Source organism: Arachis duranensis, chromosome 7 (genome assembly GCF_000817695.3).
Source record: "Arachis duranensis cultivar V14167 chromosome 7, aradu.V14167.gnm2.J7QH, whole genome shotgun sequence".
NCBI lineage: Eukaryota > Viridiplantae > Streptophyta > Magnoliopsida > Fabales > Fabaceae > Arachis > Arachis duranensis.
Window position 1 is genome coordinate 59,216,382 of NC_029778.3, and position 66,528 is coordinate 59,282,909.

Here is a 66,528-nt window from a genome sequence, read left to right on the forward strand (position 1 = left end):
ATTTAGGGCAAAATGAGCTGAAATGCTCATAACTAATGTTTATATATGTTGGGTCTTGGGCCCACTTAGGCCCGGTTCACTTATTTTTGTCCGTTGGTCCAATTTTGGACCAAAACCTTTAAGATTAGCGCTCTAAATCGCACTTCAAATATTTCTACCTCCCCTAATTATAATCCCTCATTTCTTAATCTTATTTACTCATAATCAATTTTCCCAGCTGCAGTACCAGACAGGTCTCAGCCGGTACTGCCGGTCAAAATTCCACTGCGCGCTTTTACGCAGAAAACTATGTCTTCCGACTCGGAAAAATTCACTGAATCCAAAAATTATATTTAAATCATCAAATTACAATTGCCAAATATTCCAACCATATTCGATCCTACTTAACTCATTATTTAATTAATTTCGGTTAGACCGGGTATTACAGTCATTGTAAACAAATTATGGAAAAAACAGGGAAAATTACTATGATGTGCATATATTGTGACAAACCTGTTAGGGGAGGTGGGATTAATCGATTTAAGTATCACTCGGCTGGAAAAGGAGGAGATGTTGAGAAGTGCAAAAAGGTTCCACCTGCTGTAGCTCATCAATTTGGGCAAAATATTGAAGAATTTATGAATAAGAAAAGGAAAACTCAAGAAAATTATGCAGAAAGTTATGGAGCATTTGATGATGTTGAAAGAGAATTTGATAGAATGGAAGAGGTTGAAGCACGACAGCAACAACTCCAACATTCAGGGACAAGGTTGCCACCACCTGCAGCTAGGAAAGGGAAAAAGACTACTGGAATAGAGACTTTTTTCCCATCTTCAACAACACCTGGAGCCCAACCAATGATAAAAAGTGTATTGCAAAGTAAAGAAATTGTGGAAAAATGTGACATTGCCATTGCAAAGTGGATGGTTGATGCTTATGTGCCATTTCATGCAGTTAATTCAGCATATTACCAACCAATGATTGATGCTATTGCAAACATGGGTGCAGGATATAAAGGTCCAAACTTTGGTAGAGTTCGTGGGTATTTTTTGAGTAAGTTGGTGGAGGATGTGAAAAAGATGATTGAACAGTATCATGAAATTTGGAAGCGAACTGGATGTACTATCATGGCTGATGGATGGACTGATCGTTATAGGCGCACTTTAATTAACTTCTTGGTTTATTGTCCTAAAGGAACTATCTTCCTAAAGTCTGTTGATGCTTCTCATGCCTCCAAGACTGCTGAATTATTGTTTAAGCTTTTTAAGGATGTTGTCAACTTTGTCGGTCCTGAAAATGTTGTTCATATAGTGACGGACAATACTGCAAAATATGTTGCTATTGGAAGGTTGTTGGAAGCTGAATTCCCTAAGTTGTATTGGTCTCCTTGTGCTGCGCATTGTACTAATTTGATGTTGCAAGATATTGGAAAGTTGAATGAAGTTAGTGAGACAGTTTCACATGCTTCAAAGATTACTAAATACATATATAATCATTGTCATCCACTGTATCTTATGAGGAAGTTTACCAGTGGATGAGAAATACTTCATCCAGCTCCAACTCGCTTTGCTACAAATTTCATAGCTTTGCAGAGTATTATGGCTCAAAAAGATGCATTAAGAGTTATGGTAACTTCTAAAGAATGGACAATCTCAGCCTACTCCAAAGAAGCTAAAGCTAAAACATTTGTAGATCAAGTTTTAGACTCTAAGGTTTGGAATCAATGTACAGATGTTGTCAAGCTTACTGAGCCACTTGTTCGTGTGCTTCGTATTGTGGATAGTGAAGATAAAGCTGCAATGGGTTTTCTTTATCAAGCTTTTAATATGGCTAGAGAAGAGATGGTGAAGAGGTTTAGGGCAAAGAAAGAAGATTGTGGAGCCTTACTTGAAGATTTTGGATACTCGTTGGGATTCACAACTTAAAAAAAAAAATCTTCATGCTACTGGCTATTGGTTAAACCCTGCTTTTCGATTCAATGCTGCTGAATTTGAAAAACATAAGCAAACCACTTCTGGCCTACTAGATGTAATTGAGAAATATTCATATGATGATCCAGAATTGAATACTAAGTTGACAAGTGAGAAGAGAATATATTCTAATGCTGAAGATGATTTTGGAAGATAATCTACACTGCATGAACGAAGCACAGTGATGCCAGGTAAATATTTTATTTAGTTTTATCTTTCTTTATTCGTTAATTTATTTAGAAAAGCTAATTGTAATGCATTGCCTCTTTTGATTTTAAGACCAATGGTGGGAATCTTATGGAACTGGAGTACCAAATTTACAAAAGTTAGCCATTCGTGTTTTAAGTCAAACTTGTAGTTCTTCTTGTTGTGAGCGAAATTGGAGTATTTTTTAACACATCCACACAAAGAAGAGGAATCAGTTAGAACATCAAAAGTTTAATGATCTTGTTTTCGTTCATTATAACTTGAGGCTACAACAAAGGTATCTTCTATAGTTATTTATCTAATTTTAAAAAGTATTGTTCATTAAAATTTAATCTTTAGTTTAGTAATTAAATAACTTGATAACATAGGAATTTAATGAGAAAGAAAAGCTATGATCCAATTTGTCTTGATACATTTGATAATCATTCGGATTGGATATTGGAAGATTCACCGCCGTTTTTAACTCCTGAAGAGGTTGATGCTCTACAAAATGATTTGGCAAATATGTCCATTCAACCAACTTTGGATGATCTTGGTAAATTCTTCAATTGCTTGAATATTTTAATTGTCAGTTGCTATTACGAATTATTCTTGATATTAATTTGTCAAAAATACACAAATGTAGATCAATTAAATTTGGAAAATGACCAAGATAATGATGGACCAAGTAACAATGCTATGGAAGATATGGATACAAATCAAAATGAGGGAAATGTTGATCAAGCTCCTAATTTGCCCTATGAAGACGTTGATGCCGACTTTGAGCTCACCCTTTGGACTTGATTTAATGATTGTGTTATCTTTAACTTGCTCTTGTTGATTTAAATTGAGAACATATTTTGTACTAAAAACTAGTTTATTAACTCTTCTTTTAGATTATTAGTTATGTTTAAGACTTAATATTTGATTATTAAGGTTTGTAAGACTCGCATTTTAAGTTTTAAGACATTATTTTAATTTTATTAATATAATTTTATATTTTTTTAGTTATGACCGAGTTAACCGGGTGAATTAGTGACCTACCGGTTGAACCAGTAACCCGGTGACCCGGTCATAATTACCGGTTCGGTTCTGATAATTATGGTCTATTCACGAAGTCATATGAGAGAGATTAAGCGATGTGACGGTTCAGAATCGATTCAACATTTTCCGAAAACATCCCAAAAAGCTTATAAATATAGTATATAGAAATGCATCTACTTACTCCTTCTGTATTTAAACTACCATGTCTGTTCAACCACTTTTTCTATAAAATTTAAAGTTGATTATTTTAATGATTTTTAAAATTTTAAATTTGAATAACTTAAAAATAATAATATAGAATAGCTTATGATAATATAGAAATGTTTAAATTAAAATAATCATATATTACCTATCTATAAACAATAACAATATGAAAATGATTTAATTATAATAAATACATCGTCACTTATCTACAAATAACATATATTACTTATCTATAAACAATAACAATATGGAAATGATTTAATTATAATGAACACATACGTCACTTATGTAAAAATAACATAATCCATAAAATAGTAATTAATATAATATATTATCTTCTTCTATCTAACTCAAAGTCATAAAAATAAATATAAAAATACGATTATTTACAAAAGATGGGCCATATTCAAAAGTCATATTTTTTTCTTTGTTTAGGGACCTCTTTCTTTAAGTGATAAGCCAAAGTACGGATCTGTATTTGAAGAATTTTTTATGTGCCTGCAAAAAGTGTAAAGAAGAAAAATAATTATGTCTTATTTTTGGAAATTATAGATCAAACTATAAGTAAAAACGTTAAGATAAACCTAAAGTAATTTCTGAATTTGTACCGAGTAAAAATCTTTAGCAATTCCTCATACATCTCCTTATCAATAAATTCTTGAGCCTTAAAAAACTACAAAATTTAGAAATCAATAAAATATACCATATGCCAATACAAATTTCATTATATTTGAATGACAATTTAACAATAAAAAGAATAAAACCTGTAAAATTGAAATTTCTTGTTTGAGATTGGATTTTCTACACATGCACAACAAAAGAAGCCATTAAACACTCTGTAGAGCATTTAAATCTATAATTATCTGATATTACCTCTATTTTGTGTGGTTTCTTAATCTAATGATAGGTATTTGCAAAGTTGTTCTTTACTAACATCAGTTGGTTCTGCTCCTGTGAGTTTGTTGTTGGAAAAAGAAAAATGTTTAATTTATTATCATTGGTTTAAAATTATTTTTTGTAACTTTATTCAACATAGGAAACATAATCTCCGTTACAATCTCAGAGTAACCTTTTAATATTTTAGGCATATACTTTTTCCCTTTATTTAATAGAAAAAGAAGAACATAGAAGAGGATAGATAATAGGCATATCAATAACATTCTGATTACGATGATTGCATTACATTGTATGTTGTTGGAGTAATATTTCCTTTTTATCATCTTCCAGAATTGGGTCTTGTCTGTTTTAACCGTTCCTCCCCAACCAATAGAATAAATTTGAAGGGAATGAACCTATTAGATAACATATGATTATGATTACTAACATAGAAATAGAAGTATGTATATTTAATGCAATTTTGATAGTAATTAATTTAAAAAATTACTTTGTTATCTATTGGTTTGATTGATGCAATTGCTTGCTCATCTTTCCATGCACTCCAGAGACTTTGGAATCCTTCTTCCTGTAATTGATATTTGTTAATATATTTCTAGTATATCTAGTATGTCTTAGTTAATGATAATTAGTACGTATCTATTACGTAAAACAGATGTTCAAGTTCATTGTCTTTATCTCCTGGCATATATTGATGAGCTCCTTTGAAATCAAATTGTCTATTAAAAAATATAAGTTGTTAGTCGTCAATAAATTGAAGTATGTATAAAAAAAATATCTATATCAATGAAAAAGATTTAAAGATTAAAATTATATGTAGACTGAATTGTACCAAGAAGTAACTACACACACTTACTAAGAACATAAATTACATGTGGTGAAGATAATAATATTTCTTTGAAAACTACATTTCTGGTAAATTCTCCACTTGTTCCATCTATTTTTCCTTTTTTGACTAAAAGTTTTGCTGTTGACTGAGAAATACTTTAAGATAGAGCAACATATAATTCGCCATAGCTAAACACATGTTTAGGGAGATAGATCCCTACTTTAGGAATGGTCTGTCCTTATGAATTATTTATTGTTATTGTAAAACTCAACCTTACAGGAATTCGCTTCTGGATAAGTATAAAAGGCAGTCCTAAATTCTCTGTGGTTTTGTGTTTTATCTGAGGCAAGAAAGCTCTTCTTCCACAGTGATGGCCGGTTAAAATTTCTACATCTAACATGTTTTAAAAAGTTCCACGACATAGTAACCTTGTACCATTGCATAAGCCGGCCTTAGGGTCTATGTTTCTCAATAACATCAAAGGTGCCCCTTTTTTCACCTTTAACACATGAGGTGGCAACCCGCCTATAGAAACTGAGTTAAGGTATTCTTGCTGATATAAATTATTAGCATTTTCTTCTACCTCATCAAATGAGACTAAATTTTGTTCTTCTCCTGGAAACTGGTTGATAATTATATCATTAAGCTGTTGCACATCATGATTTTTTGGCGTCAATATTGCCCTTTCTATCATGTAAGAAGCATCCCACCCATGAGATTGTAACTTTGAAAATATTTCTTCTATTAACTTGTGTAACAATGTTTCACCCTCCCACAGAATTGCCATATTTGCTTGTATCCGTAAAAAGTCTTCATGTATGGTGGGCTCAATTCCATCACCAATGCGCATAAGATACTCAGCAAAAATATGATCATTAGAAGATCGCATATTTTGTCGCAAATGGAGAATTTTAGTGGAAGCCCATAAATGAGACTTAACTATAGAAGCTGAAATCATTTGTGACTTACTACCTTTCGGTACGACAGGCAGTACTTGGCAAAAATCTCCTCCCATTACTATCACTTTTCCTCCAAATGGCATATTGTTTGCTAATATGTCTCTCAGAGTGCAGTCTAATGATTGCACCAATTCTTTATTTGCCATTGTGCTTCATCCCAGATGATTGCTGTTGTTTGTTTAATCAGCTTTGCAAGATCTGATTGTTTGCTTATGTTGCAAATGGATGATAGTTCTGCATTAATTGGGATCTTAAACCTAGAATGAGCTGTTCGACTCCAAGGTAATAATGTTGCAACTATTCCTGATAATGCAGTTACCAAGACAATATGACCCTTATTTCTCAATTCTGTAATTATAGCTCTGTAAAAAAATATTTTGTCTGCTCCTCCAGGCCCATCAACAAAGAACACTCCACTTTCTTTTCGATCAATTGTATTCATAATGCACCTGAAAGCTTTAGATTGGTCATTGTTCAATGTTTCTATGGTACACAGATCTTCCCGGGTTACTTCGACCGACAGTTCTTCTTGGATAACTCTAGGTATCGAGTTTTCATTGTCATTTTCATGAGTTAGAGCTAGAAAGTCGTATTGTGTAATCTATTTTCCATGCTGAAGGAGTATATCATTTATATCCCTGAGTAGCCGATTTGTGAACACTACGGCTGTTGTAGTGCTGGTTGACGGATAATTATCCACCATATATGAAAAAATTCATCCCATAAGCTTCTTACATCTGCAGGCTCACAAAATATTAAGATGGTTGCAAACAACCTTCGTAAAGCACATGGCAATCGTAAAACAGAAGTCTCAACCAAACACGCACGTACGCTACTGTCACTCTATAACAATCCTTGGTGTTGAGCATATTGCTTGAAAGATGAATATTGGACCTCATTCACTATTAGCAAGTCATCCCAACTGATTGGTCCTCTGACATTAGATAACAGAATACGCAAATAAAATTTTCCTCATTCTGATCGAAGGTGATACAGTATAAATTCGACCGATGGATCTCCTCTGTGTCTTGCGTCAACGCGATTCCTTTCCTTGTTGTGCCAAGTGTAATACTCTGAAATTTTCCTATATAGAAGATACCTAGATTGTTGGTCATCCTCACGATTTAGGGCAAAGAACTCAGTGAGCATTGTTCTAGAGAAATAATCATCATTAAGTATTTCAGGAATGGTTTGGTAATCATAGAAGCTCACTTGATGTTGATTTGGCAAATGAATTTGTAACCTTTTCACTGATGGATACATTCAGTAAAGGTTAAATTTAAATATTCTCCAATATGCCTCTGGAGCAGCGATCCATCTTGCATCAACAAACTGTTAGACCTCGTCAACATTAGAACCGTTGTGAACTTCCATTGCAACCCGGTCTTGACCCTTGTAGCAATACTTGTAGAGATACTTTATACTCTTGATGCTACTACATATCTCAACATTAATATGGCAATCATACTTTAGTAGTAGCCAAGGATTGTACGGAACTACCCATCTATTATCAAATGTGACATTTTGGTTAATTGGTACTGATGTGTCGAATCGTTGCTTATATTGCAGATATGAGTTGTCACCTCTCGTGTTTCTACTGCGAACTCTTTCAGGTAGTTGCGTTTACATTTGCCATTTTTCATGCAGGGTGAAGGTTAATCAAGTGTTCTACAAGGACCATGAATCATATATTTTAGCACTGCATCATGTAGGTGTGGTTATACTTCTTTAGATGGTATCTCTGCACATACCAAACTATCATAATGCTCCGAGTCAATTAATTTGTCATTATTTTCTAAGATTAGCAACATATGTACATGTGACAACCCTCTTTTTTGAAACTTAGTGATATAAATATAGCTCTTCACCTTTCCCAAGACACCTTTAGTAATTACATCCTCTTTCAGCTATTTAAATTTGGCTCGAAAAATTCTTGTTGTTAGATCTAGACGATCTTGTGGAGTTTGAACTGGGTTGAGTTCTGAAGTTATTTCAGTTCAAGATGGATTGCATGTCATTGTGAGAAAAATATATGGCTTGCCCTCTTTAAGAACAATCGCCATTCCATCTTCATATCGTTGGGTCATGTCGCGACGGCTACCAATGAACGACGATGGTAATATTGTTCTTTTTCTTCCAACATTTTCTGGAGACAAATATAGAGAGAAGTATTATTAGTTTTAATAATTATTTTGGGTAATTCTTAATGATTTACGAAGTAGCAATTAGATACAACAGTATTTACCTGCATTAGTTTCTCCTATGTGCAAGGCATCTTGTAAGCCTTGGTATAATTCAACCCGTAATTTCTTCTGTCTAGTTCGAACCCATCTTAACTTTCTGGTTTTAATTTTCACATAGTTATGAACAACATATTATTGTAGTAGTTGCCCTACTTGCAATACAGTGGAATGATCATCGGGATGGATCTACAAATTTTTAAGAATTTGTAAAAAAGATTAGATTCATTGAACTATTTTTTGGCAGAATTTTATTGAAGTCTATACTGCGTAGGAAATGGAGATTTATACCTGGAGCATATAGCTCTTATATGTTCGGCATGATACTTTGCCGCCACTTTGACTTCGAGTATTAATATCCCATCCATGAGTTCCAAATGGAAAAAGAAGAGGATATTGTAGTGTATCGTAATAGCCAACGAATTTCCGAATCCTTCGTAGGCTACCAACATGAGTTTGCACCTTAATATTCGCCCACGAATCATTGTTTCAACGTCATCACCAACAATTATAGCTGCTACCTGCGACGCAGTTGGAAGACTATATTGTGGCTTATTAGCAGGTTGCTCTCTAATGACCAAACTACACTCATGTACATCTGACCGTTGTGCAAGCTGGCGAAACACATGGAGAAAAGGATTATATCGGTTTAGAAATTGTTGTAACTCGAAAACCAATGTTTCATGTAGTTGTGTATTCTCCAGCATCCTATCCTGCAACTCGTGCTCAGTATCATATATGTACAGTTGCAAAAAAATATGGTCACGTGCCCTGATCCGGATAAAATCCTCCTATACTGTGATATATTGAGCCTTGAGCACGAAATGTATATATACCACGACCTGTTATAACCAGTTATTCGTTTATGTGTACACCACACGAAGTGAAAGAAAATACATGATTGTATCCGTGAATATATTTTCTAAAATTGTTTCCTTCTGTAGAGGGGTCCAAGAAGATTTCAAGCAATTCCTGAGGAGCATTTACTCGGGGAAGAGAGACTTTTCTTCCATTACAGCACATCTCAAACGTCTCATGGTGAAATAGACGTGCGCTACAGTAATGACATGTCCTTGGAATTGGTAGCGGAGTTCGAATTATTGTTGCATCCTCTTGAAAATTTCGAACACAACTGTGGGATGCTCGAACATTTTGTCTAATTTCTGTACTCGTATTAAATTTACATATATTTGGTTACATTCATAATGAAAATAAAAAAATGATTAATTTTGTAACAACTAAAAAAATAGCACTTTATTGATTATAAATACAAAGAATTACTTCCATTATAGTGATCATAAAAAAGAGATAAGTAACTATCAAATATTTAAGTGATGTTTTAATTAATTTTTTTTAACTTTGTTACACTGTATAATATTGTGATGTTGTTTGACTTTATTTTTTTCAAATTTTTTTATTCAGATGTATTTAACAACCTTAATTATAAAATATTTTATTTTATTCATTATAAAGATATTTTTTATTCATTAAATAAATGTTTTTATTCTTTTAATTATAAAGAAATATTATTTATTGTGTAGCAAAATAGTTTTATTCTTTTTTTTAATAAAATTATTTTGTTTAAAATCTTTTATTCGACACTGTTATAACCAAGTTAAAACCACATACGATCTATAACAATATTATATTATTTTAAATATTTATTATTTTCTTGTTCCATTATATGTTTTTGTTTATATGTTAACATTATGTTTGTTATGGACTATTTTTTTAGATTAAATAGTTAATATAATATAGTTTAAGACTAAAATAAATAAATTTTTTTTAAAAATGCTATCTTTATATATCATAATTTTTTTTTGTATAAAGTTCTCAGTTGTATCAGTTGTGTTATAGCATTTTTTAGTTAATTATCTTATATAGGGTATGACAATTTTTACCTTTAGCTAAATTTTTTAGTTTGTATGTTTTGTTTCATGTTTTTAAATGTTTAAATATTACTGGTCGAAGTAATACGATTGAAGATAATATTGGTTCATATTTTATTTGTTTTATTACTTCTAATCATTTTTATTTTGTATGCTTTTGCCTAAAATTATCATTTTAATTTTTACTATTCATTTTATTTCCTAAAATATATTTTATTTTGTCATATTTGTGTGAATTATAACAAAACCATTCAACAAAATATAAATTTTTTTAAATTAAATATTTTTTGTTTTCACTAAAGTTTACATAATTTTCATTTTAATTGGCAAATAAATATTTTAATCATTTTGATTTTTATAAAATTTTTTATATATAAATTTTAATGTTTTTTTGTTAGGCACTGTCACTCTTTTTTTATAATTGGTTCTTGTAATGATCTTAAATAAATAAATTTTTTAACATCAATTATACTCACACTTAATATTTACTATGAATACATTAATATGCTAACATATAAGGATAAACTAATAATTTTTTTATAAATTTATTTACCTATTAAAATTGTGTCACAATACTAAATATATAAAGAAAAAAAAGTAGAATACTAACCAGTTATATTTTCTTCACATCTACTGTTTTGATCAGATCTATTTCCATGAATTTCTGATAGTTTGTAAAAAGAACACATTAACAAAATTATAAAATTGTTCAATGAATTAAGTTTGTACAGTATCAAATATCAATGGTAACTGAGAAGTTACTTTATAAGAAACAAATCATACAAAATTAAATTGATTGGAAGTAATAGAATATGTAAAATACCCATTAATATCATAATTATCCAAACTCTGAATAACTAAAAAAAATAGATAGTGACCGTAAAATATAAATACATGATAGGCCGTTTGAGTTCCTGTAAAAAGTTACCTTTTGAAAAATGATTCAAGTGTAACCGTATAATAGATTTATTAAGTGAAGAAATTATCATTTATAATTTACAATGTTATATATATTTATTAAAAATATTTGAACCTTTTTTGTGTATTAAATAAAACGTTTAAAAGAATTGTAGAATATTAAAAAAGATATGAAATGTAAAATTCGATTAGATATTAATTGGACTACCATTATTATGAGCATCTATAACAATATATAATGGTAAAATATGTTTTGGTGTCCAACATTCTTTTCCAATTTTGCCCTTTCTAATCATCTATCCTACTATACGTAAGTTATTCCACGTCAAAAAAATTCCACTACCCCGCCTCCTCTCTTATCACATACATTTACGTTCTCTCTTATCTCATTCATTCACATTCACAGAACTTCTATAATTATCTTTTTCTTTTCTTATTATCTCTCATCTCATATTACTGCTACTGCATAATAGAATTTTTTTATCTATTTTCTCTTGCATCCTTCTCATTTCACTTAAATATAACGTAAGACTAATATAATTTATATTTCCATCGTCAAATATTCATAATAACAGCGGAACTGTGTCCAAATAACAGACCGAATAATGATAATATGGGTAAGAATTATGTATATTTATTTAATTTAATAATATATTTTTCTTAAGTTTTAATTCAATAAATCTTTGATTATTGTTCTAAATAATATTGTTATAGTTATTATATTATGTTAATGTACTTTAGATTTATAACAATATATAATGACAATATCGAGAATTTTTGTGTCTAAATTTAAGTTTTAATATTATTCTTAAAGAGAGGGATTTATTATTAAAAAAAAATTTTCTGTACAATCGTCAAATTACTCTAAATAAAAAAATTTTCATCTATTTTAAAAAGCAACTTCATTAAAAATTTTCTATTGGATATAAATTATTGTTGTAGATTTTTAAAGAATAAAAGTAAAATAGTTTAAATAGGATAATTTTTTTAAATAAATATACAAAGAATAATTTTTTTTCTTTAAATTATTATTATTATCATATTATTTTAATGTATTCTTGGTATTTACTAATTTACACAATATATATAATGATAATTGATGTCTAAATTTAAGTTCTAATATTATTCCTTAAGAAAGGTTTATTATTAAAAAATTCTACCATCAGTTACGTTCAATAAAAAGTTTTCTACCTATTTTTATTTTTTTTACCGTAATCTCATTAAGATTTTTTTATTAGATATAAATTATTGTTGCGGATTTTTTTTATTTGGATATATTTTTAAAAAAAATAAAAATAAAATAGTTCAACAGGGTCTATTTTTTTAAAATAAATTTACACAAAATAACTTTTTTCTTTAAATTGTTATCATATTTTTTTAATATACTCTAGGTACCTACACAATATATAATATCAATTGGCATCTAAATTCAAGTTCTAATATTACCCTTAGTGAGAGAAGTTTATTATTAAAAAAAAAATTTCGTACATCCGTCGTTGAATTAAAAATACTTGTTATGTAGTAATGGAGAACAGTTTGAGGTTTTGGAGATGCTCTGACTTCTGAATCTCTGCTTTCCTACTGTTGTCTTCTTCACGTACGCAAGGCTCCTTCCATGGCAAGCTGTATGTTGGTGGATCACCGTTGTCAATGGCTACCATCTGTCCTCTCAGTGAAAATGGTCCAACTACGGGTTCCGTAGGGCTAATCATCTGTCGATTCTCACTCGTGCTGGAATAGGATCCATTAATCCTTTTGCACACTGGCACTGCGCCCAACATTTGTGAGTTTGAAGCTCGTCACAGTCACCCCTTCCCAGATCCTACTCAGAATACCACAGACAAGGTTTAGACTTTCTGGATCTCAAGAGTGCTGCCAATTGATTCTAGCTTATACCACAAAGACTCTGGTTTCACGGATTCGAACACGCTATTTTCAGGAAAGGCAATCAAACTCGTGAACCAGGAACCCAAGAGATACACACTCAATCTAAGGTAGAACGGAAGTGGTTGTCAGGCATGCGTTCAGAAGTTGAGAATGGTGATGAGTGTCATGGATCATCACATTCATCATGTTGAAGTACGAATGAATATCTTAGAATAGAAACAAGAGTGATTGAATAGAAAACAGAAATAATTGCATTAATCCATCGAGACACCGCATAGCTCCTCACCCCCAACCATGGGGTTTAGAGACTTATGCCATAAAAGATACAAATTCAGATGTAAAATATCATGAGGTACAAAATGAATCTCTAAAAGTAGTTTTTATACTAAACTAGTAACCTAGGTTTACAAAAAATGGGTAAACTAAGATAGATAGTGTAGAAATCCACTTCCGGGACCCACTTGGTGTGTGTTTGGGCTGAGCATTGAAGTTTTCACGTGCATAGGCTATTCCTGGCATTAAACGTCAGCTTTGGTGCCAGTTTGGGCATTTAACTCCAGCTTTTATGCCAGCTCTGGCGTTTAACGCCAAAAAAGGGTAGAAAGTTGGCGTTAAAATGCCAGTTTATGCTATCAAATCTCGGGCAAAGTATGGACTATTATATATTTCTAGAAAGCCCAAGATATCTACTTTCCAACGCAATTGAGAGCGCTCCAATTGGGCTTCTGTAGCTCCAGAAAATCTATTTCAAGTGCAGGGAGGTCAGAATCCAACAACATCTGCAGTCTTTTTTCAGCCTCTAAATCAGATTTTTGCTCAGGTCCCTCAATTTCAGCCAGAAAATACCTAAAATCACAGAAAAACACACAAACTTATAGTAAAGTCCAAAAGTATAATTTTTGCATAAAAACTAATAAAAATATACTAAAAAGTGACTAAAGCATACTAAAAACTACATGAAAATACCACCAAAAAGCGTATAAAATATGCGCTCATCACAACACCAAACTTAAACTGTTGATTGTCCACAAGCAACTAGATAAATAAAATAGGGTAGAAAGAAAATCAAGAAGCAATACATCTCAGAGTTTTAAATGAAGCTCAAATTCTAATTAGATGAGCGGGACTAGTAGCTTTTTGCTCCTGAACAGTTTTGGCATCTCAATTTATCCTTTGAAGTTCAGAATGATTGGCAGCTATAGGAACTCAGAATTTGGATAGTGTTATTGATTCTCCTAGTTTAATATGTTGATTGTTGAACACAGCTACTTTATGAGTCTTGGCTGTGACCCTAAGCATCTTGTTTTCCCGTAGTACTACAGGATACATAAATGCCACAGACACATAACTAGGTGAACCTTTCAGATTGTGACTCAGCTTTGCTAGAGTCCCCAGTTAGAGCTGCCCAGAGTTCTTAGACACACTCTTTTGCTTTGGATCACGACTTTAACCACTCAGTCTCAAGCATTTCACTTGGACCTTCATGACACAAGCACGTGGTTAGGGACATCTTGATTTATCCGCTTAGGCCAGGATTTTATTCCCTTGGGCCCTCCTATCCATTAATGCTCAAAGCCTTGGATCCTTTTTACCCTTGCCTTTTAGTTTAAAGGGCTATTGGCTTTTTCTGCTTGCTTTTTCTTTTTCTTTCTTTTTCTTTTTCGCCATTTTTTTCTTCTTTTTTTTCGCAAGCTTTGTTATTCACTGCTTTTTCTTGCTTCACGAATCAATTTTATGATTTTTTCAGATTATCAATAACATTTCTCTTTGTTCATCATTCTTTTAAGAGCCAACAATTTTAACATTCAATAAACTTTACTATAAAAAATATGCACTGTTCAAGCATTCATTCAGAAGACAAAAAGTGTTGCCCCCACATAAAAATAATTAGAATTTTTCTTATTGAAAACTTGAAATAATTGCCTCCTTACTCTAAAGAAAATCTACTATTTTATTCATGTTTAGTGATGATGAGAAGAATAAATTATAGCTTACTTGGAGATAAAAAATAAAAATAAAAACAAAGACCCTAATTACTAATACTCATGTAATTCTTAAGATAGGTTTCTAATAATAAAAGTTATCACAGATTTAAGATTAGGACTCAACAACCTTTATTTTGGGAGATGGATGCTCCTTCAATCTGTAGGGTGTCTAGTCCCTCAAGGGAGAGCTTCTGGCGCTTCAGCTCTTGTAGCTCATATCCTTGCTTTTCTTATTTCTTAAGCAGCTTGCAGAGCATGCTATTTTGATTTTGCTATTCTTTCTTAAGTTGATCCATAGCTTCTTGCAGCTTGGTGACAGATGCTTCTAGGCGGACCCAGTAGTCAATTTGAGTAATTTCTGGGAGGAACGCCTGCGCCCTTCTCTTGATGGAGTTGTCATGTACTTGTTGTCCCTCCATTGACTTTTTAGTGATTGGATACTCGACTGAGATGAACTCATCCACTCCCATCTTTACCCCAGCATCTTTACATAGCAGAAAGATTAAGCATGGGTAAGCCAATTTGACTTCAGTGGAGTTCTTATTTGCAATTGTGTAAATCTCACAAGAAATTAGATGATGAATCTCCACTTCATTTTCCAGCATAATGCAATGAATCATCACTGCTCTTTTGACAGTGACCTCAGAGCGGTTGCTAGTGGGCAGTATAGAATGCCCAATGAAGTCCAACCAACCCCTAGCGACTGGTTTGAGATCTCCTCTCTTGAGTTGGTTTGGGACACCTTTTGAGTTGGTTATCCACTTAGTTCCAAGGAGGCATATGTCCTTTTTAGAACTTGGTCCAAACACTTATCTACTCTCACTATTCTCTTATTAAAGGATTCTGGATCATCTTATAGTTGAGGCAGCTTGAAGACCTCTCTTATTTTGTCAAGGTGGAAGTAAATAGTCTTCCCTCTGACCATAGTTCGAAAGGTATGGAAGGTAGTTCCCGTCATTCTCTACTTATCTGTCAGCCACAGATTTGAGTAGAATTTCTGGACCATGTTTCTTCCCACCTTTGTCTCAGGATTAGCTAGGATTTCCCAACTTCTGTTTCGAATCTGTTCTTGGATCTCCAGATATTCGTCTTCTTCAGATCGAACTTAACTTCTGGGATCACTGACCTCAAACCTATTATTTTTTAGTAATGGTCTGCATGTTCTTTGGTTAAGAACCTCTCATGATTCCAAAGTGGTTTTGGATTATTCTCTTTCTTACCTCTTAAAGTGGTTTATTTTCCTTTAGGGGCCATGATCTTGGTGAGGTTTTGCTCAGTGATCATGGAAAAATACACCAAGCTTAGAGGTTTTCTTGTCCTCAAACAAAAGAAAGGAAAAGAGAGGAATAAAGGGGGAGACAGATTCGAATGGTGAAGGTATGGGGATGGCCGAACATGTATTTAAAAGGGAGGGGTGGGTTTCAAAAATTTTAAAAAATATATGATAGAAAGATATGATTTGTAAAAGATGAATCATGATATGAAAAAGATAAGATTTTAAAATTCAAAAGATATGAAAAAGATATAAAGAAGTTAAATCTGAATTTTTGTTGATGCATCTAAGAATTAAAAGATGATATGATGAGTTGGAAAAGATTTGGAAAGAAATTGAAAAGATAAATGAGTTTTTGAAAAAGATTTGAAAGAGATTTTGAAAGAAAATTAAAAAGAATTTAGAAGATTATTAAATTTCTGAAAATTGAATTTGAGAAATGAAAATTTGTAACATGTTTATGCAGAAAATTATGGATTAAAACATGAAAATTTGAAAAGAATTGAAGTGAAAACAAAATCACCTCCCCCTGTCTGTTCTGGCGTTAAACGCCCAGAATGGTATCCATTCTGGCATTTAACGCCCATTTGTTGGCCAATTTGGGCGTTTAACGCCCAGCCAGGGAGCCAGGTACCCTGGCTGGCGTTAAACGCCAAGAATCCTTTGTCACTGGGCATTTTTCTGAACGCCCAGGACGTTGTAACTCTGGTGTTAAACGCCCAAAAAAGTATCTTTTGCCGGCATTAAACGCCCAAAATGGTACCCATTCTGGCATTTAACGCCCAAAATGCCTCTTACTGGCGTTTTCGAGCCAGTGAGCTCCTTTTCTCTGCTTTGTGCTCTGAATCCTTTTGTAACTCCGTGAACTTCTGCATTTTGACAATTAACCTTAAAGATAATTTATATCAAACTCCTATAATTATTATTTAAATAACAAAAACCTTTGCTAATGACTGGATTGCCTCTCAGCAAGCGCTTCTTTATTGTTTTTAGCTGGACTTTTACTGAGCTTTAGTCTAGTCTTAGTTTTGAGCATTCTTACTCAACATTGCTTTCAAGATAATGTTTGACTCTCTGTCCATTAGCAATGAACTTTTTGTTAGAGTCAATATCCTGAAGCTCTACATATCCATATGGTGACACACTTGTGATCATATATGGTCCCCTCCACCGGGATTTTAATTTCCCAGGGAACAATCTGAGCCTAGAGTTAAATAGCAGAACCTTCTATTCTGGCTCAAAGACTCTGGATGACAGTTTCTTGTCATGCCACCTTTTTGCTTTCTCTTTGTAAATTTTTACATTTTCGAAAGCATTGAGTCTGAATTCCTCTAGCTCATTCAACTGGAGCAATCTTTTCTCTCCAGCTAACTTGGCATCAAGGTTTAGAAATCTGGTTGCCCAGTAGGCCTTGTGTTCCAGTTCCACTAGCAGGTAACAGGCTTTTCTATACACAAGCTAGTATGGAGAGGTCCCTCTAAGAGTTTTGAATGCAGTTCTGTATGCCCATAGAGCATCATCCAGGCTCCTTGCCCAGTCCTTTCTACGGGTACTTATAGTCCGTTCTAGGATTCATTTTAGTTCTCTATTTGAGACTTCAGCCTGCCCATTTGTCTGTGGATGATATGGAGTTGCCATTTTGTGGTTAATTCCATATCAGATCAGAGTAGAGTCAAGTTGTTTATTGCAGAAATGAGTTCTTCATCACTGATTAGTATTCTGGGGATACCAAATCTGCTGAAGATATGCTTCTGGAGAAACTTCAGCACTGTCTTAGTATCATTAGTGGGTGTGTTAATTGCCTCTACCCATTTAGATACATAATCTACTGCCACCAAAATATAAGTGTTTGAGTATGATGGTGGGAGAGGCCCTATGAAATCAATACCCCAAACATCAAACAACTCAATTTCTAAGATCCCTTGCTGAGGCATGGCATAACCGTGAGGCAAATTACCAGCTCTCTGGCAACTGTCACAGTTATGTACAAACTCTCGGGAGTCTATATAGAGTGTAGGCCAGTAGAAGCCATATTGGAGAACTTTTGTGGCTGTTCGCTCACCTCTGAAATGTCCTCCATATTGTGATCCATGGCAATGCCATAGGACCTTCTATGCTTCTTCTCTAGGCACGCATCTGCGGATCATTCCGTCTGCACATCTCTTAAAGAGTATGGTTCATCCCACAAGTAGTACTTTGCATCAGAAATTAATTTTTTCGTTTGTTGTCTACTATACTCTTTGGGTATGAATCTTACAGCCTTATAGTTTGTAATGTCTGCAAACCATGGTATTTCCTGAATGGCAAAGAGTTGCTCATCCAGAAAGGTTTCAGAGATCTCAATTAGGGGAAGAGACACACCCTGCTACTGGTTCTATCCGGGACAGGTGATCAGCTACTTGGTTCTCTGTCCCTTTTCTGTCTCTTATTTCTATATCAAACTCTTGCAAAAGCAACACCCATCTTATGAGCCTGGGTTTTGAATCCTGCTTTGTGAGTAGATATTTGAGAGCAGCATGGTAAGTGTACACAATCACTTTTGATCCTACTAAATATGATCTAAACTTGTCAATAACATAGACCACTGCAAGCAGCTCTTTTTCTGTGGTTGTGTAATTTTTTTGTGCGTCATTTAGAACACGGCTGGCATAGTAAATGACATGCAAAAGCTTGTTATGCCTTTGTCCTAATACTGCACCAATGGCATGGTCACTGGTATCACACATTAATTCAAATGGTAATGTCCAGTCCGGTGCAGAAATGACAGGTGCTGTGACCAACTTAGCCTTTAGAGTCTCAAAGGCCTGCAAACACTCTGTGTCAAAGACAAATGGTGTATCAGCAGCTAGCAGATTACTCAGAGGTTTTGTGATTTTTGAAAAATCCTTTATAAACCTCTTGTAGAATCCTGCATGTCCCAGAAAGCTTCTGATTACCTTAACATTGGTGAGTGGTAGTAATTTTTCAATTACCTCTACCTTAGCTTGATCCACCTCTATTCCTTTGTTCGAAATTTTATGCCCAAGGATAATTCCTTCAGTCACCATAAAGTGACATTTTCCCAGTTTAAAACCAGGTTAGTCTCTTGGCACCTTTTCAGGACAAGTGCTAGATGATCAAGACAGGAGCTGAATAAGTCTCCAAATATTGAGAAGTCATCCATGAAGACTTCCAGAAATTTTTCTACCATATCAGAGAAAATAGAGAGGATGCATCTCTGAAAGGTTACAGGTGCATTGCACAGACCAAATGGCATCCTTCTGTAGGCAAATACTCCAGATGGACATGTGAATGTTGTTTTCTCTTGATCCTGAGGATCTACTGCAAGTTAGTTATAGCCTGAATAGCCATCCAAAAAGCAGTAATAGTCATGACCTGCTAGTCTTTCTAGCATCTGGTCTATGAATGGTAAAGGAAAATGATCCTTTCTGGTGGCTGTATTGAGCCTTCTGTAGTCAATACACATACGCCACCCTGTAACAATTTTTGTAGGAACCAGTTCATTTTTTTATTATGAATCACTGTCATACCTCCCTTCTTTGGGATGACTTGCATAGGGCTCACCCAAGGGCTATCAGAAATAGGATAAATAATCCCAGCCTCTAGTAATTTAGTGACCTCTTTCTGCACCACTTCCTTCATGGCCGGATTTAGCCGCCTCTATGGTTAAACCACTGGCTTAGCATCATCCTCCAATAGGATCTTGTGCATGCACCTGGCTGGGATAATGCCCTTAAGATCACTTATGGACCACCCAAGAGCTGTCTTGTGTGTCTTTAGCACCTGAAGTAGTGCTTTCTCTTCCTGTGGTTCTAAGGTAGAGCTTATGATCACAGAAAAAGTTGCATCCTCTCCCAGAAACACATATTTCAGGGATGGTGGTAGTGGTTTGAGCTCGGGTTTAGGAGGCTTACCCTCTTCCTGAGGAGTTTTCAGGGGTTCTTCTGTTTTCTCTGGTCCCTCCAAATTAGGTTGAACATCTTTAAATATGTTCTTTAGCTCTGATTCAAGACTCTCAATCATATTGACTTCTTCTACCAAGGATTCAATAATATCAACTCTCATGCAGTCTTTTGATTTGTCTGGATGCTACATAGCTTTGATAGCATTCAACTTAAACTCATCCCCATTGACTCTCAGGGTTACCTCCCTTTTTTGGACATCAATGAGGGTTCATCCAGTTGCTAGGAAAGGTCTTCCTAGAATAAGAGTTGCACTCTTGTGCTCCTCCATTTCCAGCACTACAAAGTCAGTGGGAAAGGCGAATGGCCTAACCTTGACAATCATGTCTTCAATCATGCCTGATGGCATTTTAATAGAGCCATCAGCAAGTTGGAGATATATCCAGGTTGGTTTGACTTCTTCAGTCAAACTAAGCTTTTTGATAGTAGATGCAGGTATTAGGTTGATACTTGTCCCTAGATCACATAGAGCTGTCTTGGTACAAGTACCCTCTAATATGCATGGTATCAAAAAGCTTCCAGGGTCTTTAAGCTTCTCTGGTAAGCATTTTAGAATGACTGCACTGCATTCTTCAGTGAGGAGAACTTTTTCTGTTTCTCTCCAATCCTTCTTATGACTTAAGATCTCTTTCATGAACTTAGCATAAGAAGGTATTTGCTCAAGTGCCTCTGTAAATGGGATCTTTATTTCAAGAGTCCTGAGATAGTCTGCAAAGCGGGCAAATTATTTATCCTGTTCCGCTTGGCGGAGTTTCTGAGGATAAGGCATCTTAGCTTTATATTCCTCAACCTTAGTTGCTGCAGGTTTATTTCCTACAGAGGTGGTTGGAGAAGCCTTCTTAGGGGGGTTACTATCAGCACTTGCAGGTGTCTGATCCCTTATTGGCGTTTGAACACCAGGATTAAGGGTTGGATGTGTGTTTAACGCTAATTTTTCACCCTTTTCTGATGTTTGAACGCCAGAACTGGACATGGACTGGGCATTTAACGCCAGTTTTTCACCCTTTTCTAGCGTTTGAATACCAGAAGTGGGCGTCCACTAGGCGTTTAACGCCAATTTTTCACCCTCTTATGGCGTTTGAATGCCAGAATTATTCCTCTCTGGGCTCTTACTGTCCTTAGAGGGATTTTGGGCAGTGGTTTGCTCATCCTCTGTCAATTGTTCCTTCATTGACTTTCTGTTGCCTAGAGTTAAGACATTTAATGTCTTTCCACTTTTTAATTGAACAGCTTGACATTCTTCTATTTTTTGTCTGGATAGCTGCTGTTTTGTTTGATTCAATTGTGCCTCCATATTTTTGTTAGCATTTTTAGTGTCTTGTAACATTTTTTTGAATTCTGCTAACTATTTTGTTAGAAGGAGTATTTGTTGGTTGAGTTCAGCAACCTATTCTAGAGGATTAAGTTCAGTGGATACTGCTTTAGCTTCTTCTTTCATGGAGAATTCACTATTTAAATACAGATGCTGATTTCTCGCAACTGTATCAATGAGCTCTTGAGCCTCTTTAATTGTTTTTTCATGTGTATAGATTCACCAGCTGAGTGGTCTAGAGATATCTGAGCTTTTTTTTGTAAGCCCATAGTAGAAGATGTCTAATTGCACCCATTCTGAGAATATTTCAGATGGGCATTTCCTTAGCATCTCTCTGTACCTCTCCCAAGCGTCATAAAGAGATTCATTATCCCCTTGTTTAAAGTCTTGGATGTCCAGCCTTAGCTGTGTCATCCTTTTTGGAGGGAAATATTGATTTAGGAATTTGTCTGATAACTGTTTCCATGTTCGTGTGCTTGCTTTGGGTTGGTTATTTAACCACCTCTTAGCTTGATCTTTAACAGCAAATGGAAATAGTAGTAATTTGTAGACATCCTGATCTACTTCCTTATCACGTACTGTGTCAGCAATTTGTAAGAATTGTGCCAGAAACTCAGTAGGTTCTTCCTGTGGAAGACCAAAATACTGGTAATTTTGCTGCACCATGATAATGAGCTGAGGATTTAGCTCAAAGTTGCTAGCTTTAATGGGAGGTATATAGATACTACCCCATATAAAGCAGCAGTGGGGTTAGCATATGACCCCAGAGTCCATCTGGACTATTCATTTCCACTTAGGTCCATGATGAAGAAGGAGAGATGATGTGGACTAAAAGTTTTATTTTTTTATGATATTTTTTTGGACCGAAATAAATAATAATACTAAATAAATAAAAAAATTAGAAACTAAAATAATTAATTATTTAAAAAGACTTGAAAAAAAATTATGAGGATTTTCGAAAAAATTGAAGAGATAGAAGGTGGTTAGGAAGTTTTGAAAAAGATATGATTTTAAAAATTTTGACCAAGTCAACCCAAGGGATTCAAAATTTTATGAGGAATTAAAGGAAAAGATATTTTTTATTTTTAGAATTTAATGAGGAAAGAGAAAAACAACAAAGTGACACCAAACTTAAAATTTTTAGATTAAAACAAAGATGAACACTAAGAACAAATTTAGAAAATTTTTACGAAAAATAAAAACACAAAGGACACCAAACTTAAAAATTTTTATACCCTAGACACTAATAATTTGAAAATGTATAAGATGAAAAGCAACAAAAGACACCAACCTTAGATTGAAACTAAACTTGAGGAAAAAATAAAATGTTGATAAAGAAAAACAAGATTTTTGAAAAATGTTTTTGAGAAGAAAATAAAAGACTCAAATTTAGTGACTATAAACTAAAAAGAAAAAAATTTTCCTAATCTAAGCAACAAGATGAACCTTCAGTTGTCCAAACTCGAACAATCCCCGGTAACGGCGCCAAAAACTTGGTGCACGGAATTGTGATTCACACTTTTCACAACTCCGGTGCCACTAACCAGTAAGTGCACTGGGTCGTCCAAGTAATACCTTACGTGAGTAAGCATTGATCCCACGGGGATTGTCGACTTGAAGCAATATATGATTATCTTGTAAACCTTAGTTAGGAGATTAATAATGATTCTTAGTTTTAATTGCATAAAGTAAAAGATCATGAAATGAATAATACTTGTTATGCAGTAATGAAGAACAGGTTGAGGTTTTCGAGATGCTCTGTCTTCTGAATCTCTGATTTCCTACTGTTGTCTTCTTCACGCACGCAAGGCTCCTTCTATGGTAAGCTGTATGTTGGTGGATCACCGTTGTCAATGGCTACCATCTGTTCTCTTAGTGAAAATGGTCCAACTACAGGTTCTGTAGGGCTAATCATCTGTCGGTTCTCACTTGTGCTGGAATAGGATCCATTAATCCTTTTGCACACTGTCACTGCGCCTAACATTTGTGAGTTTGAAGCTCGTCACAGTCACCCCTTCCCAGATCCTACTTGGAATACCACAAACAAGGTTCAGACTTTCTGGATCTCAAGAGTGCTGCCAATTGATTCTAGCTTATACCACGAAGACTCTGGTTTCACGGATTTGAACACTCTATTGTCAGGAGAGGCAATCAAACTCGTGAACCAGGAACCCAAGAGATACACACTCAATCTAAGGTAGAACGAAAGTGGTTGTCAGGCACGCGTTCATAAGTTGAGAATGGTGATGAGTGTCAAGGATCATCACATTTATCATGTTGAAGTGCGAATGAATATCTTAGAATAGAAACAAGCGTGATTGAATAGAAAACAGAAATAATTACATTAATCCATCGAGACACAGCAGAGCTCCTCACCCCCAACCATGGGATTTAGAGACTCATGCTGTAGAAGATACAAATTCATATGTAAAATGTCATGAGGTACAAAATGAATCTCTAAAAGTAGTTTTTATACTAAACTAGTAACCTAGGTTTACAGAAAATGGGTAAAGTAAGATAGATAGTGCAGAAATCCACTTTCGGGGCCCACTTGGTGTGTGTTTGGGCTGAGCATTGAAGCTTTCACATGTATAGGCTATTCCTGGCATTAAATGCCAGCTTTGGTGCCAGTTTGGGCATTTAACTCCAGCTTTTATGCCAGTGCTGGCATTTAACGCCAGAAAAGGGTAGAAAATTGGCGTTAAAATGCCAGTTTACACTATCAAATCTCGGGCAAAGTATGGACTATTATATATTGCTGGAAAGCCTAAGATTTCTACTTTCCAACGCAATTGAGAGCACGCTAATTGAGCTTCTGTAGGTCCAGAAAATCCATTTCGAGTGCAGGGAGGTCAGAATCTAATAGCATCTGCAGTCCTTTTTCAGCCTATGAATCAGATTTTTGTTCAGGTCTCTCAATTTCAGCCAGAAAATACCTGAAATCACAGAAAAATACACAAACTCATAGTAAAGTCCAGAAATGTGATTTTTGCATAAAAACTAATAAAAATATACTAAAAAGTGACTAAAGCATACTAAAAACTACATGAAAATACCACCAAAAAACGTATAAAATATCCGCTTATCATAATCTTATAAAAAAATGAAAATAACTTCATAACTATTTTTTTTCTTAGAAGAAAACATGACTTAATAAATATAAAGTCTAATTTAAACAACTATAGATAACTAAAATAATTAATAAAAAACAGACATAAAATTTATTTTTTTTTGTTATTTGGTACAAAAATAAATATAATAAAATAAATTACTGTTTTCATACATAATGACATAAAATTTAACATTATCCTTTTCTAGAGTCATCTATATTTTTAGTTTTTATCCTTATATTATTTTTATGCTTTATTTTAATTTTATTAAACAAAAAAGTGTTAATGTCATTTAATTTTAATTTTTAACTTTTATCATAAATAAAAATATGAGACTTTGTATGCATTAGATAATAAAGAAAACTCATAATAGAAAAAGTTAAATTTACTCTTTCGTTATATTTATAGGAGTGTAGATGATTCACGTAACAGTTATGAGATTTTTTTTAACTTTATTTTTAGAGTAGTATTCACTTTGTAATTATTATGAACTAATATACATGCACGGTGGTAACTAATTGTGATCGGAGAAAAGATAGAAAGAGAATAAAAAACTGAGGAAGGAAGAGAGAACAAGCCAATCTAAAAGTAGTGGTGAGGCATACTAATGAGCGGATAATTTATACGCTTTTTGGCATTATTTTTAGGTATTTTTAGTAGGATCTAGCTACTTTTAGGGACATTTTCATTAGTTTTTATGCTAAATTCACATTTCTGGACTTTACTATGAGTTTGTGTATTTTTCTGTGATTTTAGATATTTTCTGACTGAAATTGAGGGACCTGAGCAAAACTCTGATAGAAGGCTGACAAAGGACTGCTGATGCTGTTGGAATCTGACCTATCTACACTCGAAATAGATTTTCTGGAGCTACAAAACTCCAAATGGTGCGCTTTCAACGGCGTTGGAAATTAGACATCCAGAGTTTTCCAGCAATATATAATAGTCCATACTTTATTCGAGATTAGATGACGCAAACTGGCGCTCAACGCCAGTTCCATGCTGCATTCTGGAGTCAAACGCCAGAAACATGTCACGAACCAGAGTTGAATGCCAAAAACACGTTACAACTTGGCGTTCAACTCCAAAAGAAGCCTCTGCACGTGTAAAGCTCAAGCTCAGCCCAAGCACACACCAAGTGGGCCCCAGAAGTGGATTTCTGCATCAATTACTTACTTCTGTAAACCCTAGTAGCTAGTCTAGTATAAATAGGACATTTTTATTATTGTATTAGACATCTTTGGTCTCAGTTTTAATCTATTATTCATCTTAGGAGACTATTGATCACGTTCATGGGGGCTGGCCTCTCGGCCATGCCTAGACCTTCATCACTTATGTATTTTCAACGGTGGAGTTTCTACACACCATAGATTAAGGGTGTGGAGCTCTGCTGTACCTCGAGTTTTAATGCAATTACTACTATTTTCTATTCAATTCAGTTTATTCCTATTCTAAGATATTCGTTGCACTTCACCATGATGAATGTGATGATCCGTGACACTAATAATCATTCTCACCTATGAACGCGTGATTGACAACCACTTCCGTTCTACCTTAGAACGAGTGCATATCTCTTGGATTCCTTAATCAGAATCTTTGTGGTATAAGCTAGAATTGATGGCAGCATTCATGAGAATCTAGAAAGTCTAAACCTTGTCTGTGGTATTCCGAGTAGGATTCAGGGATTGAATGACTGTGACGAGCTTCAAACTCACGATTGTTGGGCATGATGACAAACGCAAAAGAATCAATAGATTCTATTCCGGCATGATTGAGAACCGACAGATGATTAGCCGTGCTGTGATAAGAGCATTTGGACCTTTTTCATTGAGAGGATGGGATGTAGCCATTGACAACGGTGATGCCCTACATACAGCTTGCCATGGAAAGGAGTAAGAAGGATTGAAAGAAGGCAGTAGAAAAGCAGATATCCAACAGGGACAAAGTATCTCCATATACTTATCTGAAATTCTCACCAATGATTTACATAAGTATTTTTATCTTTATTTTCTGTTTATTTATTATTATTATTATTCGAAAACTTCATAACCATTTATTATCTGCCTAACTGAGATTTATAAGATGACCATAGCTTGCTTCATACCAACAATTTCCGTGGGATCGACCCTTACTCACGTAAGGTTTATTACTTGGACGACCCAGTGCACTTGCTGGTTAGTTGTGCGAAGTTGTGAAGAAAGTACTGAGTTAGTAGATGCGTATACCAAGTTGAATGCCATTATTAGAGATCACAATTTCGTGCACCACATACATAGATAGATAATAGTAAGAAAAAAGAATAATAAAAATAAAAATTAAACATTCTAAAAGAATAATAAAACTGAAGGTAATTTAAAATGTTGAATATAAAATTATAAAAAATAAAATTTTTAAGATATTTAAATTATGCGAGAGAAAGAGTGATTTAAATATAAATTTTTATATCTGCTTTAACTTAAATATAATTGAGAAATAAATAAATTTACAAATATTTATAAATTTTTATCTTCATTGTTACACATAGTAACAACGCAATGATTTTAGTATTATACTATACCTAAGTTAATTTAAATTTAATTATTCTATATATTAAAAAAATTAAATAACTTATAAATTTTATATTTAATTATTCTATACAAAATTTTTGAATGCTTGATATCTTAAATTTTTTTTAAAATGATAAAATATGACTTAACAAGCAAGTATGGAAAATAAGTATCTATATAATAGTTATACATTTAGATATCTAAATTAAATCAAATAAAAAAAACAATTCTTTTAATAAATCTTTAACAGCTCAAAAGTTAACATAATAGATATGTATGGATCAAAGTGATAAATAAAAATAAGAGCTGCGATAATGATATGGTGGTAATTGATTGTGGTTGGGATTAATAAAAGAAGAAAACAAGGAAGGAGAATGAAACAAGACAACATAATTATAAGAGAAAATGATAAGATGTATAATAAAATTAATATGATAAGATGATATAATCAAAATAAAAATTAATCATTTTAAAATAATAATAAAATTAAAAAAATTAAAGATATTTAATATAATATTAAAGAAATAATTTTTTATCTATTAGAATTATGTATATAAAAAAGGATATTTTGAATATAAATTTTTAAATTTACTTCAAATTAAATAGGATTAACAAAATAAATAAATTTAATATATAAATAACTAATTTGTAAATAATATTAGTAAATCTTTATCTTGATTTCATTACACATAATAACAACATTTTTTTATTTTTTAATTTAAATTTATTTATTTTATACTTTCTACATATATTAAATATATTTTTTTAACTCAATAGAAAAGCGGCTGAACAGGCACGGCAGTGCCTGTTGAGCCGCTAGTCTGAATAATAGTAATCATATTATTGGAACGACAATAATATATTTTAAATGATTATATTTTACTGTGTATAATTATTCTTTAGAGATAAATAATTCGTGAATATAAAAATTATATTAAATTGGTAGCATAATAATTATATTAAAAATAGTAAATTTATCAATTTAAATTTATGTAGCGAAGAAATTGCCACTTATGATATATCTATTTTTTCGAAGGAAAAGTATTAAAAATATATCAAAATTATATGAAAATTTTTTTTGTTATACAATGAAAAAATTTAAGTTACAATTATATTATTAAACATATATCTATTATAATTTTTTTTAATGATACGGCGGGAACATTTTACTTATTCTTATAATAATATTATTTAGGACAATAATAAAAGGTTTATTGAATCAAAATTTAAGAAAAAATAAATTACTATTAATTAAATAAATATACAGGAGTCCTACCTATATTTATTACCATTCGGTCTATTATTTGAATCAGTTTCGCTGTTATTATAAGTATCTAAATATCTAAATATTTAAAAAAGTTGTTATTAAATTAAAAATCATGTATGTTAAGAACTTAAGAGTACATTCGATAGATAAATTATAGATAAATAGTACTAAGAATACATTAATATAGAGATATTGTAAAAATAATTCAAATTAAATGGCAAACTAAATTGTAAAAAAAAAAAGTTAAAAAAATATACCAAAATTATCCACTAAGTTTTTTGTTACATAGTCAGAAAATTTAATAACAAATATTTAATAAACATTCAACATATATAGTTTTCTTATAATAATACAGCTATAAACATTATTAAATTATCTAATAATTGAGATTATAATTATGTAAAGTATATTAAGACAATATAATAATATCTATAATAATATTATTTAGGCCAATAATAAAAGATTTATTGAATCAAAATTTAAAGAAAAATAAATTATTATTAATTAAATAAATATAAATATACAGAATTCCTACCCATATTTGGACCATTTGGTATATTACTTGAACTAATTCCGCTGTTATTGTGAGTATCTGTACATTTAGAAAAATTATTATAGCGTAAAAAATAATTCATATTAAATGATAGAGAAAATCTCTACATACAAGTATTTTGGGTTTATAAGCTTTACAAGTTTGAAGAGAACGAAACCCACTAAACACGCTGCTTATGTTACGTACCTCTTTAACAGACTTTTAAATCAATTCAAATCAATTATAAATATATAACTTCTATTTTTCAAAAGATTTCGTTTCTTTTTTCGAGTTTCTTGCCAAATTTGTTGGATCTCCTTCATGCATTCTCTCTTTGCTTCGTTTTTTTTTTCAATTGTCAGGTTCCTGAAATCAAACTTTGAAATCATTTTGAAGATATTGGAACTTCAGAAATACACCCAAACGATTACAGAAATACACCCAAATGGTTACAAAAATACACCCAAACGTTACAGAAAAGATTACAGAACTACACCCAAACAGTTACAAAAATACACCCAAAAGATTACAGAAATACACCTAAAGGATTTAAGAAATGCACCCAAAACAAGGGGAGACAGTTTCTTCTTGAAATCTTTTAATGTTTTGCTGGTTAAGGATGAGGCACATGGCAGAGACAATCTAGAAGAACAGTAAAATAGTACCTTGAATAATATTTTTTCGTTTTTTTGGTGATTTTTTATGGAGATTTGTATCTTTTCTTCTTGATTTCTTCTACTCTTCATGAGGAGTTGGAACGTTTCTACAGAATCATAGTTTTTTTTGAATGTCCCTTGAATCTTGACGGTTTGCGTTTTGATTGAGAAAGAAGAGGAAGAGTGAACGTGTTGTGGAAGGGTAATTAAGGCGCGTGCGTTGGACGCTTGATTCTAAAAGAGTGGTGTGCGTGTTTTTTTTCTTGGACTTGGAGCAACTTGTATAGCTTGTAAGCCAAAAAGGCTTGTATGTGTAGCTGGACTGTAAATGATAAACTAACAACATAAATTTATCAATGGAAAGTATAACTTAGAGTACCTAATACAGAATATTGATGAGCGGGTATGGGTGTATTTGTGATATCTTGTAATGATGTTGTCATGTTAGTTAGTCCACTCGATGTATCGATTTGTTTTTCTCGTCTAATACTCTTTCGGTAACTGGCACGCCTTCTGGCAAGGTGTTGCTGCCTCTGTTCTTCACTCATATTTTGTCTTTGTTGTCTGGCATAGTCTTGCCAAGTTCGTCGACCACTTTCACGTGAATCTTCCATTGGTATGTTGTCAAATGTAATTAATCAAAGAAATATATAAACACAATTATTTAATGACGAAAAGCAAATTACAGTAGGTTTTATGTTATATTTAGGTGAAGTGAGAAGGATGTAAGAGAAGATGGATGAGAAATAAAAAAAAATTTCTATTATGGAGTAACCAATAATGTGAAGTGAGAAAGATTAAGAGGAGAAATTGGTATAAATGAAGATGAAGTAGTGAAAATTTTGTAACTGACCTATACTAAAGTATTATGCAGTAACATGAAGTGAGAAAAATTAACGAGAGAAACTGGTATCCTATTTGCGAAATAATTATAGAAGTTACATTGACATGAATGTGAACGTGAATGAAAATGAAGTAGTGAAAATTCTGTAACTAAAAGTAAGTTATTAGAAAGGATAGAAAAGAAAAAAATTTTGGACACCAAAATTAATTTTAGCATTATATATTGTTATAAATTATATATTGTTATAAATATCTCTATCCCCTTTCTAGCATTCTCTTCTACAGAGTAGTCATGGAACTTTTGGCAGACATAGTGTACTTTTTCCATGATATATGGGTAGCCATTGGTATAAAGAGTATATATTATTGAAGTGCGTGGTTCCTTTTTTGTATTCCGTAAAGTTTTTTATCCGTTTTATTTGATTTTAAATTTTATTTGCTTATTTCTGAAAACCTTCTTTTTTTTGTTATATAAATTGTTTCTTTTTAAATAAGATTTTTCCGATTTATTTAGCTAAATTTCTTTTAGTTAATTTGAGAATATTATAATGTTGTCTTAAATGTTATTGTTCCGGAATATTTACTATAATAAACATTTGAATTACTTAACATAATTAAAACCAATCAAAATTTATGGGTCTTCACTTCACCTATTAAGTGGTGTAAAATACATTATTATCTTTTGAAAGGAGAGAGTGGCGTGGAGGCACAACACAAGGACAAAGCAGTGAAAAGAATAATTTTAGTTAAATTTAGACAACTCAAATCAACAAGTGTCATTATTGACCAGATAAAAAAAGCAGCTAATAAAAAATTGACATGCCTTGTGATGTAAATTATATGTTGAGTAGGATGAGTTGGTTAAAAATCATTAATTTTGATAGATATAAAATTTTTGTTTTGATTTCATAAAAAAAACCTCTTATATAAGATCATTATTTTTTTTTAAATAATAAGTAACACTTTCTAAGTTAGAGATGGTACCAGGACAGGACGAGGTGAAAGATATTTTTTCGTTTTTCATTTCTGTCCTGAATTTATTTTTCATCTCAGCCCTAGATTCGTTCCTTATTTCCACTCTAATTTCCGTCATGGAAGAATATTGTTCCCCATTTTTATTTTCCACAGATTTCCATTCTTTACGGGACCTCATTCTCCATTTTTCTATATTAATCATTTATATGAAAGTTCTAATAAAAAATAAAAAAAATCAGAAACCATTATTACAACATACAAGGACATAGTCACGTAACAGTGAAAACGAGAAAGGACATCGCAATCAGAGACAATAAGGCAGCGATCGGGTGACGACACAATATGCACTGAGCAAGAGTGGTGAGGAGTATGGTTGTGACGCTATAAAATATTGAGATTTGCGAGTTTTGGCCTTTTGGGATGACTGGAGAGTGGGACGACATAGTGTTAGTATTATGGAGAGAAGGGAAGACACTTTGGAAATTAGGGTTAAGTTTTTCAATATATATAGTATGTGAAATGACTAAAAAATTTATATTAAAATTATTAAAGATATTTAAATAAATTTAAAAATTCGGAGATTAGTCAAGATGGGGTAAAGATCTTCATTTGGGTCCCCACGTCTGTCTCGAAAGAATTTTTGTCCCATCCCCATCTCCATAGAAAAAAATTCTTCGTCTTCAAATCTCTATTTGAGACAATCTTCATGAGGATTTGAGTTTTGCCATCCATATTCTAAGCTGCTAATTTAATTCTTAAATTTTAACTAAAAAAAAACATAAACTTATTTTCATGGAAAATATCTAAGCTTTCATAGATGTGATGATATAACTGATGACCCTACACTTTATTGCATTGTTATTAAATTCAACTCAATTTGTCTGATTCGATCGGAAACTTGTTCACTCGATCACTTGACTAAGTTGAGTACTCGTTGGACCGTGCTCCCATCCATAGTTATTAGAATTGGACCGGATTGACCGATTCGACTGAAAAACTGATGAACTGGTGGTCTGGCCAATTCGCTTGGTGGATTGGACCGAACTTACAATTGAACCGGTCAACGATAGTCAAACCCATTGAGAACCGACCGGTTCGCACTTCAGACCGCACTGAACCCGTGCGGGTCCACGATACACGGAGCTCTCGTCTATCTTACTTCTTAATAATTTATGTGATAAAAATTAAATATATAATAAACCATCAATAAATTTTTATTTTTTTATCCTTTTAAGCATGGATTAACATGGATACCAAACAAGTAACAACACATAATATACAAACATATTGATATATTAATATTGATTGTGTTATCTTTAGTTTTCCCTCATTCATTTAAATTGATAAAGTATTTTGTACTAGTGACTAATTTATTATTTATTTTTGTACCATAAATTATATCTAAGAATTGTATTTGATTATCATTAATATATTTTTTTAAAAACATGCATTTAATTTTTAATTTTATTTTTATAATTTTATATTTTTATTTAATTATGACCGAGTCAACCATATAAATAAGTGACCCATTGTTTGAATCAATAACCCAATAACCCTGTCATATGATCGGATTAATTACCGATTCGATTCTAATAACTATATTTCCATCAGACTCAAAGAGACTTGAGTCAACCTTGCGGGTTTTGAAAAAAAAAGAGTGACCCGACTGATTTATACAACTCAGATCGGGTATTTTTTTTAAAAAAGAAGAAACTACATCCTGTACACTAGCCTCAATCCAAAACTCACCAAAAAGAAAAAAATCAATATTTTGAAAATTGAATCGGACCGATCAATCAGACCGATTCAACTGCGAACCGGCAACACTAGCAGTTCGGTCAGATATGTAAAATCGTTGTTTAGAAAACCGGTGAGAAACGGTTAAACCGGCCAAGAACCGGCAGGTCGGACCGAACCTGAACCCGCCCGGTTTACACAAAAACGGAAGCTCCGTTTCTTTCTCGCTTTCTCCCTTTCTTTCTTTCATTAAGATAGAAATAACACAAACCCAGCCAAAAAAACCCTAGCACTGTAAGCCTACACCACCGCCGCAAGGAGTGGCATACTGACGCCGTCCGTCGCACTCAAAGTTCTCCATCCGTCCGTCTATCTAGCTTCCCTCGTGCTCCAAGTCTTCAACCCCTGTTCGCTGTCACCGATCGCGGCTGCTTTCTTTCGTTCAGCTGTCGTCTACGTTCGCGTTCTTCAGCTGTCGTCTTCGTTCGCTTCTTCGGCGTTCACCGTTCGCGTCCACTAGCCGTTCACCGTTCGAGTTCGCATTCGCGTTCGTCTGGAAGCCACGTTGCTCTGCTTCAAACTCTGCGACCAACCCGCGCGCTCCACCTAGTCGTCGAACTGCTCTCTTTTGTCGCCGCCGTGAGTTCCCTAAACCCGCCACCAGACAATACACTCACACAACACCAATACTCTGCTTCAAACTCTGCAACTTCTGATTTCCATTACAATAAGAAACTATTTGATTTGGTAGTGGTTTGGATTTTTCATAGACTGAATTAAAGTTACAATAGTTATGTTCTCTTCTAAATCACATTGATATTAAGCCTTGAATTCTCTTATTTCGTTTTAATTTTGCCGCACTCAACATGTTTGATAAAATGCTTTAACCATATTTCTGGTAGGTTTTATAATTTCTAGCTTTTAGAAACTTAGTAAGTTGATTGCATGTGAAATTAGAATAATTGGATCTTAGTAATTAGGAAATTTTAGCTGCACAAATAGCATCTTTGCAAAAAACATATTAGCATGATGATTCCACTTGCATTAGTGTTCTTCTGGTAAATTTTAACTGTTATTGTGAACTTGTTAATTTGCTAATTGTTCTTGTGTTGTTATTCTGTTTTTCTTCTGTTACTTTTAATTTTTTTTTGTTTTTGTTGTGATTTTCTGTTCTTGATTTAAGCTGTGATTGAAGGTTCTTTGGTTTGGGTATTCTTCACTTTCCTGTAAGCTTAGCTTTTAATTCTTTGAGCATACACGTATCAAATCATTGTTTTCAGCAATGGTGATTTTTAGATTTTTTTTGGGTTGCTTTGTTTTAAATGTTCCTATTGTTGTTGTTGTGTTTTTGCTGTGATTTAAATGTTCTTTTGATTTTTTTTTCCCGAATGCCCAGTCAGTACTTGGTTGACTGGTTATGCTCACTGATTGTATTTGATGATAAATTTTAAATTTATAACTCTATTACTGCTTTACTGTCTGTTTCTGTAGTTAAATTTTATTAAAGTTTCTTGAATTTGCACTGCCTATGTTACTGATTCCCTGTTCCTTCATTGCTTTTTTTTGTTGTTAATCATTGTGATGAGCTTTGTTAAAATTGGGTTGAAAACTGTTAATCTTTCCTCATTTTTCACTGTTCTAACTTCTGTTCTTATTAAAAAATTTGCAATTGGTGATCTTTTGATTTATTATATGTTTCATGTTTTCATTGTTCTGTTCTTATGAAGAAAAAATTTGCAATTAGTGATTGTATGATTCATGTTTTGATTGTTCTGTTATATAAAAAAAATTCTGTTTTCATTGTTTTGTTCATTGTTTGGTTGCACTGTCCCTGTTCTTGATCTCTGCCGACCTGCTACCCGTCCTCCGTGTTGGATTTTTTTGTTTCAGGCTTTGTTGTGTTTTTGTTTCAGCCTCTGTTGTGTGTTTGTTTCAGGCTCTGCTGTGTGTTTATTGTGCAACACTAGCATTTTTTGTTTTACTTTTTGACTTAACTACATTAAGACAATATTCTCTATCTTTAACTTGTGCATTTTAATTCAATCCAGCTATTTTTAATGGAAGTATAATTATGTTAATTGTCAGCAAATTTGCAGCAAGTCATTGCATATTTTGATGATTAATTACATTTAATTGGTGATATTTTATGTAGGGTTTTAAATTTCAAAGATATTTAGAATGTTTATTTATAATTTATTTATTATTTTATTATGGAATGGTTTTTCCGGTTGAACCATGGTTAGATCGGTTGGACCAATAAACTAGTGAACCAATGACTAGAGCGATTTGATGACTGGTTCGGTTTTCAGAACCTTGGAAAAAACACCAAAACCCTAGCTCTTCTAACTCATCTCACCCTGAGACTCTCATCTCTCCCTCAATTCTGAGATTCCAACTCTCTCGTCTTTCTCACTGCCTAGCCCTTTACACTTGCCGCCGTCTCGTCGCTCGTCTCAATCACACTCGCCGGTGTCTCGTCGCTCGTCTCGCGGCCTTCCTCGTCGTCTCACTCGAGTCTCGTCCCTGGGCTCCTCGCCGGCGGCGGCAGAAGCAACACTTGGGATCCGCTTGCTTCGTCGCCTTCCGTGCGCTCGTCGTCTTCTGGTTTCGGGTCGTTGCCATTGCCGTGGACCGTGGACCGTGGACCGTTGATGAGTCTCTGCATCATCGCTTCCCCTGTTCTCTCTTTTTCAGATTTCCCTTCATGTATTTTGAGATGTTGCTGAATTGCTGATTAATTAATTTGCCTTGATGCTAATCTAAATGTTGCTGTAAATCATGAGTGAACTTGGATTTGTTGAATTTGTTGTAAGTTGAATTTGTTGCTGAAAATATCACTGAGCTAATTTTTTGGTTGATGAAAATCATCACCGAGTTGAATTTATTGCCAATTATCATCACTGAACCTTGAATTTGTTGCTGTCTTGCTGAAATAATTACTTAGCTAAACCTTTTGTTGCTGTAAATCATCTTTGGAGCTAAATTTTTTGTTGCTGAAAATTATCATGGTTGAATTTGTTGATGAAATTATCAATGAGCCGAATTTGTTGCTGTAAGAATAGATTTGATTCTTAGTATTGATTCATTTGATTCTTACATAGGTAATATTGAGTTGGTATAATTAGTTGAATTTAGTTTTTGATTAGTTTGTTAATTATTCCAATTTGTCTTGATGCATTTGATTTACTTAATTGTGTTATGTTTTGCTCTCTTCATTTAAATTGAGAAAGTATTTTTGTACTATTGACTAGTATATTTTCTATTTTTGCTTAGTTATGTTTAAGAATTGTTAATGTGTCTATGAAGACGTTTTGAATTTTTAATTTTAAGCTTATTTTTTGCAATTTTGTATTTATATTTAATTGTGACTAGGTCAACCGATTCAACTAGAAACCCATTGGTTAAACCAGGGACCCGGTGACCCAGTCGTATGAACGGGTCGATTGCTGTTTCGGTTCTAATAACTATCCCTTATTGTTGCTTATCAGTTTAAAGGTTCGCCGTCGACTATAAGGCTAGAGTGCTGCCATTAGTGCAACGTCCATTCCCGAATTGTGGTGCTGTGATGGCGGCGACAACAACCGAAAACATATTGAAAGAAACAATGCAGCGATACGAAGAAGATGCAAGCGACGATAAGAGCTTCGAGGAGCTCGGTGTGGACGCTCGTCTCATTCGTGCCTTGCTCAAGAAAGGAATCGACAAGCCCACACCAATTCAGAGAGTCGCTATTCCACTCATTCTGGTCACTCTCTAGCCCCTTTACTTCTAATTGTTAGTTAGCCAGTTAGTTAGTTAGTCAGTTATTAGTTACAATATTATATATTATTGTCAGTGGCAACAACTTTCTGTTTTGCCGAGTTTTGATATAGCTGGTTGGTTGGTTGGTTAAGTTAGTTAGAAGTTGGTTAGGTTTTTCGAGATTCTATGCATTCTGCAATGTAGGGTCTCCGATTGGGGAAGCTCACTAGTTCATTTGTTTTTTTAGGAAGGTAAGGATGTGGTTGCTCGTGCGAAGACGGGTTCTGGGAAGACGTTTGCTTACCTTCTCCCCATGCTACAGAAACTATTCGCTAATGTTGATCGCAAGAAGCAGGCACCCAATGCTTTTGTTCTTGTTCCGACTCGCGAGCTGTGTCAACAGGTTGGTTTTCTTTAGCTTTGTTAATGTTCTCTTTATGTGTGTGTTTTCCTTTTTCGTTCTACTTTGCTAATATGTTTCAATTGGATTGTAACTTCAGGTCTACATAGAGGTTGTGTCACTCATTGAGTTATGCCGAGTTCAACTGAAAGTCGCCCAATTGAATAGCAATATGCAAGCTTCTGATCTGGTTAGTGACCATGCCTTCTTTTTTGTTATTGTTTCTTCATTATCACTAGTTTCTATGTGATGCCATGATGTGTGGAAATTTTATTATTTTGTTTGTAATTGTTAGTTCGTAGTGCATGCTGCATAAATCTTATTGCTATTTTTGTTCTGCATTGGGTTTGCAGCGTGCAGCTCTGACTGGACCTCCTGATATTTTGATATCCACACCTGCTTGCCTAGCAAAGTGCCTGTTTGATGGTGTACTTCAACCAGCTTCCATTAATGCTACGCTTGAAACTCTAATTCTTGATGAGGTGAAATCAGATGTAGCATATTGTTTGTATAGTATCTAGTTGTCCACATTTTATTCTTAGTTGAACATTTTCTAGGACAGCTGTCGGTTTCTTTCTTCATATTTGAGTACTTTATGTTCACACTGGACTTCGATTGCATTTTGCAAAATCTGACCTGCTATGTGTTGACAAGAATAACTTGATTAGACGACTAGATACCTTTTTTTTTGGTTTCCATGGTTCTTATCAACTTTCAATTTCCAAATACTGGAAATATCATTCTAATCCAAGTTAAAGATGAATAATCCTTGATTGTGCTACTCATTTTTGCATCTAATGAATGATTGATTTTCTCAATTCTTGTGCTTCCAGGCAGATCTTCTGTTATCATATGGATATGAAAATGATATAAAATCTTTTACGCCTCATGTACCCAGAAGTTGCCAGTGTCTTCTTATGTCCGCAACATCAAGGTGTGTTATTTTGCATCATCAGTGTTTCTGCCACTTGTCATGTTTGTTTTGCTCAATTATTTAATTATCATGAGCATGTACATCTCTCATTCTTCAATTCTTTGTTTTTGTTGTGCTTGAATCTTTTTTCATTATATTAGATAATAGGTGACTGAAAACAGGTAGGTACATTCTTGCACTTTTGTAAACACCTTGATTACTATAGCAAAATTGGCTCAATAAAATTTTGTTGGCAAGTGTTTTGTTGTTTAAGATCATTGATCATTCCATGACTTTATTCTAGGACTGATCTTACATTGCATATGTCTATGGTTTAAGTTCTATTCAATTATATTGATTTGTTTGAGACGTACTATTGACTCATTCAGTACTGATGTTGACAAACTAAAGAAGTTGATTCTACACAACCCATTCATTTTGACTTTGCCTGAAGTGGGAAATAATAAGGATGACGTGATCCCAAAAAATGTTCAGCAGTTCTGGGTGAGACATCACTTTCTTCTCATATCTTTGGTATTATGAAGTAGTTGGGATTATGTTAATTCTTTTGTGCATCTGCAATAATATTGCATCACATATTCACTCACATCTGTGTACACTCTAGAAATGGGGATGATCTTTAATGTTTATATATTTATTTGATTTGGGGTGAGAAGAGTTTTAGTCCTTGAAAATAAAATCGTAATTTGATCCATTCACACTTGGGAAAAATGTTAGGCTTGTTATCATTTTTTTTAATTATCTTACATGTCACCTCCATGGAGGGTGCTTTTCCTTTTTGCAGGTGATTCCTTACTCATTATTATTACTTTGGAGTTAATAATCCTTTAACATTTTTCATCAAATATCTTTTTCTCAGATCTCGTGCCCTGCCAATGATAAATTGCTCTACACCCTTGCTGTTTTGAAGTTGGAGTTAGTGCAAAAGAAAGTTCTGATATTCACTAATGACATAGACATGAGTTTCAGATTGAAATTATTCCTAGAAAAGGTATACACAGTTGTTCTTATGCACTCAATGAATTGAATCCAACTAATTTTATGTTAGTTACATCATGCATGTCATACACGAATGTTAGCACATATACATAATATTGTATTAGACTTGCATTGACTTTTGTACAGTGTCAGTATAATGGATAATGAATAAAATTTTTATCTCACTTATTCCTTCTTTCATTTTTTTATCAAAATGTTTTGGATTAAATTTTAAATCAACCTGTAGTATCTTGATGGAGTTTGTAACTGTTAGGGTTCTATCTCTTGCTTCTCTACCTCATTAAAAAATTCCTCTGCACCAATGCTCATGGTCTAAACCCTAAACATTTAGACTTGAGTTGGGATTATTTTGTTGTTGTCATTGCTTCCTCTATCTAATTTTTCCCATGTTTTTTCTAGTTTGGGATTAAGTCTGCTGTTTTAAATGCTGAGTTGCCACAGAATTCCCGACTCCATATTCTCGAGGTATGCAATATTATCCAGTTTACTTCCTCCTTTTTCTGTTTATTTTATTTTATATTTTTAAATGATTGCTGATATGTGCATATGGCTTTTGGCACTTAACATAGCACTATGGCTTTTTCTTCCAAGTGAAGAATTAGAACTTAATAAATATGTTTTCTTAAGATGTGGATTTTATTATTATTATTTGTGTGGTTTATATTGTTTCTCATGATTTTGATATATCTGAATTTATCAGGAGTTCAATGCTGGTCTGTTTGATTATCTTATTGCAACTGATGTCAGTCAGTCGAAGGAGAAGGATGAAGCACCTAAAGAAGGCAAAGGATCACGAAAGTCTAGGAAACATAAACTTAAACTCGATTCTGAATTTGGAGTAGTAAGGGGAATTGATTTCAAAAATGTATTCACGGTAATCAACTCCTCCCTTCTGTGTATTTGTCATAACTATCTATTACATATTTGACATTGTTGCTCTGCTATGCCATTTTAGAAAGAGTTACACAATTGTAAATTTAATCTTGTGATTATCTCTGCATTCCATGGGAAAATGCTCTGTATACTGAACAATTGGTTGTTAATTTTTTCCCTCCTTCTTGATGGACAGGTTATAAACTTTGATATGCCTCGAAGTGTTGCAGGATATGTACATCGAATTGGACGTACAGGAAGAGCATATAGTTCTGGTGCTTCTATTTCTCTGGTGAGCTTATCCGACAAATAAAGCCTGCTTTTTTTCAATGAGTGAATTTGAAGGCGTATATCCTTTATCAGATTAGATTTGTTTGTTTGTCCCTTGTCCTGGTCCACCGGGTATACTAGAAACTAGAAAAGATTAAAGGTGCACCAGCTACGCATTCCTGGCTAATTTATCTGTATGCCTTTGTTTCTTCATAGGTTTCAACAGATGAGATGGAAACATTGGAAGAAGTAAAAGCTTTTGTTGGTGATGATGAAAACAAGGGCTCAAACACAATTGTGGAGTTTCCTTTCCTCACCAAGAATGCAGTTGAATCTTTGCGGTATAGGGCTGAGGTGATTTATCATTTCCTATTTTCCTTTACTCTTGAAGAAAAAACTTGTAAACAACCATAGCAATTCATTAATGCTTCAAGTAGTTAGTCTTTGAGTGACATGATATATTTTCTACTTCATTTTGATTTAAATTCTAGTTTAAAAATGGAATTACTTATTTAATTTGTTACATAATTTGTGACTTTAAGAAAAAGGGCAGCCCAATGCACGTTCCAGAGAATGGCTGCACCTAAAGGCATCAGGGACTGCTCCCAATAATTGTTGTTCCAACTTCCTGGTAGAGTTTGTGACTAAATTTAGAAAAATCGTTGTGTGCTTGTCGTTTCATTTGTATCTTAAGCTTGAGAATATTGATTGACAAGCCCGGTGTGTCTTTCTGCCATTTCTATTTTTCTTTTACTTGAAGATTTAGTGTATATGCATGTCATGGTATATTCACGGCATTAGAAAGATTTAGAAAAAAAATCTTCCTGTTCTTTTATCTGATTTTAAGTGTATATGCATGGCATTCCTAATTATATTTGGAAATCATAGTTGCTTTTTTAGATAATATGTTTATCATAATGGCATGCTTGTGATTCTAGCTGTGTTATCTTTCTAATACGTTTGTTTGCTTTTCTAATTTAGGTTGAAGGCCCACTTTGAAAGTAATCCAAGAGACTTAGGTAATGAAAATAAGATTTGGATCCTCTAAAGTTTGAATTTCACTTTAGAGAGTAAAGTGTGATCTCTCACTATTTATTTCATAGGTGGGACCAAAAATAAATATGAAAGAGAAACTATTCAAGGGTAGAAGATCATACTTTACTCTCTAAAGTAAAATTCAAACTTTAGAAGATCCAAATCCATGAAACTAATTGATTTTCTTGTGCCTGTGATGGGCACTTTTACATTTATATCTGAAGAAGTTAAATATTAAGGTTTCAAATTGTAATTGGGGTTGAGCAGATCTGTTGAAACATGACAAAGTTTTAAGCAAGAATGCACCTCCTTCGCACCTGCGTGATGTGCCTAACTACCTATTAGACAAGACCACCCAGGAGGCAAGGAAAATGGTCAAGCTTGCAAGTGATGCAATGGGAAATAATAATCGTCGCAAGGGATTCAAGAGAAAACCAAAAACAGGTGGAGACCCTTTGAAGGCTATCTCTGCTGCGGTATGATAACTTTACCTCCCATGGATCTTACATCTTTCCTAATTTGTGTTCATTTTCTATCTCGGACAGTGGGAGAGAGTGCAGTGGGGAGAGGAGGGAGAAACAACAGGGGAAAAAAAGAAAAAATAAAAAACAGAGGAAGACGCTTTAAAGATAAATTTTTGTAGTGTTTGGTGCAACGACAGTTTTGTTGTTTGGGGTGAATAAATTTTAATATGCTTGAGCCTTGAGCCTTGAGCCTTGAGCCGACACTATTGGATGGGGACGTATTAGTAATTATATAAAATTTGGAAAGATTTTGTAATGTTAGGATATTCTAAGGACTTGATTACCGGATCTTGGCAAATGTTAAGACTTATTTAAAAAAAATTTAAAACTATATGTACTTAGTTGAAAATTTGGTCAAATCATTGGGGCTTACAGGTTAATTAGAAAATGAACACAACCACTAGAGCCGTTAGATCTTGTATGGATTTGTTTGTGTTAATGTCAATATAATACTTGTTAGATCTCAGGATAAATTTCAATTGTGTGGAGTTTTTTTTTTAGTTATTTTTGTCCAATATGATATTTTATTTAAATATCTGTCTTTAGGTATCAAAAAGATCGCACAAAGGTGGAAGCCACAACAATAGCGGTGGTAGACATAAGCACAGAAAGACCGACTGATTTATTCTAGAGTCTTGTAGCAGGCTCCACAATTTTGTTGTAATTTTGGTTCTAAATAGTATTGTAATTGTCGTGAAATTTAATCTAAAGCCAAAAGATTTGATTTAGACGATTCATTTCATTGACTGATAGGAAAAGGCAACATTGAAGCAAATATTATACCAAAAACAAAACATCAATGCGTTATTTACGCGTTTTACACTAAACAACTGTGTAGGACTTTTAACTTGTGCATTTCTATTAGACAGTAAAGAAGCTGACATATTAGATTTAGATGCATTATTGCAACATGAGCATTTCGATGGATGACTTTTGGTTGTCGATTCACGTCAAGTTTTTGCTTCTATCTCGATATTTCTCTTGTACATTTTAGGATTTTTAAGTTTCCAAGTAGATCCAATTCATCAATTATTGAACAGTTCATTATTGATTCTATGAGAATTGTTATGAAGACCTTTCATTTGCTTTTTTACAGTGGAAATCTTATTTTCTTTTTATATATCCTAATTTTTGGCCTAATTCTTCTTATGATCTATCTTGGTTCTATTATCTTTTCAATAAGTTTAGTAATGAGCATGGATTCTGATTTATTAACTATGCTGCATTCTTTTGTAGCTTTATGTGCCGACAACAATGAATAACAAAAAAGTGAACCCAGTTTTAGAGGAGATAGCCCATGGTTCCCTTTGAGATGAGAACCAGAGGGGTGGGAGTGGGATTGGGGGTAGGGAAGAGAAAGAAGCGGTACTAGAGGTTAAACCTTAGATCTATCTGATTGCAAGAATGACAGTATTTTCACTTTTTGCCTTGCCTTTTGATGTCAATACCAAAGCTTCCCTGATTCTTGTTAAATAAGATTTAATTTGGTATCTGAATTCTTATTCGATAATTAGGTTATTAAACTTTGAATATGTTGAGTTTATTCCTCGAGTTTTATAACTATAAATTAAGTTGGTCTTTTTGTTATCAATCTAGTTAAATTATATATGATTAATTGGCATTTGTATTATGGGGGTTGCTACGGTGATGACACCAACTTCATCTTCATGAGATGGAGGAGTATGTCCATTGAGAAATACGGAGTGTCCCTCTGATGTTGATTCGTGAAGGTACTCAACTAATTCTGATTTGTCGGTCTCTTTTGCCAGGAGCAACTGCAGTAGGTTTTGTTTGAGAGTTACTGTTAACTTGTCGGTGAGTTGTTTTGTTAACGTAGTGAATAATTTTTTATTAGTAAGATAAAATTAAGTTACAAAAAATAAGAAACCAAAATGAGAAAAGAAAATTGGATTGGATCGGATTGGGACAATACTAGGTTGATATTAATTGGGCTATGCTGTGTAGTGGACACCCAAGTGCGAAGGATGGGATGGGCATGGAGATTTTCTTTTTATGGCAGGGCAGCGTAGGGAAGAGAAAAAGGGGGGAGGGGGAGAGGGAGAGAAACGGGGTTTTGTTTTGTTTTGTTTTGTTTGGCCGATCGAATTTATGGGATGAGTGATTTTTTTTATTTTATAAAAGAACAAATTTTTATTCATAAAAATTGTTAAACGGTATTTATATATTTTGGAAAAAAATGTACATCTACATCTAAACAAATAGATAAATATCATGTATATTAAACAATAAACTGAGACGTATAATATTTTTTTTTTGTTTATTCAAACGGTATCTCTTAAGAGATGTATAATATTTAATTACAGAGATATAAGGTATCAGATAATAATGACAACCTTGATTTGAAGAGAGAGATTAGAGTGACCGAAAGTGGGAGAATATATGAGTATTTATTGAATATTGAATTATTACATTATTATGCAGTATGTATATTCTGTTATATAGAGTCTCAAAGTTATTAGCTTTATACAGAGAATTCTAACAGAAATTTGTTAAATCAATTAGCTATATATGACTGATGTATCTCTTATATTCCCCTCTCCCTCCGCCCCTCAAACTCATGGTCCTTTTACAGGAGACCCTGAGTTTGTCTCTAAACCAGGTAAAGGAGCTTACGGACAATGGTTTGGTGAGGACATTAGCAATCTGATCACAAGCCGGAATATGAACTACATGAAGTTTACGTTGTTGAACCCTCTCTCGAACAGCATGAAGGTCCAACTCAAAATACTTAGTCTTATTGTGAAGGATTGGATTTACTGTAAGAAAAACAACACTTGTATTGTCACAATAAACGGTAAGGATAAATGAACATGATATCATTAATTAAGATAGAAGATTTTGAAGCCATCTAATATCAGTTTCTACAGCTGCAATGCTCCAAAATTCTGCCTCAACACTAGATCGACTCACAGACCGCTGCTTCCTACTAGACCAAGCTACAATGTTAGATCCTAGAAAGACACACGAACCAGAGGTAGAGCATCGATCATCAACATCACTGCCCCAGTCTGAGTCTGCAAAGGCAAAGATCCTTAAGTCAGTACATGGTCGGAAAACAATCCGATGATCAATAGTGCCAGCAAGGTATCTAAGTATCCTTTTAACTCCTAGCCAATGTGGTAACTAAGGTTGATGCATAAATTGTGAAACTTTGTTCACATCAATGTAATTTCTGGTCTAGTGAGGGTCACATACTGTAAGGCACCTACCACTAACCTATACAAAGTGGGTTTGTCAAAAAAATCACCTTCAATATTAGAGAGCTTAGCAGTAGTGATCATGGGTGTTGGCATAGGATTAGAGTAATTCATACCAGCCCTATGCAGTAAATCCTTAATATACTTATATTGAGTTAGAATGTAGGAACCTGAATCAGATTTAATGGCTTCTATGACAAGAAAGTAATTAAACTCACCCAATTTCCTTAAGGAGAAAATAGAATGCAATTGTTTCATAAGTAGGGCAATTTCTTCATTGTTAGAACCAATAATTAAGATGTCATCAACATAAACAAGGATATAAATAGATGAAAAAGAGGTATAGCGGGTAAAAAGAGAAGGATCTGACCGTGTGGTTTTAAAGCCAAATTTTGAAAGAGTAGTGGATAGAGTCATGAACCACAAAGGTGATGCCTGGTTCAATCCATAAATGGATTTGTGCAGTCGAAAAATTTATGCAGTCAACAAACCTGATTAGAGTCACTGTCAACAGAGCATGGTGGTTGTTGCATATACATCGTCTCATGAAGAACACCATTCAAGAATGCATTATTGAAGTCATATTGAAAGATTTGCCAACGTTTTAATAGAGAATCATAAGCATAACTCAGATTGTGGCTGGTTTAATGACTGGACTGAATACCTGATCAAAATCAACCCCTTCAACCTGGTGGAAGCCTTTGGCAACAAGCTTGACTTTATACTTTAAAATAGAGCCATCAGGATGTCTTTTGATAGCAAACACCCACCTACAACGAATGACATTACTATTCGGTGGAACATGATTTTTGAGTTAAGAATACACAAGTCAGTGAGTTTTGAGCCTAATTGAATGGCTACATCATATAACCACTATTTTCCTTTTTGTGTGTGATTATTCTCTTTCTATGATTGTAATCTTTGATTTATTTGATTCTTTATATCCATTATTCTATGTATACATGCATTTATATGATTGAGGCCATCATTTCATTTAACTCGCTTACTCACATAGCCTTACCTTTCATCAACCATTGTTAGCCAACTTTGAGCCTATTTTAACCCCTTTTGTTCTTAATTTTAGCACATTACAAGTCTTGAAGCGAAAAACAATAAATGTCCTTTATTTGGATCTTTGATTAGCTTTGGCTATTAAGCGTGTGTATCATTTAAATGTGGGGAAACTTGGGACATTGGTTGAGGTAAGAGTATCTTGTTATTTTCATTGAAGATCTTGAGAATTGGGTATATACTCATGTATTAATTATGTTTAAACCATATTCATTGATACTCTTGTATATACTTTATTGCAAAAAGAAAAAAATAAAAAATAAAGAAAAATATATATCAAAGAAAAATAAAAAGAAAAAAATATAGAAAAGAAAAAAAAAGTATATAGAAAAAGAAAAGCAATAAAAAGGGGACAAAAATGTCCCAAAGCAAAGTAGTAATAACAATGCATATGGAATGTGAATTAAAGAGAATGCATGAGTATGGGAAAAGTGGGAATCATGGGTAGCTAGGTATTGTATTAGAATTGTATAGGTCGTTATATGTGTTTGGTGAGAGCTTAAGTTAATCAAAAATTCAAATTTCAAGCTCACTTGACCATATGCATCCCTACCTTTACCCTAGCTCCATTACAACCTATGAATAAGTCCTCATGATAAATGTATGTATGCATTGAATAATTGTTGATTGTTAGATGAAAAACAAATCATGAAAAGCATGATTAGAAGAGGATTGAGTGAATCAACCTATACACTTGAGCTACTCGAGTGGATACACTTCCAATGAGGGTTCGATGCCCAATTCCTTGTTCCCGGCTTTCATGAGCTCTCTTCTTGCAAGGCTATTTGAACTTCATTTTGATATTTGAATTGGTAGGATTCATGAATCATCATGCTATGTTAGCCCTAGTTGCTCATACATGTTCCTGGAGATTGATTTACTTTTAATCAAGTAGGTAGAATCACTTTGCATTTAGTTGCATTCATATAGATAGGTGCATTTAGGTTATTTGCATTGAATAAATATTCATATCCCTTTTCTTGTCTTTCTTGGTTTAGCATGAAGACATGCTAGTGTTTAAGTGTGGAGAGGTTGATAAACCCCATTTTTAGGGTTTATCATGTGTTGAATTTAGAGAATTTTATCAACTTTTCCCACATTTATTCACTAAAATAGCATGGTTTTGTAAATTCTCCTTTATTTGTACTTAAGTGTGAAAACATGCTTTTTAGGTCTTAAAATAGCTAAATTTAATTCACCTTGATTCCATTCGATGCCTTAATATGTTTGTTAAGTGATTTCAGGTTTAGAAGGCAAAGATTGCATTGAGGGAATGAAGAAAAAACATGTAAAAATGGAGAACTGATGAAGAAATGAAGGAATTGCAAAGCTGTCAATCCTGACCTCTTTGTACTTAATCGATCATAACTTGAGCTACAGATATCCAAATAAGGAGGTTCTAGTTGCTTTGGAATGCTAACATCCGGGGCTTCAATATGTTATGCAATTTGCCATAGTTGTCTGGCGTTTAGGCGATGCGTGCGTTGCGTAGCAGGATCAGTGTGGGCCATTTTAAGCAACTCGTGGCCAGTGATTTCTAGCTCATTTTGGGTCCAATCCAACTCATTTCTGATGCTATTGAATCCAAGGATTGAGGGGGGATGAACCAAGTGGTCATAATTTAGTTTTTACCATGCTTTAGATAGTTTTCTAGAGAGAGAAGCTCCCTCTTCTCTCTAGAATTAGGTTAGGATTAGGTTAATTTCTCTTAGATCTAGCTTTTAATTCTTGCTTTGATTTAGTTTTCTTTACCATTTATTGTTCCTACATCTTTGCTCTCTTAGCTTTATTTGTTATTTTCTTTATTTTATTATTCTCGTGTTCATGCACTCTTGTTTCTTTGATTTTCCCTTTTAATGCAATTTACATTTTATGTTTCTTTATGTTTAATTGAATTGTTGTTATTAATTCCTTGCAATTGGTAGTTGTTAGATTTTATTCTTGTTGTCATTTTATCTTGCTTTCCTTTTATGCTTTCCAAGTGTTTGATAAAATGCTTGAAAGGATGTTAGAGTAGATTTTTGTGTTCTTGGCTTGGGATGGTAATTTAGGTGAACTTGAGTTGCTAATGTCCAAGTGATTGATGATTAGTATCTATTGACTCTAGCTTTCACTAATTCAATTAGTGAGTGCTTAGGACTTATGGACTAGGATTAATGTAGCTCATTTGACTTTCCTTCAATTGTTAGAGGATGACTTAATGAGATTGATCCTTGCAATTATCATGCTGTGGTTAGTAATAAGGATAAAGATCCTTAACCATCAACCCTTGCCAAGACCTTTTTATCATTTGAGTTTCATTTACTTTTCTTGTCTATTATTCCAAAAACCCAAAAATACTTTTCTCATAACCAATAATATGCACACTTTTCTGCAATTCCTTGAGAGACAACCCAAGGTTTATATACTTCAGTTATTTTCATTGGGGTTTGTACTTGTGACAAATAAATTAAATCTTGATTGAGGATTGTTTGTTGGTTTAGAACTATACTTGCAACGAGATTTCATTTTAGAATTCTTTACCGACAATTTTCCTCTCATCACCCATCGAAGGAAATTGCCATCCCTATAGAAAAGGCTTCACACAAGATGCTCCATGCATTGTTGGTCCACGTGGAGGTGCACTGATCATGTTCGTACTGTGATCTACGCCCTACTGGTCCATGTGTAGAGGCGCGCGGGTCAAGAAAGAGGAAGCGCGAGCCAAACATGTTTGGTTCGGATGAACTATTCAATTTTCATTGAGTTTGCCCAACCATTTAGTTTTTAACAGATTTAACCACCATTGATCAGGTTAATTGCTAGTCCTAATCGGATATGACATTGATTTCCTGATTTTCGATTGAACCGATTAGTCCGATTCAGTTCTGATAACTATGCTTCCATGCATGACAAGCGCCACATGCCAGATAGGACCGTGACTCGACACTCCAACCCTATTATTGTGTTATTCTAACCACTGTACTTTTAAAATAAAATTCTTTGCTATTGCCTACTGCATAAGGTTTAAATTTATTAGCTTTGTGTTAATTAATTTTTTTTCCTTTCTATGGATTGCATTCTATTGTAGTAATTTCCTTTATTATAAGTTTTTTTTCAGACATTTTCCATACCCTGGTCCAACAAGCAAAGTCAAGCCCAATAAAAACAAAATGCTCACTAAAGAAGGTGGCCTCTACCACACGCTCGACCTCTTCAAAGAGATCGGACACTGACAATGAAACTTAGCTACCTGTCCAAGTAGGTAACTGCCTCTACGAATCTTTTATACTATCTCTATCTTCCCTAAAAGATAGGTTCCAACAAACTCTCAAGATAAAGGGAATGATTACCCATCAGAAAAGATAGAGCTACACCAACAAAGGTGGTTATCGACTCTATTATAAATACACTGATACTCCTCAATTATAATTTACATTTTAATTTACTAAAAACCTACCTAAAGCCCTTAGCAACTATCACTACCTAAAGAAGTTAGATATTCTTGTATAAGAATATTGTCACAAGGTTTAGAGTTCTTCACTCCATCACCACGGATAATGGGACTCAATTTACAGACTCAATCTTTAGGAACTTGGTAGCTGACCTAATAATAAAATACCAGTTCACATCAGTAGAGCACCCCCAAGCCAATGGACAGGCTGAAGCTATCAACAAAGTCATATTGACTGGGTTAAATTGCCGATTACAAAACGCAAAAGGTACTTGGGCTGACGAGCTCCCTCAAGTCTTGTGGGCGTATCGGACCACACCGCATTCTATAACACGGGAGTCACTTTTCCAACTTGCTTATGGAATGGAGGCCATGATCTTATAGAAGTAGCCGAAGAATCACATAGGGTCATATTCTACAATGAAAGAGCTAACTTTCAGGCACTAAAAGAAGAGTTCGATCTTCTCCTCGAAGTCCGAAAAAGAGCTCGGATTAAGGAGGAAGCGCTAAAGCAAAGGATGGCTCTAAGATACAACCAAAAGGTGATCTGGAAGAGCTTCGCCTCCAACAACTTCATCCTGATCCAAAATGACATCGGAGTATAGAAATCAGGAGAGGAAAAGCTGGCTGCTAATTGGAAGGGTCCTTACAAGATAGTATAAGTTTTAGGAAAAGGTTACTATAAAGTGTCAGACCTCCAAGGGCGTGAGCACTCGAGGTCTTGGCACACGTGTAACCTAAGAAAGTACTGCAGCTAAATAGCAAATCTCGTGTCTTGGTGCACTCTTTTTTCCCATTTTAAGGGTTTTTTAATGAGTCACCAACACAAGGGATAGGGGTGCTCGAAACCCCTAGTATGTTTATATAAGGGAATTTTTTTACTATTAATAAAATTCCTATTTCCCTCTTTAAAAAGTTTCGTATTTAGAATGCATTAGTTTATGCTCGATAAACCACGAAAATCATTGCATGACTTGAAATGGTCGGCAAGATAAAGCGACGAGGTATAAGTTAATGTAAGAAGTTATATAAACAACTCGTACAAAACAACCTCAATGAGATTGGATAAAAAACGAGTTGTAAAGGTAACTTAATAAAGACCGACTACTCAAAGTCAGAACTATGAAAAAAAACTAATATCTTATAAAGTTTCTAAGACCTAAAGTCAAGCAAACTATATTCAATTACAAAACTTAGCTTCATTTCAAAAGTAGAAAGGTCTTTTCGTAGATATAACAAAGGGTAACTTGAATACTACTTTATAAAGTTGTAAAAGCAATTAGAATAAAAGGTAAAGTGTTCAAGAAACCATTAAACTACTACAAAAGAAAGTCAAGTGTCAAAAAGACACACTGGTTGGGCCATTCTAAACATCAAACATTCAAAACAGAAACAAATCAAGATTTTTTGCCAAGAAGCGGGTTGAGATCCTCGCCCATAGGAACATCTTTCGCCTTGACAGAAGGAGTCGAAAGATGCATAGAAATTGGCCCGGACGGGATAGCAGCTGGAGTTAAAAAGTAGACCTCCACGTTAACAACCTCGGGCTGGACCTCAGAAGCTTGGCCGGCCTGAGGGACAGCAGTCTTCAGATTAAGAGGAGGTCCCTCATCCTCATCAGGGGTAGGCATAATTCTTCCATCAACAACAATGTTGTCTTGACCAAGAGGGGAGAGGTCTAAGTCGGGGGTAAGGACTTAGACTTGAGCCTTAAGATTTTCAAATAGCTCATCCATTCCCCGACCACATTCTCCTAAAGAGCAGCATACTCCTCCCAAGCTATTTTCAACTCCTCCAGAGCTATTTTCAATTCCTCCCTAAGGTCAATAAGCTCTCCGTAGGTTCGAGTGTAACTCTCCTCGGCCTTCTTCTTCATCCCCTTAGCTATTAGCGTTGCAGCTTCAGCTTTCACTACTCAGGTGCGAGCTTTCTCCAGATCCGACCTCAGCTTTGCATTTACTCCTCTAGTTTTGCCTTCAAGCCACCCACCCTCTCCATCTTGGCCCGCGCAGAGTACAAAAAAGATTGGAGGCACGAATTAGAGTCTTTATTAGCTCATTGGCCAGGGCAGTACTCACCCCAGCCATACAGATACAATTATGCGCCATATGACTGAGGTGATTCTGAATTGCCATGTCGTCCATGGCTATCTGGCTGACGGGTAGGATATTCCTTTCACTCCAGAAAAACTCGTCAAAGTCCTTATCGTTGATACTTGGCTCCCCAAAGGTTTTCTGTTTCTTTGGAGGAGGCCCTTGAGGCGACGGGGTACCCGAGCTCTCCAAAGTTGGGTTGGAATGGATCAGGCGAATAGTTAGAGTCAGAATAACCTTCTTTTGGGCAACAGCACCAGAATCCAATTTCTGAGGGAAATATTGGGAAGATGTCCCCTCAATACCTTTGTCCTGAAGACTCCGATCCACCACAGTCTTACAAGCCTGACGCAAATACTCCATAGAAGAAGTCTTGGAAGTCATACTCTCTGAAAAAAGAATACAAAGGCACATTAACATGGTAAAAAAATGTATAACAAGAGATAACATAAAAAGCTAGAGGTCAAAAAATCTACCTAACTCGGACCAGAGCTGACCGAGGTCTCCTAAGTTCCTCTTTGTGTCCAAGTAAGGAGCTCGGCCCCAGCACTCTTGCAACATATCCACAAAGGCTTTTTCAACCTCATCTAGACTATCTATGGTATATTTGGTTACTACGGGATGTTCTTGCCAGAAAAGAAAAAAGGAAGGTTCGTCATTCTCGTCCAAAAAGAAAGGTGGGACACCCTCTATTGCTCCGATTTTAAAGAAGTGACTTTTAGAATCATGGAAGGATTCGTCAAAAATGAAAAACACTTTTTTACCCTGGACGGCAAGGAAGGAGAGCCAAGAAGCCTTCCTTTTCAGCGTCTCGAGTTTAGTCAAAACAAACAGGTAAAGGAAAAGGTTGGTAGAAGGTCGAACATCAAGTTTCCGACATAGAAGCTAAAAATTTTTCAAAAAGGCCCAAAAGTCCGGGTGAAGCTAAGAAGGGGCTACATTACAGGACCTGAGAATGTCTGTCTCAAAATCAGTGAAAGGAAGAGATATGCAAAGCCTAGTGAAAAAATAGCCATAGGCATAGAAAAATGGATACGCCGACTTGTCTAAAGGAGTAAAACGAATCCTCTCCTCGGGATCAAGTACCAATAATTCATAATTTCTCTCATCTTATCTACTCTCACATATTTTATGGTGTCTACAAAAGACATTGTAGTATTCCCTATCAACTACTGAGACACTGGAAAGTACGAAATGGTGTCCCTTCTATATTATCAGTGATGACATCACTGAATAATAGCAACACCATTGGAGGCAATAAAAATGCAATAAAGCTACAATGTAAAGAAAGACTACAAGTTTTGGAAATTTCAGAATCACCGATAGAATTGCCAACAGTAATCCCAATCGACAAAAAGAAGTTTTCAGACAAAGCAAATAACAATAAAAAAATCTCCATTAAATCCAAATATCAACAACAATCTACCAGCGGCATTACTATTCATAAACCATTCAAGCTAGATTGCAAGAAAGGAAAAAAACACAAAACTATTAAAGCAGGCAGAATGCAAGACTATCAGAAGGAAAATAAAATACCAACCTTGGCAAAGATCAAGAAAGAAAGGGGCATGTCAAAGCGGCAAAACACAGACGATCCTCTTTGTCAAGGAAGGCTTCTCAAGCAAAGCCAAAATAAGAAAAATCTTGGTCAAAAGGAGCCACGAAGCAAACAAAGAAGGGTGAAAATTTTATGATAATAGAGGGTTGTTTGTGGAGGAGAAGGCGATGGAAAGCTTTTTTCAGAAATAGAGAAAGGGGCTCTTCTTTAAAATGTGCGCACAATTCCAGGAAACGGACGTGCCAACTTAGCCTTTCATTTAAAAGAGACAATGTTCAAATTTTCAAACACATCGAGCACCCGACCTCTAGGAAGGCGGGGGCACCTGACGTCCAAGCAGATGTCACAAAAATGCTTGAGCCCAACTTACAAAAAGATCAGGACTCAAGTAGGGGCAATGTTCATACTCTAGCCTAATAAGTAAAGCCATAACCAATGAAAACAAAAGGCCCACCAAAGAAGGTGGCCTTCACGACACGCCCGACCTCTTCAAAGAGGTCGGACATCGACAATGAAGCTCAGCTACCTGCCCAAGCAGGTAACTGCCTGTACGAATCACTCCTACTATTTCTATCTTGCATAAAAGATAGGTTCCAACAAACTTCCAAGATAAAGGGAACGATTACCCATCCGAAAATATGGAACTACTCCAACAAAGGTGGTTATCGACTATATTATAAATACACTAACACCCTTCAGGTATAATTTACGTTCTAATCTACTGAAAACCTGCGTAAAGCCCTTGCTAACTTAAGAATCAGAGTCTTTTACAGATACCACCCCTTACTCCTTACGAGGAACGTGGACAGATGACACCTCGGCATCAACAAGTCAGACGATGTCATACAAATGGATCTGGACCTCACATTCGGATCCAAATTAACATTTCAGGTAACCCGCAGAATAGACATGTTATTATAAGTTTTTCAATAGACTCTTAGTAAAGCTCTCCCCTAGAAATATTTTTTTTTTGTCATAAATAAATTTGGTTACTAGTAGCACAATAGCTCAAAATATTTTGTACAAAATATGCTTGGTCTAACAAAACCTTTGGTAAAAGGAATCCAATCCAGGCCCAATACTAAAGGGCCTAATTTGAATAAAGTCCTCCATTTTGACCCAAAAAAAGAATAAAATCCCCGATAAGCTAATTGTAATAGGTTAGGTCCACCATTATGGTACAAAATAAGACTCGGGGCATAAGTATAGTTTTTACGACTAAAACTGCATTTTATTCCTATTTGATTTGTCAACAACAAAACTTTTAAGATCCAGGATTTTTTAAATAAATATTTTAAATATTTTATTTATGAGTATAGATAATTTGGATACAATTTATCATTTTATATTCTATTACTTATCTCGTTTATAATGTAAACAGTTTAATTATGAGTATATCTCATTTACACTATAAACGAGATAGCACACAATTTTTAACACATAAAACGGGTGCACCCATGATACGTGGGAGTTTATGAGATCAATATGTCTCGTTTAAAGAAAATTTGAGTACGGTGTAAACGAAATATACCATGATTTAATTGTTTACACTGTAAGCGAGATATAGTATGATAAATTAAAATTAACTCTAAAAAGAGCTAAAAGTATTAGCCTTTCTCATAAACATACTACTCCTTCTTCTCTATTCTATGAATAAGTTTAGTAAAAATGTCTAGTAGTGAATATATCTTTATGAGTTTATATCCTAATTGTCACATAAAAAACAGTGATGATAGGGTTGTATTTGAGTGTGATAATTTTATCCGTTGCATTCATTGTTTAAGTTATCTGTCTAAGTTAAAGAGCCTTATCTTGATGGGCATGGGTGCTAATGGGACTAAGGAGGTTGGAAGAGTTGGGTATAAATTGTTAGCATCGACGAAAATAGAGTATTTCATTTTTGTGTCTTTTGATTCGATGGTCATGCCCAATGTTTGGTGTCCATGGCAGAATCATAGCCCAATAAGTGATAGAGCTTTCTGCAAAGGTTGGTGATGTCGGTGGTAGTGGTTCTAGGCATTCAAATTTTGTCCAAAATGACCCACCCTTTGCACCACCCCTCTATGCTTGGAACCATGCTTACAACGAAGAGATTCTTTTTATTGAGAAATTCTAGACCGGCGTAAATTCTACCCATTAAGTTTTGGCATCGTTGCCAGAGAATTGCAATGTGTGCTTGTTATTGGTTATTGTTCATATGTGAATATTGTGAATAGTTTGATTTTTGCTTATTTGATAGTTTTGGTTTAGGAGTTTATTTTCTTTATCTTTTATTAGCTTTTGTTTTTGTTTTTTCTTTTCACTATGAATTCTCACCATTTCGGCTATGAATTTGGTTCAAACTATGTTGTATGAAATGAAAGCTTTAATGAAGGTTTGCATCAAGGATTTGGTAATCAAAGGTGGGAGGAGCCTCAATCATATAGACAACCTTCTTGGCAACAACCTCCTTCGGTTTCTTATGGGTACACTTAACTTCTAATGCAATGGATGTGGTGGACCCTTTATGGTTGTTAGCCACAACCACCATATGCATATGAACCCCCTCCTCAACATTGTTGGCAACCTTACTCACAAGCCCCATTCCACCATTCACCTCCATATGATCCTAACCCATATCCACCATACCTAGAGCCACTACCATTCCAACATCAATACTTCCAAGAACCATCACTTTCACATACACCACCTCAAGACTCTCACCAATATGAACCACCTTCCAACTATGACACCTTTTCTCCAAACAATGAACCCTCTCTTGCACCATTGCCTTCATTGGACAAATTCTCCAACCCCTAATGCAAGAACAACAAGAACTTCTAGCTTATTGTCAAAAGCAAGTAAAAGAACAAATGATGTTAGGGGAATTCTGGCTAGTTTGACTTAAGCGATGAACCACATAGTATCATTGTACTCAAATATCCAAGACACTCCCATTGTTGAATGTGGAGGATTAACTGAGGAGCATAATGAGAAGGAAAACTTGAAGCTTCAACGAGAAGAGAAGGAGTTGAAGCAAGAATTACAACAAGAGGAGGAAGTTAAGATGATTGAACTTGAAGAAATGGTTGAAGATTTAGGAGATGTTGAATGCAAAAACGAATCTAATGTTGTAGAGTCTTCTTCTATGGAGTTTAAAAGTGATATTGAGGAGGATAGTGCACAACCTCCAAGGCATATTGTGAGTGAAGAATTGAAAGAAATGGTACAAGCAACAAGTCCTCCTATTGATGATGATTTCGCATCAACATATGATCCTTTTGAGCTTCATGAATCCTTCCCCATTGAACTTGAATTTGATGTTGAAGTAGATTTCACTCTACCTCCAAGATATGACTTAAGTGATGGGAAAGAGCAAGTGGTGGAAGCCCTTCAAAGAGGACGGACGGGAATAGAAATTGCCTTGTCAAGATCGTTGGAAGCATCTCTCTCTAGGTCACCATCATCCATTACATCACTTGAGTGGGTAAAATTCTTGTCCTTAAGCTTTATTATCCCACTTGAGTACGGTTTGCTTGAGACGGATAGTCAACTTAGGACCCTTTGTGGCTTTAAGAGCAAAAGAAAGATGGTTAGTGGTTGGAAGCACCATTCTAGGTTCATCATAGTTAAATCATCAAAGTTTAAATTCAATAGTTGGAGAATTTCTAGATTGAACGGGTCTAGGAGGATGTTTGGGTGCTTATATGAGAATTCTGAAGTGACATACCACCCGAATGGAATCAACTTTGGGAGCTCTTAACTTGTGTGGAACTTCATCAAAGTTTGGTACATTTCGTTGGAAATTCTGACAATCAATAGAAGTCCAAGCATTGGTAGAAGTTCAAGGATGAATTTAAGCACAAGCCTCCTTGATTAGAGCTCACCAAATATCCAACTTAAGGACTTAAAATAAAAGTTCTAGGTGGGAGATACCCCACCATGGTAAACTCTTTCTATTCTCTTGTATATATAGTTGATGAATGAATTGAGTTGCCATTATTAGGTACTTTCTTGCTTTGATATCACTCTTGTGTATATTGCCCTTAGATGTTAGTTTGTTTGAATAGATTTGTTCTTTAAGTTGTAGGTTACTTGTTTTGAATTACATTTTTGGTTTGAATTACTTAGTTGCATGTTTGAATAGTTTTTAGAAGTTAGGAATTTTGTTAATTTTGAAATTTGGTTAGTTTTGAAGATGTACATAGTGTGTAGAAAATCTTGTTTATCTTTGAGTTAAAAAAAAGAGAAGTACCCTCATGCGTACGCGTGACACCCCAGAATCTGACCGTGCCAGGATTGTGCGTGGATTGTGCCATCGCACGGTCTAAACAGAGAGTTGTGCACGTAGCTTGCGGAACCGTGCGTCTAGCACAATCTCTTCTCACGCATATGTGTCACCCCTTATTTTCCCTATCACACGTACGCCTGCCAGATGCGTACGCGTCGCATCCTATTCTCCCCTGTTACGCTTACGCGTGACCCCCTCTATCTCACATACTCTTCTTTTCTTCTCTTCTCTCCATTTCTTTTCTTCTCTTCTCTTCTCTTCTCTTCTCTTCTCTTCTTTTCCACCTTCAACCATCATCCATCACTACAATTCACCATCCACCATCATTTTCTTTAATTAGTTAGTTAGTTGATTAGTCAGTTAGTTGGTTAGTTAGTTTAATTTTCTATTTTGGTGATAAGTGTTGGATTATTGATTTGATTTGCTAATTTTGTTGAGATATAGCTGCTGATTACTAGCAAGATGCTATTTTAGCATCTTGTTGTTAATATTTATTGTTGAATTTCTTTGTTGAGGTTATACCTTGTTGCTTGGTATTAGATTTTTCTTCTTTGATATTTTTACATACCAAGTACTTGTTAATTGCCTTCAGAGCAATTTAAATCTTTTGAATTATATGTTTTGGCCATTATGTGATTTAAATTCTTTCACCATGACTAGGCAATTTCTTGATGTTAGATGATGTGCATTTATCTCAATGCATTGTATTGCTTGATCATATGCATCCATATGTTATGCTTATGCCTTAATGGCATGTTAATCCTTAATTGTCTTACTATGTGCTCTACACATACTTCAAACTATTCATTTTGGCATAATGCTTTATTTGTGAAATTGGATTGTAAGCTCATCTAGTGACATCTTTTTGAAAATCTCAAGCTATATGGACCATGCTTGTTATATGATTGATTTTAACTTCTATCTCTCTTTTCCTAAGTGCATAGCAACTATGTTTCCCACTTGGTGTCAATTAGGTGTCGCAAACAAACTTTAAGGTGTATCATTGATTGATGTGCGAATTCCATATCTTATTTGATTCATTGAATTCTCTAGCACATCAACTGATGTCCATTTCATTATCCATTTCACAATCACTTGATTCTTACTTGAGTGCTTTTATGCTCCTTTATTACTTGTTTGTTTGCCTTAACCTACAAATTTTATTTGAAGTATTTCAAGCACATTAAAATGAGTGAAGTACATACCTCTTTTGTGTAGTTGAGACATAGCTTTTAAATGCTAGTGTGTGAATTCTATCCCGCAAGCAACTTAGAATTCACGTACTATTTTCATCAATATCACAACCTTATTAACTCAGTTCATTTTAGTGATCATCACCTCATTCCAACAATCTATACTTCCTTGCTTTTTGCATTTACTCATCTTGCTATCCTATTTTCTATCATTCAGGATGAGCTACCATAAGCGAAAAAGGGAAGCAGAAGAAAGAACACGCAGCAGCTGGTTGATCCACCAGCTGAAGGTGGCAATCCATGTAGTCGCTGTACCCGACTTGCTCATCTTTGAGTGCACCGAGGACGGTGCAAGCTTTTAAGTGTGGGGAGGTCGTCTGACTAATTGGCCAATTTTTGGGTGAAAATTTTTAATCTAAACATTTTCACATATCATTTATTTTTCTTCTATTACTAGGTATTTTAGAATTTTTGGTTGCATTTTCTTGGTATTGCATATATATAACAAGCTTAGTCAAAATAATAAAATTTTCCAGGGAATTTATTTATAAGGCACCCCAATTGATTTGAGTAAAAAATTTTTTATTTAACTTGCTTGAATTATATATTGTGGAACATGTTTTTGAGTTAAGAATACATAAGCTTGTGAGTTTTTAAGCCTAATTGTGTGGTTGCATCATATAACCACTATTTTTCTTCTTGTATGTTATTCTCTCTCTATGATTGTAATCTTTGATTTGTTTGATTCTTTATGACCATTATTTGGTGTATGAATGTATTTATATGATTGAGATCTTTATTTCATTTGAGCTCACCTACCCAAATGGCCTTACCCTTTTATCTACCATTATTAACCAATTTTGAGCCTATTTTAATCCCTTTTGTTCTTAATTTTAGCACATCACTACCCCTAAGTGAAAAACAATAAATGTTCTTCATTTAGATCTTTAATTAGCTTAGGCTAGTGAGAGTGTGTATCATTTAAGTATGAGAAGTTTGGGAACATTGGTTGAGATATAAGTGTATTTTTTAGTGTTCATTAAAAATCTTAGAAGTTGGGTACATACTCATGTATTGAATGCTGAACCATATACATTAATCTTTTTGTATATATTATGTTATTTAAAAAAATAAAAAATAATAATATATAAAAAAAGAAAGAAAAAGAATAAAAAGGGGACAAAATATCCCAACGAAGAGTAATAATAACAATGCATATGTGTTATGGTTCAAAAGAATACATGAATATGTGGAAAAAGTGAGAATTATGGGTAGTTAGGTGTTGTATTATAATTGTATAGGTTGTTATATGTGTTTGGTGAGAGCTTAGGTTAATCAAAGATGCAAATTTCAAGCTCACTTAGCCATATATATCCTTACCTTGACTCTAGGCCCATTACAACCTATGGATAAGTCCTCATGATATTTGTATGCATGTATTGAATAATTGTTGATTGTTAGAAGAAGAACAAATCTTAGAAAGTATAATTAGAAGAGAATTGAGTGAATCAGCTCTATACACTTGAGCGATTATAGCGTATACACATCCGATGAGGGTTCGATTGCTCAATTACATATTTCCACCATAGTATCCTACTTTCACGCAATTCACAGGGTTCAACAAGCAATCGATATTTCATGATCAAGGATGTTGTAGGGTGGATCTCAAAAGATATGAAAGATCTCCCCCCAAGCCGTACATACGACTTTCATCAAATACGGCTTTTTTTTGCCATTGAGATTTTGAAAATGAACATTGAAATATCCTTCAAAAACAAGTAAATAGATGCGAAACATACTGTATTATTTTCCAAGGCAAAAGAGCCCCCGATTATCTCTTTTCTTGCAAGTTGTTAAATTCTTTTCAATAACTCAATTCAATTATGGATTTGATTTGATTGTGATTGCTTTAGCCCTTATGTTTATATATACTTTCTTGGAAATTAATTTATTTTGACCAAGTAGTTGCATGCATATAGATAGGTTGCATTTAGATAGTTTACATTGAATAAATGTTAATACCACTTTCTTGTATCTTTCTTGGTTTAGCATGAGGACATGCTTGGTTTAAGTGTGGAGAGGTTGATAAACCCCAATTTTGTAGTTTATCTTGTGTGAAATTTAGTGGATTTTATCAACTTATATCACATTTATTCAATAAAATATCATGGTTTTGTGAATTTCTCCAAAATTGCGCTTAAGATAAAAAATATGCTTTTTAGGTACTTAAATTGCTAAATTTAATTTCTTTTAATTCTATTCCATGCATTGATGTGTTTGCTCAGTGATTTCAGGCTTAGAAGACAAAGATTAGATTGAAGGAATGAAGAAAAAGCATGTAAAAGTGGAGAATTCATGAAGAAATGAAGTTTGGAAATCTGCCTAGTTTCGCGTATGCGTGACCAGAATTTTCATCAATCGACGTATACGCATGACATGCAGCACATGACTTCATTAAAAAAATGTGACTGGTAATTTCTGAGCTGCTTCAGGCCCAAATCCAACACATTTCTGAAGTATTTGAAGCTGAATTCAAGAAGTAACAAGGGGGAGCAATTAGGGTAGGTTAGAAATATGTTTTAGGATAGTTTTCTAGAGAGAGAAGCTCCCTCTTCTCTCTAGAATTAGGGTAGATTTAGGTTAATTTCATCTTAGAATTAGGTTTTAATCTTGTTTTGCTTTAGTTTTTCTTGTAATTTCTTGTTACTACATTTTTATTCTCTTAGTTTTACTTACAATTTTCTTTATTTGGTCACTTTTATGTTTAGGAACTCTTGTTAAATTTAGTTTCCTTTAATTCAATTTGATATTTTATGTTTTCTTAATGCTTGTTTGAGTTATTGTTGTTATTTTCTTGCATTTGGTAGTAGTAGATTTTATTATTTTTGTAATTTAATATACTTTTCTTTTTATGCACACCAAGTGTTTGATAAAATGCTTGACTTAGTTTTAAAGTAGATTTTGAGCATTCTTGACTTGGGAAGAGAAATTTAGTAATATTGAGTCATTAACACCCAACTTGGATTGGTGATCTAGAGTTGTTAGTTAGTCTTATTTCCATTGATGCTACTTATGGATTGGGATTAACTAGGCATATTTGACTTTTTTTCGATGCAAAGATAAGGTAATAGGCTTAGCTCTTGATAACTATTGCATTATAATTAATATGACTAGGATAGAAGATCTTGATTCTCAATCTTTGCCATGAATGCCTCTTTAGTATTTGTTATATTTAGTTGTTTGCTTTATTTTCTTGTCATTTAAATTTTTTGCCATTTAATTGATCTCATAACCAATAATTGAGCATTCGATTGCAATTCCTAAGGAGAACGACCCGGGAATAATACTCTCGATTATTTTTAATGGGTTGAACTTGTGACAACCAAAATTAAACTTTGATGTGGGTCGAGTTGATTTAGAGCTATACTTGCAACGAAGCAATTCTCTTATTAAGAAAAAAATTTCTAGACCAACGATTGGCCTACATCAACTATGATAGTCCAATAGAACTTATGGACGTGGATATTGATAAGTCAGATGAAGAATATGTCACATACAACAATGAAAGTAATTCTATTGAGGATGAAGAAGACTTTGTAACAGAGACCGCATTAGTTACGGAGAATAGTTTGATACCTTCTACGTATCCCACAACCAGTTTCGAGATTAATAGTTGTAGCTAGCTACTATCATAAGCTAAATCTTGACATGATGCATGAAAATACTCCATTTTTTAACATAGGGGGGAGATGATTACAATAAATACAGATGATGGTGTGGAGTTTCGCATGGGTTATAGATTCATGAGCAAGGAAGTTGTCATGCTAGGTGTGAAGAATTACAACATTCGGAGAAGTGCTGAGTATAAGATTGTGGAGTCTGATCGAGCAAAGTACCAAGTGCATTACAAACAATCTGTAGTAGGATGTCCTTGAAGTCTCCGTGTTGTACTCCGACAGAATGTTGGATATTAGTAAGCCACATATTGATGTCTCAAGTATGTTTATTATTTTTTATCATGATTATTATCGAAGAACATATAACGATCCCCTTTTAATCCGATAAGAAGGTGCATAAGTTTGGAGGATCACACACTTGCCTAGTCTCCACCATGTCTCAGGGCCATCGACTATTGGACAACAACCTCATTTGTAGAATCATTATGTCTCTCATATAGTCCAACCCATTTGGATATATAAAAATGATGTGTCCCTCCTCAAACCGAGTCCTCAATTTATGATACCACTATCTATGATGAGTGGCCACCACACATCCTCGCCCCTGCTTATCATGGTGATGAACTTGTTAACATTGATCGAGTTTCCAGAAACTGGTTGCTGACCACCATACTAATGCTTCACTCTGTTGGCATGGTATAACTCAACATAATTAAAGCAAACTATAGGAACTACTACCATCCATGTCTGAATCTCCCTATCATCTCTCAGTTAGTCTGGTGTCATGGTCTGCAAATCTGGGTCATCATATGGCATCCATCAGAAATATTCCAAAAATATTTAATCACGAAATAACATTATACAAATAACTTTACTCATTCAAAAATTTTTTAATTAACTTAAACATCAACTAATCCAACCAAAGATGCCAACGAAAGAATTTTCGCTCAAAGTGGTCTCTAATTTGTTGGGTCATACCTATCAACCTACCACCATGAACAATAACAAGTTATATATGACTCTATACAAAAATAATATTGATTACTAAAAAAGACTACATGAAAAGCTAATAAATATATACCTCATGGCTAACAAAAAAGGTCGATGTTTGCCTATCATCAGATGGACATCTTTTCGAAAAGTAATGGTATATCCATGACATCAGTAGCGACATGCATTCAACAATGTCTATAGTGGATCGATGTGGTACAAAACACAAATGATACATTTATACAAAGCATGGCAAAACTCCACGCATATTTTTTTAATTTTTTTTATTTTTAATCTATTTTACATTAGATAATATTATTAGATTGACATATAACACAATAAATGTAGTAAAATAAGAACTTTGTGAATTGATTTTTAAATAATCTGACAAAAAGATAAGAACTTTGTTAATTAATTTTGTTAACTTTTTTTATTTTTAATCTATTTTATATTGGATAATATTATTTTTTATTGATTATTAAATTGACATATAACATTGAAATATGGCAAGATAAGAACTATTATATATTTTTCATTATTTTAACCTTCATGATTACTTTCTCTTTATTTTTCTATGTCATGGTCATGTAAGTTTTAATTTATTATTTTTCTTATATATATATATTATTTTAAAAGCCATTTTATTTTATCAAGTTTTCTAATTTATTTTATTGTATTTTTTTTAATTTGAAAACTTTAGAATCTAAAGATCTTGTATTTAAATGATTCCAACCATATGATCAAGAAGTAGTTCAAGAGAATAGATTTAAATTTTGGTCATTTATTGAGTCTAATTGAAATAAACACATTGAAATACAATACATAGAATTGTTAATTCACCATTTATTGACGGATAACTACGAGAAGAAAATAAAATATTGCATAAATAATAGAAATAAATAGATAATATACAAAATAATTTAGACAGTAAAAAAATGTAATAAAAGGAAGACATAAATTTTTACCTTTTGTTATGTGGTACAAAGATAACATATAATATAATAAATGTTACATGTTCTCATATATAAGAACATGAGATTTAATATTATCCTTTTAGGGAGTTTTTTTTACGTTAATAATTGAACTAATATCATTTAGACTTAATGTTTATTTTTGTACTTAATAAAAGAATTAATATCATTTAACTTTAATTTTTAATTTTTAAGATTTATGAAAAGCTGTAACTTTTTATGCATTAGATAATTTAAAAGTTACTTATTATATAGGAAGTTAAAAATATTCTGAACTTAAAAAAGTATTTAATAATAAAATTAAGTTTGTTTAAAATCGTAGAGAGAGACATAAAGAGAAAGAGAAAGTTGAAACTTTCTAACCAATTACAAAGAATCATCACTATCAAAGTTATTAAATTTGACTATATTAAGTAAGGATTAAAAAACAAATCAAAATGATAAATCTAAAAATTTTTTGTTCTCTTTATATAGTGTTTCACTTTAAATAACTATTTTTTATGAATAGTATTTAAATGACGAACAAAATAATAATAAGATTTACATTAGATTATGAAAATTAATTTCACCCTTATAATACTATGGAATTATTTCAAAACATGTAAAATGAAATAATAAAATATAGTTTAATTGATGTGCACAATAAAATAAATGTGAAACTTATAAAATAGCAGTCAACTACGAATAGCAACGAGTGCCTTCTGTCAGGTACTATATTAAACTATGACTTAAGTTTATAATTATTAATTAAAAACCTTACAATTATGTACTAGTTTTTATTATTTTAGTTGAAAATAATATATTTTGATATTTTTTAGGATTATTGACATTAAATTTTGGGCAAAAATTTTGAATGCTTTATGTCTTAATTCTTTAAGTAAAACTTCAACAACTCATAAAAGTTATCAGAATAGATAGTTATAAATCAAAGTGATAAACAAAATTAAAAGTTGCGATAATGATATTTGGTGATAATTAATAACAACCAGGTCAAGAAAAGGTGGATAGAGAAGAAAACAATGAGAAAGAAAAATAAGGTAATATAATAGTGGCCATGAAACAATAATAGATATGTGTATAGAAAATAATATATAGTAAGAGAAAGAATAATATTTGATATAATGAGGAGATATAATAGAAATATAAATTAATAATTTTAAAAAATAATGAAACTAAAGATAATTTAAAAATTTAAATATAAAATTAAAAAAGATTATTAATTAGAATTATGCAAAAAAATAAAGAGTGTTTTGAATATAAATTTTTATCTCTACTTTAAATTAAATACTACTAAAAATAAATAAATAAACTTAATAACCTTTATAAATAGTTAATTATAAATAATATTTTTAAATTTTTATTTTAATTTTGTTACAAATAATAATAACATAATAAATTTGTTTAATATCTTGATGGTTTCAGTGGCTAAGAGAACGGGGGGTTGAATCTTAGCCCCTTTTTGCTTGCTAACACTTGCTGGACTTAGAAGAAACTTTTCTGTTTTTAGCTCGTCCCTAGCCATGAGACATTTTCATTTTGTCTCGTCACTTGACACGAGACATTTTTGATTTTTTCATCTGAACAGTAAAAACAGAATTGAAGTTGGAAGAGAGAGAGAAGATTACACCCAGATATATCCTGGTTCAGCTGCTAAGTGCAGTGCAGCCTACATCCAGTCTCCATCACAACAATGATGGAATTTCACTATAATCATCCAGATTACAACTTGTAAAGTGCTAACCCAACTTACAAAGGGATTCCCACAGAATCATGAAACACAACATAGATGAACAAAGGAATTCTAAGACATCTATGGCTTTTTCTTTTAATTTTGCACTCTCTGCCTTTTTCCGCTCTATGGCTTTTTCTTACAAACCTCACTGTTTGCCTTTTTCCATGAGACTCAAGACATGACAAAATTAAACAGAAAAATATTAAACAGAAAATATTGAAGGAGAAGAAGAACTGCTAGCTTAGGTAGCTCTGAGAACTCTGTGCCTTGCGCTCTCAAATTTTCTCCTTGAATCAAACCGTGACTGTTCACCCCTTTTATAGAGAAGTGAAGCCTTCACAGTTGAAAC

General features: G+C 33.7%; 4 protein-coding genes and 1 pseudogene across 4 annotated transcripts; 3 read left to right on the forward strand and 2 right to left on the reverse strand.

Moving 5' to 3' along the window:
- Window positions 1-443: 443 nt before the first annotated feature.
- Window positions 444-1,517, forward strand: LOC110273592 (uncharacterized). Its single transcript, XM_021126789.1, has one exon. It carries the CDS (start codon window positions 444-446, stop codon window positions 1,515-1,517), a length of 1,074 nt encoding a protein of 357 aa, XP_020982448.1.
- Window positions 1,518-5,263: 3,746 nt separating this feature from the next.
- LOC107459175 (uncharacterized) lies at window positions 5,264-9,012 on the reverse strand (annotated as a pseudogene).
- Window positions 9,013-33,693: 24,681 nt separating this feature from the next.
- On the forward strand, window positions 33,694-41,302 carry LOC107459184 (DEAD-box ATP-dependent RNA helicase 16). The gene is made up of 12 exons (XM_021128003.2): window positions 33,694-33,836; window positions 36,686-36,942; window positions 37,186-37,341; window positions 37,439-37,528; window positions 37,692-37,820; window positions 38,172-38,272; window positions 38,641-38,755; window positions 39,132-39,263; window positions 39,671-39,736; window positions 39,972-40,145; window positions 40,341-40,436; window positions 40,631-41,302. Exons 2-12 carry the CDS (start codon window positions 36,763-36,765, stop codon window positions 40,826-40,828), a joined length of 1,437 nt encoding a protein of 478 aa, XP_020983662.1. The 5' UTR covers window positions 33,694-33,836; window positions 36,686-36,762; the 3' UTR covers window positions 40,829-41,302.
- Window positions 41,190-43,013, forward strand: LOC110274159 (DEAD-box ATP-dependent RNA helicase 16). Its single transcript, XM_052251604.1, has 4 exons — window positions 41,190-41,197; window positions 41,396-41,433; window positions 41,717-41,925; window positions 42,520-43,013. The coding sequence occupies exons 1-4, from the start codon at window positions 41,190-41,192 to the stop codon at window positions 42,592-42,594; spliced, it is 330 nt and encodes a 109-aa protein (XP_052107564.1). The 3' UTR covers window positions 42,595-43,013.
- A 1,804-nt stretch (window positions 43,014-44,817) lies between these two features.
- Window positions 44,818-46,226, reverse strand: LOC107459174 (uncharacterized mitochondrial protein AtMg00810-like). Its single transcript, XM_016077390.1, has 3 exons — window positions 46,213-46,226; window positions 45,856-45,961; window positions 44,818-45,117 (listed from the first exon to the last, which is right to left on the reverse strand). Exons 1-3 carry the CDS (start codon window positions 46,224-46,226, stop codon window positions 44,818-44,820), a joined length of 420 nt encoding a protein of 139 aa, XP_015932876.1.
- Window positions 46,227-66,528: the final 20,302 nt, after the last annotated feature.

What these genes read in the sequence shown, in the direction of transcription:
- LOC107459174 (XM_016077390.1), bottom strand. An exon ending in AAGGGGTTGATTTTGATCAG is followed by an intron (nt 45,118 to 45,855) that starts GTATTCAGTCCA and finishes CATCAACCTTAG; the next exon opens with TTACCACATTGGCTAGGAGT.
- LOC110273592 (XM_021126789.1), top strand. Translation starts at nt 444, where the DNA reads ATGGAAAAAACAGGGAAAATTACTATGATGTGCATATATTGTGACAAA.
- LOC107459184 (XM_021128003.2), top strand. Translation starts at nt 36,763, where the DNA reads ATGGCGGCGACAACAACCGAAAACATATTGAAAGAAACAATGCAGCGA. An exon ending in CTTATGTCCGCAACATCAAG is followed by an intron (nt 38,273 to 38,640) that starts GTGTGTTATTTT and finishes TGACTCATTCAG; the next exon opens with TACTGATGTTGACAAACTAA. An exon ending in TGAAATTATTCCTAGAAAAG is followed by an intron (nt 39,264 to 39,670) that starts GTATACACAGTT and finishes TGTTTTTTCTAG; the next exon opens with TTTGGGATTAAGTCTGCTGT.
- LOC110274159 (XM_052251604.1), top strand. An exon ending in AAGTAATCCAAGAGACTTAG is followed by an intron (nt 41,434 to 41,716) that starts GTAATGAAAATA and finishes GGGGTTGAGCAG; the next exon opens with ATCTGTTGAAACATGACAAA. An exon ending in TGAAGGCTATCTCTGCTGCG is followed by an intron (nt 41,926 to 42,519) that starts GTATGATAACTT and finishes ATCTGTCTTTAG; the next exon opens with GTATCAAAAAGATCGCACAA.